Source organism: Esox lucius, chromosome 12 (genome assembly GCF_011004845.1).
Source record: "Esox lucius isolate fEsoLuc1 chromosome 12, fEsoLuc1.pri, whole genome shotgun sequence".
In the NCBI taxonomy this organism is placed as follows: Eukaryota; Metazoa; Chordata; class Actinopteri; order Esociformes; family Esocidae; genus Esox; species Esox lucius.
The window spans coordinates 18,990,638-19,052,434 of record NC_047580.1 but is presented as its reverse complement, the minus strand read 5'-3'; the positions used below and the strand labels follow the sequence as shown (position 1 = coordinate 19,052,434).

The 61,797-nt window shown below is 38.5% G+C and overlaps 4 protein-coding genes across 5 annotated transcripts; all 4 read right to left on the bottom strand.

The window, feature by feature from the left end:
- Positions 1–1,587: 1,587 nt before the first annotated feature.
- On the bottom strand, positions 1,588–9,982 carry masp2 (mannan-binding lectin serine peptidase 2). Its single transcript, XM_010891788.3, has 6 exons — positions 9,902–9,982; positions 7,898–8,120; positions 7,437–7,614; positions 4,250–4,381; positions 2,429–2,625; positions 1,588–2,242 (listed from the first exon to the last, which is right to left on the bottom strand). The coding sequence occupies exons 1-6, from the start codon at positions 9,961–9,963 to the stop codon at positions 2,078–2,080; spliced, it is 957 nt and encodes a 318-aa protein (XP_010890090.2). The 5' UTR covers positions 9,964–9,982; the 3' UTR covers positions 1,588–2,077.
- Positions 9,983–22,882: 12,900 nt separating this feature from the next.
- Positions 22,883–24,699, bottom strand: cort (cortistatin). The gene is made up of 2 exons (XM_010891789.3): positions 24,420–24,699; positions 22,883–23,315 (listed from the first exon to the last, which is right to left on the bottom strand). The coding sequence occupies exons 1-2, from the start codon at positions 24,519–24,521 to the stop codon at positions 23,085–23,087; spliced, it is 333 nt and encodes a 110-aa protein (XP_010890091.2). The 5' UTR covers positions 24,522–24,699; the 3' UTR covers positions 22,883–23,084.
- A 7,446-nt stretch (positions 24,700–32,145) lies between these two features.
- On the bottom strand, positions 32,146–43,536 carry srm (spermidine synthase). The gene is made up of 8 exons (XM_010891790.3): positions 43,266–43,536; positions 42,441–42,561; positions 41,616–41,708; positions 41,345–41,498; positions 41,107–41,190; positions 40,773–40,918; positions 33,907–34,029; positions 32,146–33,706 (listed from the first exon to the last, which is right to left on the bottom strand). The coding sequence occupies exons 1-8, from the start codon at positions 43,394–43,396 to the stop codon at positions 33,689–33,691; spliced, it is 870 nt and encodes a 289-aa protein (XP_010890092.1). The 5' UTR covers positions 43,397–43,536; the 3' UTR covers positions 32,146–33,688.
- A 2,983-nt stretch (positions 43,537–46,519) lies between these two features.
- Positions 46,520–55,122, bottom strand: exosc10 (exosome component 10). Of its 2 annotated transcripts, none has more exons than XM_010891792.4 (25): positions 54,923–55,121; positions 54,324–54,460; positions 54,028–54,151; positions 53,822–53,926; positions 53,491–53,650; positions 53,139–53,247; positions 52,971–53,046; positions 51,513–51,623; positions 51,232–51,375; positions 50,929–51,119; positions 50,640–50,796; positions 50,381–50,529; positions 50,172–50,222; positions 49,955–50,066; positions 49,368–49,415; positions 49,173–49,248; positions 48,318–48,427; positions 48,107–48,199; positions 47,955–48,023; positions 47,711–47,804; positions 47,540–47,613; positions 47,278–47,452; positions 47,100–47,164; positions 46,875–46,951; positions 46,520–46,680 (listed from the first exon to the last, which is right to left on the bottom strand). In XM_010891792.4, the coding sequence occupies exons 1-25, from the start codon at positions 55,085–55,087 to the stop codon at positions 46,650–46,652; spliced, it is 2,703 nt and encodes a 900-aa protein (XP_010890094.1). In that variant the 5' UTR covers positions 55,088–55,121; the 3' UTR covers positions 46,520–46,649. The 2 variants fall into 2 exon arrangements, with proteins under 2 accessions (XP_010890094.1, XP_010890093.1); XM_010891791.3 differs by having other exon boundaries at positions 46,527–46,680; positions 47,540–47,631; positions 54,923–55,122.
- Positions 55,123–61,797: the final 6,675 nt, after the last annotated feature.

Here is a 61,797-nt window from a genome sequence, read left to right as displayed (position 1 = left end):
AAGAAGGTCTACTGTGGCACAGAAAATGTTTATAACTATTATTATAACTCATTCAGCAGGATAACGCACCCTGCCACACTGCGCACGTTGTACGGGAATGGGTTTGAGGAACATGATGAAGAGTTTAAGGTGTTGCCCTGGTCTCCAAATTCTCAAATCCGATTGAACATCTGTGGGATGTGCTGGACCAACAAGTCTGATCCACGGCAGCGCCATCTCACATCTTACATGATTTGAAGGATCTGCTGCTAATGTCTGGGTGCCAGATACCACAGGAAACCTTCAAGGGTCATGTAGAGCTCATGTCTCGGCAGGTTGCCACTGTCCTGGCAGCACGAGGAGGACCAACAGCGTATTTGGCAGGTAGTCATAATCCTTTGGCTTATCAGTGTGTAGATAGATAACATTTGCTCACCAGAAGTTATGTTGGTGTATCCAAAAGCAAATCCTTAATGAAGACTTTCTATTGTCCAACAGAAAGCACACAGGCTTCTGTTGGCAAATAGGAATGGGGCACCCTCCCTCTCTTCTATCGGCTTCACTGAGACATTACTGTGTCCTCCTTAAGTATTATGACTGTGAAGCTTCGGATCATCTGCAGTGCCTTTTTTTCTCCACACCTTGGCTTTGATAAGGGTTCACCTTTGTCTCAACCATCCATGAAACTCTGTTCCAAAACTGTACTGGCTGATCTCTACATTTTAGCAAATGTAATCTGACCCTTCTGTTTTTGGTGCTGATCAGAGGTTGAGCTATGCTGCCTTTGTAATTCTGCTGGCAGTAGATTGTGACACACTCATCCCAGCATTCTGAAGGTTGTTGGTGATTTCAGTAACAATTATTTGAGGGTGGTTTTTCACTGATCAGGTCATTCTTCTGTCACCAACTGCAGATTTCCTTGGCCAACCTGGTTCTTCCATATTGCTGAAGACGTCAGTGATTTCTTTCTTTTTGAGGACAGTTGATTTGGTTATGCCCAACTTTTGTGCTATGGTTGTGGTTCTAATTGAGTTCCTCTTTTAGTATCCAAATCCCTTGCTTTTCTTTCATAGACAGCTCTCTGGTCTTTGTGTGAGATTAGGCCTATTTAGACTAGAGAAATGCACAGCTCTTGTATGTGTAAACAATCAATGCAAAAGGAAATACCTGATCAATTAGAAATACCTGTGACCCAGTCCCAATACACCTGCTCAAATAAAATGGGGGGGGGTAGAAATCTGACAATGCTGTTGGTCTTAGTTGGTAAAACAGGTATGTGTTGAAATGTTCAGAAATAAAAATGTGTCCTTCTGTACTTTTGCCTCATTCATCTTTTGTCTGTAAGGCTGGAGTTTACAGTAAAAATAATAATTTACTCTCACAGTACATGAGTGTAAATTATTTGAGGGATTTATCTGACCTCAAGCAAGCCAAATTCCCAAAGCATTTAATGGTCATCCTTGTAAGTGTGGAAATATGTATTTCTTCAAAAAAGTTCTACTTGAAGATATTTTTGTGAATTTCTTTCTATGCTTATTTGTTGTTTTGCTATTAGGAAATCACCATCCACAGTATGTTAACACAGATTTTATAGAGAGTACGGGAAGTTGTTGCACTTTTGGCGTCTTGGAGAGAATGCCTGGGGGGTTCTGCATAGGTTGAAAAACAATACATGCATTCCTTTATATATTTTTTCTCTCTATTTACCTGACGAAATTCTAACATTGTGACACTTGGTGACACAATATGACCAAAGATATCCAATTTAAACTTCATAGTCGATTTTTAGCAATACAACACAGTTGCCCTTATGAAAATTGCCATGAACCCTAAATCTGAACACAAGTCAGTGCAAAAAATATGACTTGATTGATTGGAAGTGAACTGAACCAATCGTATAGTTAGTAACACTTTATTTCAAAAATAATAATACAGTACTTTTATCACTAGCTGCCTGTTAGTTACTGTACGCTTCCCAGTAAACCCTTTTGTGCTATGTAATAAATTAAATTGATAAATTAAGACAAATTAGATTGATATCATATGTATGATCAGCGATTGGCCTAGCATGTGCTATGTTTTAATATTTTAAGTTGTACTATGCTTTTTTCACTTCCAAGCTGGTGTACTTAATCTTCCATCCCTTGTTATTCCCAGAGACGTCCGACTTGAATGAGACGTGTACTTGGTAACTGCCTGTGTCTATCTTTCCAGGCGGAGATTCCCCACAGAACGGGCCATAGTCTTGTCCTTCAGTCGAGATCTTAGAAGAAAAATCGAGTTAGAAACTGCATGGCCATATATCTTTGAACTGGGACAGCAGACAAAGACAAGTTGGTTCTAGAGCATGACGAGGAATACATTGTGGATTCATCAACCCTCAAGTCCTTTGATTTATTACCTTTAAAGGATGGTCCAAAGGAAGTTGATTTTGCATGCACAGACTGACCTTCAAGGCATCATATGGACAGGGAACATCCGGGTGGCCCTCTATGTCAAATGGTTCCTGGAAGTCCAGGACCACTCTGAACCCCTCGGGTAGGAGGATGGTGTAGTTACAACTACTCATTCTCGGATATGGACTGGGGTAACCCGGGCTGGTCAGCTCTCCTGACCGATTCGTCAGCACTTGACCACTGCAAGGCACTGAAGAGACATAGCATTAGTTTGTCTATTTTCAAGATGTTTGTTTTCTGTAGTTCTTTAATTTGCAGCACTTATGACAATAAAGCCTAGTTAATAAAAAAAAGGGTAAGTCATTATAATTTATACTTGTCATAACAATTCTTTCTTTGGGATTGCCATACCTTTTTGGCAGGATAAACACCAATTCCCATGGAAGTACTACTGTAGTAAGTATGCAGATTTGTAACACAAATTGACATCTCAAGGAGACAGGGTGGCTGTAATTCATGTAATTAGGGATATTTGAAAACGGGGTTGTGTATTGTCGATTCATCTCCTGATATGTGGTGTCACTTTATCCTCTGGCTAAGAATAACAATTTGGCACGTCCACACCGGTAATTGTGATTAATTACCTAGCATTAGTATGCTATTAGCACTGCAAACAGGTATACTTTTTGACGCTTTTTCCAGGGAGCTTTTCCCTTAGGAATATATAGTAATTAACCTATCCTTGCACCAGCTGGCAGAGATCAACTGCTTTCTACAGCTCTGCGCTTCTTCACTCTGAAGTTACTCTGCTATGCAGTCATTCGATGCTGTGTGCAAAAACAAATGCAGAATGACTGTTCATCAGTCCTCGCACAATTTGTTGTTCTTTGAACATACTATCAGCATTTAGAAAATATTATTTTTGTTATGGAACCCCTTAGTGGAAGAAAAAAAAACATCCAGGCCTTTTTTTTGACAGACTGCGTAATTGGAACTGGCCAAAAAGAGCAAATGTCTCTGACTGAGTGACTGACTACTGATTGTTAAACAGCGTAGTGGTTAGAGAGACAGGCCAGGGACAGAGTATCAACATTGGGATCAACACTGGATGCAAGCTTCAGTAGCTACATATAGTAAGTCAAAAGTCAAACAGTTTATAGTGCGATGAAAGGACTGCAACTGACATGTCTAACATCATACATCGCTTGGACTCTTTGTCTTGAAACACGCTGCTCTCTAACCCAGGAAGAGCAGTTTAAAGTGAGGGCAATGAAACATATTTCTCTCTTCCAACTAATCCACTTGTTAGAACTTTGTGAAGAAATTAGTTAATTGAGGACAAACAAAATGTTTAGACAACAGGTGTTTATTACGTTTTTAGTAGCATGCATTTGTAGAAAATAATATTAAAAGGTCAGCTGAAAATAAAAAAATTCTTAGTAGATATTGATATGGCTAAAATATCCCAGGTGGTGAACCTACAGTATATGGGTATATCTTGTGGGATATTCATGATTAGCTTGTTTCTCTTTGGAGATATTCAAGGTGTTGATATTGTCCCATGTTACAATTGCCCTCACTCTCACATACTTTTTAAAGGCCAATTCTAGTGGAGAATGTCTTTGTATTATTAATTAATATAGAAATGTATCATGTTTTACTCCAGTCCAACCTAAGGGAAAGGCATACCATTTGTAAAATGCTTTAATCAAAAGTATAACAAAAACTAATGTAGGCCCTAGGCTTGCACACACTGCTTTCAGTATTTGACACAAATTAAATTATATGAATAGTACTCTCTCATAACATTTTTTAAAACACCATGAAATGTCAGTTTATTTTGAACTTATGTTTTCCTACTTTAAATCTCTTACCAGTGCAAGACCTTTTGTTGCCATGAAGCAGATACCCCAACTTGCAAGTGCAGTAATAGCCACCAATATAATTGTGGCAATAATGGTCACACACAGACTCCCCATCTATGGTGCTGAGGCATTCATTGATGTCTGTAAACAGGGAGACAGAAACTAGTTAATATAGCCTTCAGGAATAATGTTACAGTAATTGTTACAACGATGGGATTAATTAAGGATGTATTGGTGAGTTTATGGGTATAATGTATAATGTAAATGTATTATGTATTTTTCGAATAGGTTTATTAATTTACAGCATTATACCCTACAAGTGTAGTTATTCAGTCTCCTGTAATCATGATCCAGAGTTAGCCCATAATTTCTCATCTATATTTATTGGTGTGGAGGAAAACACACACCTTTTAAACAATTTCATGAAGAATTTAAACCCTTGAAATTCTCTGCTCTTATGGAGCTTATTCGTATTAGTAACCAGGTGTAGACAGAAGTAAGGATAACTGATTAGATTGGCCATATTTCAGACAAAGGAACAGATTGACTACAATTTATTCACAGAAATTAGCAAATCCCTAGCGTTCCCCGCCTAGTACTGTGAGACACTTGTATAATTATTGACAAGACAAAAGGCAGTACTCTACAGGTTGACAGAAAGTTGAGAGCTAGATTATTATTATTTTTTACAGTATGTTCTTTTAGCATTAGTAGATGGGCGCATACAGCCCTGTTTATTTAAGACAGATTATAATGAAAACAGCAAGAAACTGAATTCCTGAAAAGCCTGTCAGGAACTTTCTCCATGACGTTCCACCAAGAAAGAAATATGCCCTAATTTCCAGATATTTAACAAAATACATATAGCTGAGCTAGAAAGCTGAGAGCCTGACAAAAAAAAGACTAGTACCTTAAAAATGTGGTAGATGTGTCAATTGTCTAGGAAGCTACCCCAATAAGAAGTGCAAACAACATCTCTTTATTGCAGGAAGTTGAACAGATGTGATTAAACTAGGGCACTATTTTGTAATGATTTTCCTAAATCTGTGAATTGTTTACATGGTTACCTGGAAGTTTACTTAGGGAGAAAACCAGTATGGTAGCGAAAACAGAAGTTCTGCTTACAATGCTAATTCAACACTGTGCATGGCCATATCAACCCCTTTCAATCGTTTTACTTAGATATATTTTGTTCTGCTAAGTATGCTCAAGTCAAGATTTTTGGCTAACATGAGACTACAATGTGGCATTTTAGCATAACCCCTTGGCAAGCAAGCAAATCTTTGTGGGTTACATATTGCACTGTTTTATTGTTCTCCAACTCAGCATTCTAGCTACCTAGTGCATCTTCAATGAATGTTGAACCTTGAAAACACAATGCCATCTCTAAAGAGGAAAAATAAATAGTACAGTAAACCCTTCGTCATCTTTTTCAATTCATCAGAAACATTTGATGCAGTATAACAATAGCTAATTAACTAAAGTAAGGTTGCTGGGGTGTCCAATTAATTTGAGCTAGTTAGTGGTAGATTGACGTTAACATTATAATGAAGGCAACATAGTTGTCCACTTATTATTACCCTCTTTAGCAATGACAGCATAGTTTCCAAGCCCTAGAATAATTTAGTCCATGTTATTGTTACAACATGAAATCAAAATGGGTTTAATCAATTTATGCCTTTTTGCTCTGTTTTTGCCTCTGATCCACACAAAATAATCCATAATATCAAAGTGAAAAATAAAATCTGCAAATAGTTATAAACTAACCACAAAAACAGAGATGATTTCATAACTATTCACCCCCTTTGCTATGACACAGCTGAATGAGCTTTCGTGAAACTGTCTTTAGAAGTAATGTAATCTTTTGAATGGAGTGTGCAATTTAAGTGTTTCTAATGATTTCAAATATTCCATTGTCTGGGAGGTACCAATGTAGATTAGCACAATTCCTTACAGTAACTACACCATAAAGATGAGAGAACATTCAAAGCAAATCTGAAATAAGATTCTTCAAAAGCACCAGTGTAAGGTGTAGGATATAAGAACATTCCTAAGGCATTGAATATCCCCCGCAGCACAATAAGTGGAGAAAACATGGCACAACTATGAATCTGTTTAGAACAGGCCATATTTAAAAACTGAGTATCCAGGCTTGAAGGGCGCCAGTCAGGGAGGCCACCAGGAGGCCTATGGCTACTCAAAAGGAGTTAGTTGTCCATGGCTGAGCTAGGAGGCACTGTGCATGCTGCAACAATAACCTGTATGCTTTACTAAAGTGGCCTTTATAAGAGAAAAACACTCACATCAAAGGCATGTGGAAGACTGAGACCAAGTGGACAGAGATTCTATGGTCTGATGAGACCAAAATAGAGCTTTTTGGCCTGAAATTCCTACCCTGCATGCCACCCTACCATACAGACTGGATTTATGATGTGCTTGTGACGTTGTTGTCTTTAGCTCAGTCAATGGGGCCACTGGCCTTTTGTTTGGTTAACAGGTTTCATGGGAAACTAGTGAATCCCACTGAAACCATGGTCTCTTGCTAGGATGTTGGTGGTGCCATACACCTTCCACTTCTTAATGATCATGTTGACTGTGCTACAGGGGATATTTAAAGCCTGTGAAATATTTGTATATCCATTCACTGATCTGTGTCTTTCCACAACTTTGCCCCTTACTCATTTTGAAGGCTCCTTGGTGCTCTATCAGCACCAAAATCATGTGAATCATCAGCATCCTGAAATCATGTGAATCACTACAATCTAACACAGGTTGTCTAGTTAACTTGGTCTGAGATTGATTAGACCTAAGCTAATTCAGGATTGCTATTACAAGGGGCTTGGAAACGTATACAATTATGAAGGTTTTGAATTTTTGATACATCTTTTAATTTCACCACAACAACAAAGTAACCACCTTACAGTTGTGGAATATGGTGTGTAAATCCATTTGACCTTCTTTAAAATTTAAATACATGATTCAACAAAAGGTGCTTAGGCTCCTATACAGGTATATAGATTACTGTATATTTAAATAACTGGCCTGAATAGACAAACTACCTTCAAACATATTTATGACATTAGCTGAGAATAAACATTTGTTTCTTCTGTATGAATAGGTCCTGCCTGCCAGCTAATAATACCTGCTTTGCAAAAGAGACCATGGTTTCAATGCGCTTCACTACATTCTACTTTACCTTCTGAAGCATAAAATGCTTGAAAGCCTGTGAAACGTCCCTCATTGGAGTAGTCACTTCTAAAGACTACCGACATGATGTTCCCAGCTGACAGGATAACTGTGTTCTTAGGGGTATCCTCATGGTCTTTCTCCCATTCACCACAAAAGCGCAATGCCTCATTTGCCTCTGTAAACACCTAGTTAAACAAGAACACAAAGATTTATAACAACTTAACGAGTGGAAGGCCTTCAGGATGATTCTCAGGATGCCGGTTGGTGAATGGAGAAATGGGGGAGAAGCACATTGTAATGGCTGGAACTTTATTAATAAAACAGCAGCAAACACAAGCAAAGAAAAAGTGTCTATGAACATAATTTATTGTAGATACATTATAATTTAATAATGTTTCAAATTGATGTGTTAAATTCAATTAATTTCATTGTAGCCATTGAGAATGCTCAAAAGAGGACAATGCTTACCTCAACATAATCATATTTGCATTGGTGAGAGGATTCCAGACTGAAGTGGGTGAAGTAAAGTTTAACTCTGTGGTGTTCTGGGACAGAGATGTTCCACACTGAGTGGTGGTTGTTCGGGTATGGGTGAGGAAATTTGGGAGATGTGAAGCTGCCAAACAACCCTGTCATTTCCATGCTCAGTGATACAGGAAGCAGGATGATGAGGAAAGATACCCAACACACACTGTGTACCATGGTGAAATGAAAACATTGAAGGCACACCATGTAAGATTTACATCAACGTCAGATTATGACATGCAACTAAAGTTTTTAAGATAACTTTAGAACAACCAAAATTACACACTTTGTAGTGGTGGCTGGGAAGGTTGGAATACTCTTGTTTTGCCAAACACTTTGTAAACGGCCCGTCCAACAAAAAGGAGTATGTTGTAAAGAATGTGATGGGAAACATTCCCTCAGAATGATCTAAAACCAGAAATCTCCTATTGGCCTTTCCAGCAGGCCAACTTAAGTACTACTGGTGCCACTGGATGCCACTGTTGGAATAAAATTTGTAGCTACAGTTTTTACATTGCTTAAACGTAGCCACGCCATAATCTAAATATAAGTATTAATTAACATGGGCTATCAACGAGCGGTTCCTGAAAATAATTATCCATTGTGTTGAGCCACACAGTAGATACAGTGCATTTCAGAAAGTATTCAGACCCCCTCACATTTTGTTGTTACAGCCTTATTGTAATAGATTAAACACAAAATTCCTTGTCAATCTGTGCAGAATTCCCCATGATGACAAAGTGAAAACACGTTTTTAGAGATAAAAAACGAAAATGCTTTATGTTTTAATGAAATTAAGCTCATGTGCATCCTGTTACTACTGATCATCCTTGAGAAGTTTCCACATTTTGACTGAAGACCACCTATGGAAAATTCAGATGTTTGGACTTGATTTACATAGACAGGCACACACCTGTCTATATAAGGTCCCACAGTTGACAGGGCATGTCAGTGCAAAAACCAAGCCATGCGGCTGAAGAAATAGTCCGTAGAGCTCCTAGACAGGATTGTGTTGAAGCCCAGATCTGGGGGAAGGGTACAGTACCAAAGGGTTTCTGCAGCATTGAAAGTCTGCAGCACTATGCAGTATTTGGCATATAGATTGATGAGTAAAAATACAAATGTAATAAATTATAGAATAAGACCTTAATGTAAAAAATTTGGAAAAGTGAGGGGGTCTGAATATTTTCCAAAAGCACTGTTTATTACTTTGAAATGTAGACGTATTTTTGGTCAAAGTTGCAAAACAATTTCTTTGTCCTTGTAGTTATCGGTTATAAATACTTTAACTTCTTTACTTAGAATATTGTGTTTAACCATCAGTTTTGTTTCAAATTGCATCAAAATGTACACTAACGATGAGCCTTTGCATTACTGATGCGACAGATAGTCTCTTTTTTTTTGCATGTGAGAGTACCAACAATATTAGTGTATGTTAACAGATAGTATACATTGTTTCAGTTTAGGGTTAGGAGAAAAACAAAAAAAAGCCTCTCCATGGATTCAAACTTGCAACCATTGGAATGAGGGTTAAAGGTGTTTCTGTCCATCCTCCATCTTCCACCACAACACCCTAACAAACAGACACTTTATTTAACTCTAACTGTGCTCACCCCTGCCCCTGGCTGCCGGGCCGGACCCTAACGTGAAATATCTTAGGAATATTGTTGTCACAGATTTTCATATACTGTCTGACATACTGTATTCCCCTTAGACCAGCCTACCGCTACAAAGTTGATACACATCATTGGGGATTAGTGAATGTACAGAATGCCCACTCAAAAAAGGTGTACCTGCAAATGCTGTATCCTCTACACTACTAATACTGCAAATAAATTATGTAAAACATGTCCTTTCCTAAAAAAATTGGTTGGTGTTAAAACTTAAATCCACATTCTTAAGATTTCTTCATTTGATTTCTAATAAGAAATATGCAATGATAATTACCTTTTCATTTTGGCTGCAGATAATTCCAGAAGAGCAGTATCATGTTTGGTTTGGACTTTCATAGCGTTTGTCTGACTACCTTTGAACTCTAAAGGTTAATGAACCAGCATCCCCACTAGCCAGCTTTGAGCAAACAAAGCATGATGGACTGACACATAACGATCAATTTCTTGTTATCAGTATTTTTTTGTAGCTCGGGTTTGGAACACCCTAGTGATTTTAGTGTCAGTGTGGTAAGGACCACTGTTTAAGTAGATTTCTTACTTTTTTATAGCATTTTTATTAACATTGAGCATACCAAACCTTGACTGTACCTCTCGCTGGCACGTGACCAGGAAACCTCATAGATAATGCCAATTGGCCAGCATTGTTAAAAACAGCCCAAGGGGCTGAGAGACATCGTCAACCGAGGTTTCCTGTTCTAATTCCATTCCTGCATATGTAAAAGCAATATCTGCAAATGAGGAAGGCTTGCCACAGTCTTCAACATGTGTTGAGAGTTGTTGCAAGGAAACAGGGCTGTAAATACAATCTGAGAAAATGAAATTGAAGAAAGGTGGCAAAAGGGGGTAAATAAACATTGACAATGACGAAGCAACTTCTTCATACAACAGTGTGAATTAGCAATATTAATATATATTATTAACAATATTAATATATCACACTGCATGTAACCAAAACAAAGCATTACCTGCAATACACATCAAACTCCTGGGACATTATCTATAATCAGACACTGACGGTGATCAAACTGGACTTTTGTGGCTAATTATTTTTGCCCCTGCTATTATAATTGCATAGCAGTGTGACGTTTTGAATGTGAAAATCACAAACACACTGTCCCATAGCATTCATCACCTATGCATGTTTGTTTACACCTTGTTAGCATTGGGGAGAGCAATCAGAGTGGATTAAAAAAATAAAAGCAGGAGGTTTGTTTCAAATTAACTTGACCTGATCAGAGGGAGAAAAAAAGGTTTAAAAGCCTGGCACCTGTACTGTGGCAATTACCTCAAGAGCAGAATGTTTTCTAAAGGCTGTTGTGGAGAGCTATTCTACATTGTGGCATAATCAAATAACAACATTTTTCAGTTTTAAAAAATGAGAAGGGCCTTTTAACAGGCAGCAAATGTATGATAAGTAAGCTTATAATAAGGCCCCCATTTACAATGTACTACACCACTAATAGCTGATGTTCGTACTGAATTATAATAATTATCCACATAAACGTCAATGGTAATTTTTCTTCGCTAATGCCTGATTGCGCTCTTCACATATGCTGCTGTAACCTCTTCCTCTGTGTTTGATTGAGAGTTGGTTCAGAGGTTGTTGAGTCACAGTTTAGGTGATCTAGAATTGCTACTTAAACATTGGTGTTGATGTACTAAAATGTACCCTTTCCCTCATGTGGATCAGTTTTGGGAGAGTGATTTGTAATATGAGTTGCAAATGACACTGCCCCGGGCAAACTTCATTAGCTATAGACCTTCAGTGTCTGCAGAGAAAAGGAACAAGGAATTAATCAGCTGGATATGACATTCATTTATGCTGACATTTTGTCAATATTGCAGAAATTTAACATACCTTTTACATTCTTAAAACAAAAGGTTCCTTCCATCAAACATGTTACGTAACCATGACCAAACTTGATGTGATGGATTGGTAATTATTGAAAATGTTGTGGTAATTTGACCTATAATTTTGTGATGGGGATCCTTCATGAAGAATAAACCTTAAGCTTCCTGTATGATCCTTTAGGATAACATAAGGTTAAAAACATAAGGTTTGGAATCTTAGGGGCATGGGAGATGTCTTGATAGGGGGTGCTGATTATGCCCGAGCGTGGAACGGTATACACACAGGCTGAATCTCAAATCACATACTTGCATACTATATAGTATGCCAGATTAATATGTGAAAAGATTTGTTTGTTCCAAACCATAGTACGTTGAAAATAGAATGCCAAATGTTTCCGGATGGTCTACTATTTCTGGCGGATTTTGGAAGTATGCATCCATACATTCTTTTTGGGGTAATATAGGCCACAACCCCTTGAGCGGTTAGAGAGGGGTGTTTTCCACGATTCTCTTGACGAAAAAGTCAGTTATCATAACCTATACTGATAGTTAAGGTTACAGTGAAATGGTTAAGGGAATTTCTGAATATTGTCCCACTGGAGGCTGTGACTGGGGGGCTGCAGCAACCCTACTTCCTGTGGCTATGCTTTGTGGCTGTTTCCCGTCCAGTGATTAAACTTGCAGCACTTAAAATAAATTCTTATTGAGATTTTCCATTGATCTTGATTAGGTTTAATCTGTGACTGGGAAACAATGGGTAACTTTTCAAATTAACAAAAAGGTTCATGGAGGGTTTGATAAATGACATGTGAGGTTGCGATTCAGACAGCAAAATACACGATTGTTGACTTTCTGTTTTCTAAATTACATAATTTCAGTATTTCACCATATGAGTGATCAATGTATAGTCTGGACATTTAAATTGCTTTATAGGAAAAAGCCTTTGTCTTGTCAATGATCAGCGCAAAACACCTGCATAAGCTGTCTGTATGTGTGTCAAACTCTCATTTGAGTGGCTTTCTGCTGACGTGCTGTAGAGACCTGACAGTCTTGACAGTCTCTGACAGTGAAGCGCTGTCATTGGAGGCTGAGTCACTGTACAGTGTATTCAGAAAGTATTACCACATTTTGTTATGTTACAGCCTTATTTTAAAATGGCTTCAATATATTTTTTTCTCATCAGTCTACACACAATACCCTATAATGACAAAGAAAAAACTGTGGTAAACATGCCCCTGTCCCAACTATTTTTGAAACATGTTGCTGGTATCAAATTCAAAATGTGCCTGTTTTTCCGAATTTTTTGTATCAGTTTTAACATTTGATATTTTGTCTTTGTAGTATTTTCAATTAAGTAGTAATTTTTCAGAAAAGGCCGTGCCTATTTCAGCCAGACAATGCCAAACCACATTCTACACGTATTACAACAGCATGGCTCCGTAGTAAAAGAGTCCGGGGGCTAAACTGGCCTGCCTGAGGTCCAGACCTGTCACCCATTGAAAACAGTTGGTGCATTATGAAACGAAAAATACAACAAAAGAGACCCCCGACTGTTGAGCAGCTGCAATCCTATATCAAGCAAGAATGGGAAAACACTTTCAAAACTACAGCAATTGGTCTCCTCAGCTCCCGAATGCTTAGAGAGTATTGTTAAAAAAAGTGGTGATGTAACACAGTGGTAAATATGCCCTTGTCCCAACTTTTTTGAAACATGTTGCTGGCATCAAATTCAAAATGGGCATGTATTTTTCCAAAAACAATAACATTTCTCAGTTTTAACATTTGATAGGTTGTCTTTGTAATTTTTTTTCATCAAATATAGGGATAAAAGATTTGCACATTATTGCATTCTGTTTTTATAAGCATTTTATTAGCATTCTATGCAACATTTTTGGAAATGGGGTTGTAGAATTAATCTACTGTGTACCACAATACATAAACCACTGACATTATTTGGTGTGTACTGTAGTGTAATGGTTTATGGTGAAAGCAAAGGATACTCAAATATTATTTGAGGTAACAGTGTTTTCCCACCTTTAGAGCTGGCAGCTGAGATAAGGCATTTTTATTTTACATAGACCTTACAGTGGGTGTTGGGTAATTATTTTTATCTACAAACGTTTCTCTTTTCATCGTTAGTCCTTAGTCTTTTTCTGATCTGGCCACAATGATTTTTTCCCAGACATTTGCAGGCTCTTTAAGGTACCTTGTAGCTTACTAATCTGGACCCTCCTGTTTTTAGCTAGTGATTTGCACCTTGGACTTTAACGTCTATAGCTCTTCTTTTTGAGGACTCCACTCAACAGTGCATTTATTATTTGTTTTTGTTCTATGTTCCAGTTGTTTTGGAAAGCCTACTGTATCGTTTTAGCTGTGTTTTTGATTGGTCAACCTTTTTACTTGTTTCCTGACTTTCTAGACATCTGTTTGCTCGTCATCTTGACAGATACCAAAAGCAGACTCCAAAGACAAACTCTAAGCCGTGAATCAAGGCTAGATATTTACAGCTCTCATAAATTTCATGGAACACACATGACTTACCAGAAACATCTTTCAATGCAATTTTTCCAATACTTCTGTGCACTGAAATAGTATGAAAAGTTTTATCATTGAAATAAAAAAGTTAAGAAATAATCTTTCATAAAAGCTATGATTGCATAATTCATCCAAATCCAAAGTTTTAGTGTATAGAGCCTAAATAATTATTTCAATAATTACAGCGTCACAATTCCTGTCAGGTTAGGTATGCTAGTTTCTGATAGCAGAGATTTCCTTTCAAATAACATGCAAGAAATGTCTGCAAAAATTAAATGTTATGAGGCTGTAGATTGGGAGTGTAATATAAGGCGTAACCCACGCCTTTTCCAGGCCAGTGCTTCAAGATAATTAGGTGACATAAATTGACATAGCTGGAAAGTGACATGGCTCTGAGCTAATGGTGACTAAACCTGCTCTCACTTCGATCTCAGGTGGAATGACAAAATCTCAGCAGACTGATTAACGAGGAATATCTAGTTTTGGAAGTAAAAAATCTCTGCTACCCAACTATCCTGGCAAGAGGATAGCGTAGTTCAGACTCACATAAGCACATATCAATGAATGTGGTTTCCCCATCCTTTTAACCCCATTGGAGACCTTACGATGTGTGTCCTACTGCTTCCTTCAGAATTAAAATTATTTAGTCAATAAATAATAATAATCAAATAATTATTTGTTTTTACACATGAGCAATTTAAAAGGTGTTTACTGTAAACTTATTTTGGTTATGAGAGAGAAGATTGGGGAATATATCCCCACCTGGATTTGTTATCCAAAAATTACCCTTTATAGGACTTGTTTTCCTGTGTGGACTAGACGTGTCATTTGTTGCAAATCATCAGCACTGTCAGCATACATACTATGCTGGAATTTAGTATCTAAATAACCCCCACCATCATAAGTATGTTTTCACCCCTATAACAGTGAAACCATTTGACACAAAATACCTCAACTATTTCCCTGCTTTAATCGTGTGAGGAAGAAGCACTGTGATAGCATAGATTCTTGCACACTTCATAGATCACATCACTATGCTTAAACTAGATGGTTGATATCATTTCATTTTCTATAATGACACAGTGGAAAAAAGCAAAGTTGGGACACAAAAGAGTTCAGTATAGCTAATGAACAGGTTGCTTATTGTAGGCTCATTCTTGTTGATTTAACAAGTTAAAGATGATGTTTTAATTAACTTGCCTATCCAGTGTTTAAATCACAGCCAGGCTTTGGTCTCTTGCACAAAATGTAGAGAAATATTTTCACAGCAATAACTTGGAGTAAACATCTACTCTAGCCAATAATCATTCTCTTTTGAGGAATTTTGGAACAATCCTACTTACAGAACTCGGTCAGTTCAATGACGTTTAAGGGCATGTCTGGCATGTATTGGCCGAGTCAGGTCCTACCACAGCATCTCGATAAGATTAAGTTCAGGATTTTGACTTGGCCAATCCAGAACACAAATCTTCTTACTCCTGAGCCATTCTTCAGTAGAATTTCTTGAATGCTTTGGTTGGTTGTTTTGTTGGAAGACGTTCTATTCAAGAATCTCCTGGTATACCTCAGAATTCATGGTTCCCTTGATGATGTGCAGCCAAAAACAGGTCTAGAGGTGGAAAAGCAGCCTCAGGTTTTGACATTCGCACCACCAAGTTATTTTTGGTGGTCGGCAGTATTGGGTTTTGATTGTGACCAGAACTCTTCTGTCCAGAGAATGGACTTCCAGAAACCTTCAGGTTAGTCCACGTGGTGTCTGGCAAAGTTAAGACTGGTTATTAACCCTTTACTAAGCATGCATAGTAAACTGTAAACTAAGACGCAGCAAGGGCGGTCTGCAAATCTCCATATGTTATGTTAGGGTTAGCATTTCCCTGTTTTATTATTTTTATTTTGGCTCTTGGGGATATTTCTATTTTTATTTCCGAGTTACTGTCATGTTAAATGCTCTCCATTTGAAAATGAATTGCCCCAAAGTAGACAGATGGAGCTCAAATATCTTTTTAAGAAAGTTACAGGGCCTTCCCTAAACTGTCGTTCTTTTACTACCCTCTTCCTGATATCCTCTGATATCTGCTTCGTCTCAGTATGGTCTTTTTTGCATTCACCTGTATGGGTAACACCAAACTGACCTTCTGATCTTTATATATCAGTCTTGCCCAAACCCTTTCATACAGATCCCTCCCTTTGATTGGTTCATTTGGTCCCCAATTATTTACTCTGATTCTACTTCTGCATGTGGACTGCCAATCAGGTTCTAAGATTATTTATATAAGCTTGACACATGCAGCATATATATTATGTTGAAAGACTTTACCAGAAGGATAGAGGGTTTTCTGGAGAGGGTCAAAGATGATGACTCTGCCGATGTTTCTATCCTAGCCACAAAAACCAACTGTGCTGGTGAATTTGTAAAAAACAAACAAAACAAAAAAAAATCTAAAGTCCAGTGGAATTTCTCTCTGATTCGTGAGTGTTTTAGACCAACATTAGTCTTAGTCCTAGTGTCTATGAGCCGGTTGAGTTTCCTCACTTGCTTTATTCTATGCATCATCTTGAAGTAGGGCCATCTGTAATGACTGGGGTCACTATGGTGACCAGCGCCCTGTATCCCTTCTGTATGACAGTGTCTCCTTATTTTCTCCACCATTGCATTAGAATTGAGAGTGCAGATGTGTATAATGATACGCTTTTAGCCAGCACCGGGAAGCCAAATAATCACAACACAAACAATCCGGCATCATTAGTGCATGCTGTGGAAAATAGTCTCACTTCTTTCACTGGTACTCAATTACACACAACTCTGGGAGATATACAACAGAGAAATGCAACATACCCTATACATTTAATACCTTTACAGTACTTACCAATTAAGGTCAATTCCCAAATATAAATTCCTGCATAATGATACAGCAAGCCTGAAAATTGACACAAATATTACACAGTCAGAAATCAAAGAAGTCAAAATAGACTAAACACTTCTGAAAATCCTAGGTTGCTGAGTTTATTAAATAGGATGAGATGATTGAACAAGTCAACATTTTAATGGGGGGGGGGGAGATATTGGTGCTGCTGAAGTGCTCTCCTGGGTAGCTGTGAAGCCTGACATCACCACAGAGAGAACACTATGGGATTCAAAATTGCAAGTCAACTCTATGTTGACCAGACATTCAAAAATGTGACTGCCAGGGCAAGATTGAGGGCCTTTAAAAATTAGTTACACTGAGTTACTTAAACCTGCAGGTTTAACTTGAGGTTCTTAATATTTCTAATATATTAGAGACACATTTGATTGGACCGTAAAACTCACAGGGCTGGTTTTCCTTTATCCAGGTTTACAATGCCATATTGTTGCATCAATCATAATGAGAAGTTCTAATGATGTGTTTTAATCACTCATTTGATCGCACCCTTCAAGGACCACTCGCATCATCACACAGGCGTAAGAATCAGTGACCAGTAACAGATCAGTAATAACCCATTTGGCCTCTGTAGTCAAGCTTGCTGAACTTCTTTACATGCTTTTAATTCACGTTATCATGGCAGCATGTTGCCTGTTTGCATACCTCCATGTTGGCTGACAAGCAGGCCCATAAATCCTGGTCTTGTCTGCAAATCCTGGTCTTGTCTGAAGATTGAGCAGAGGGCCAAGGACACACATGGGAACCCCAGTGTTAAAGATCCGTGAAGAGGAGTCTTTGCCAATCCCCAGAGCATTGGGTCTGCCTGTCAGAAAGTCCAGACTCAGTGCTCTTGATAATGACTTTTCACGGAACAATAGCTTGTCGGTGTTAATTCATGCACCTATTTTAGTCTTACTTAGGTTGAGTTTTTATCAGTTTACTAAAACTCTGGATAACAGCCCTGAAGTAGCTGACAAATGTTTTTTGACTATGCACATGATGGGAGGTAAGAGGTAGCTTTAATATGCATTATTTCATCGAAAAAATGAAATGATTAAAATGTGACTGAAAGTCTAATTTAGTAATTACTTTTTTCCCTAAGAAATAATGCATATTTAGACCATCTCTTACCTCCATCATGTGCACAATCAGACAGTCTTGTCCAATTACAGTAGTCCTGTTGTCCAGAGGTATAGTAGACTGATTAACATGAAAATGGCTAAAATGCTGCCAAGATTGACACCGCTTTTGAATGCTGAAATATATTCAATGAACATACTTTTTAAATACATGTTTGTTTTCTCTAGGTGTGTTGATACTGTTTAAATAGCCATAGAAAGGGCATCCTGTATTGTGGTGGTAGGCAAATTGGAGTGGGTCCAGTGATCCTGGCCAACTACCTTTGATGTGGGCCATGACAAGCCTCTCGAAGCACTTGACGATGACAGGGTTGAGTGTGACAAACCAGTAGTCATTAAGACATGTTACCTTGGGCCCTGGGATGATGTTGGTTTCCAGGGGCATTTGTAGGATTTAAAGACACTGGGGGCTTAGCCCAAACTATAGGTGGAATGTCAAAATACACTAAATAAACAACAAAAGATTGTATTTCATCTTTTAGGATTGTCATATTGACAGCAGTGAAGCCAAACAGTATGTATCTTATATAAGATACTTTTAGTTTTCAAAATTCACTATATAGCCAAAAGTATGTAAAACACCCTTAATAATGGTTGAGTTCAGGTGTTTCAGCTACACCCATTGCTCACAGGCGCATAAAATCCAGCACATAGCCATGAAATCTCCATAGACAAACACTGGCAGTACAATGGGTCATACTGAAGAGCTCAGTGATTTTAAATGTGGCACTGTCATAGGATGCCACCTTTGCCACAAGTGAGTTCAATACATTCCTGCCCTACTAGATCTGCCTCGGTGAACTGTAAGTGCTATAATTGTGAAGTGGAAGCATCTAGGAGCAACAGCCCAGCCACAAAGTGGTAGACCACACAAACTCACAGAGCAGGGAGTGATGAAGCGTGTAAATATTGGCTATCATCTGTATCATCACTCACCACCAAGTTTCAAACTGCCTCTGGAAGCAACATCAGCACAAGAACTGTGCTTCGGGAGCTTCCCTAAATGGGTTTCTATGGCCTACCATCTGTACACAAGCCTCACATCAACATGTGTAATGTTTCTATGGCCAGAGTGGTGTAAGCACACTGACACTGGACTCTGGAGCAGTGGAAATGTGTTCTCTGGAGTGATGAATCATGCTTCAATATCGGGCAGTCTGATGGACAAATCTGGATGTGGCGGATGCTTCCTACTGGATGCATCCTACCGGAATGCATAATTCCTACTGTAAAATTGGGGCGGAAGAGGGATAATGGTCTGGGTCTGTGTTTCAGGGTTTGGGCCTTGCCCATTATTTCCAATGAAGGGTAATCGAAATCCTACAGGATACAAAGACATTTTAGACAATTCGGTGCTTCCAACTTTTTGGCAACAAGGATGGGGAACGCCCCTACCTATTCCAGCATGACTGTGTCCCTGTAGACAAAGCAGCGTCCATAAAGACATGGTTTGATGAGGTTGTGGAGGAACTCGAGTGGCCTGCACAGAGCCCTGACCTCAACCCACTGAACACCTTTGGGATAAATTAGAATGGTGATTGTGAGTCAGACCTTTTCATCCAACATCAGTGCCTGACCTCACAAATGCTCTTTTGGCTGAATGGGCACAAATTCCCCCAGAGACACTCCAAAATTTTGTGGAAAACCTTCACAGAAGACTGGCGACTGTTATAGTTGCAAGGCAATTCAATGTCATGATTAATTGCTTAAAATTAACTCCAGCCATGTTTGAAAGTATTAGTAAAGAAAAGCATAGCTGCCCAACCCCAAATTTGTCAATCACTGCCGTTATCTGCTTGCTATTTCTGTTGCTTCTGGTCTTCTTCATCCTCACAGCTGAATCTCCTTTTTCTTTCTGTTTGTTGTGGTTGCTTTGTAATGTACGCACTATGTTTTTTTAAATATATTTATTCATCAAAAATGTTAAAAAGGCAGAAAAAAAATGAGTTGGATATACACTCACCTAAAGGATTATCAGGAACACCTGTTCAGTTTCTCATTAATGCAATTATCTAATCAACCAATCACATGGCAGTTGCTTCAATGCATTTAGGGGTGTGGTCCTGGTCAAGAGAATCTCCTGAACTCCAAACTGAATGTCAGAATGGGAAAGAAAGGTGATTTAAGTAATTTTGAGCGTGGCATGGTTGTTGGTGCCAGATGGTCCGGTCTGAGTATTTCACAATCTGCTCAGTTACTGGGATTTTCACGCATAACCATTTCTAGGGATTACAAAGAATGGTGTGAAAAGGGAAAAACATCCAGTATGCGGCAGTCCTGTGGGCGAAAATGCCTTGTTGATGCTAGAGGTCATAGGAGAATGGGCCGACTGATTCAAGCTGATAGAAGAGCAACTTTGACTGAAATAACCACTCGTTACAACCGAGGTATGCAGCAAAGCATTTGTGAAGCCACAACACGCACAACCTTGAGGGTTGCAGAAGACCCCACCGGTTACCACTCATCTCCACTACAAATAGGAAAAAGAGGCTACAATTTGCACGAGCTCACCAAAATTGGACAGTTGAAGACTGGAAGAATGTTGCCTGGTCTGATGAGTCTCGATTTCTGTTGAGACATTCAGATGGTAGAGTCAGAATTTGGCGTAAACAGAATGAGAACATGGATCCATCATGCCTTGTTACCACTGTGCAGGCTGGTGGTGGTGGTGTAATGGTGTGGGGGATGTTTTCTTGGCACATTTTAGGCCCCTTAGTGCCAATTGGGCATCGTTTAAATGCCACAGCCTACCTGAGCATTGTTTCTGACCATGTCCATTCCTTTATGACCATCATGTACCCATCTTCTGATGGCTACTTCCAGCAGGATTATGCACCATGTCACAAAGCTCGAATCATTTCAAATTGGTTTCTTGAACATGACAATGAGTTCACTATACTGAAATGGCCCCCACAGTCATCAGATCTCAACCCAATAGGGCATCTTTGGGATGTGGTGGAACGGGAGCTTCGTGCCCTGGATGTGCATCCCACAAATCTCCATCAACTGCAAGATGCTATCCTATCAATATGGGCCAACATTTCTAAAGAATGCTTTCAGCACCTTGTTGAATCAATGCCACGTAGAATTAAGGCAGTTCTGTAGGCGAAAGGGGGTCAAACACAGTATTAGTATGGTGTTCCTAATAATCCTTTAGGTGAGTGTAATGCCATATATATGTGACTGGAAAGCATAGACAGCAGGGGGCGTAAGCCAGGGTTGTGATTCACTTGAAAGCCCAGGGTCTTTGTATAGCCATTTCAGGTTTTTTACTTTCAAACATAAGGTGAACGCCTACTCAAATAGAAGTGCTACAAATGTGAATAAAACCAAAAGCTACAAAGTGGAACAAGTACATAAGTTTGAAATTAAACATTTGAAATAACCTTCAGCAAGTGGATTTGTAATTATGTATGTCTTTTTCTAATTGTATAATAACAAATACCCTGCAACCCTATTCCCATTTCATTACACAGGAACATCCTATTACTATGTAGTTACATAGTGATATGAATCCGCTGAATATTAAGGGGTACAAAACCAACGAATTCCTCTAGCAAAACAACATGAGAATTGTATTCCGATCTAAATACTGGTGAAACATAACGTAATCTTTCAGGCAGACGTGGCAGAATTGTCATTTCCTTACTGACATGCTTTATGACCTGCAATAATTCACTGAACCATCAGTCTCAACATGTGACCATGAATAAACAAAGATCAATGCACCCACATAAAAAGTAAATTTAGTCTACAATGAAAATTCGGACATCAACATTGAGCATACAGTCACAGGTTTTGTGTTTTTTCAGTCCACCCCCATTTAGCCAGATTTACATTTATACAATACATGACTGCCTTCATTTCTTCTGGTATATAAATATCAGTAGTGTAATATGATTTACCTGTTAAAAGTTTTTTTGTTGAACCAAAGAAGAAATCCCCCAAAATGATTCCATTCATTTATCTTATTCTTTTTTGCTTTGTTGACAATTGTTTTTAGTTAAATATATTGGACTATATATTGTCTATAACATAACTTTGTACCTAGACAAATTACAATCATATTGACTGGTTCGACAGTGATCTTTCTAATGAACAAAAGGCATAGAAAACTACATACTGAAATGCATATTAGTGTCAGAAATATATGTACTGGTCATAATAAAGGAAAATATAATGAAAAGGTCAATGTTTAGCCATAAACTCAAGGTCAATTTTCAACCGCTGCACAAATTATATTCTGTAAAGGTAATTTACCAATTAATTGAAAGTATTAAAAAATATATAATTATCGCAAAGACATTTGATGATATTGATATATTATCTATTATTTAGGATATGCTTTGCAGACAAAAGACAAATACATTCAGTTTAGCACAGAGTGTAAAGTACTGTACGTTGTGTTGTTATTTAGGAAATAAAATAATAATTAATTAGTATATACTTAACAAGACCAGACAATGTTAACAGATTAAAAGCCAACCTGTCCAGACGACTTAAATTAATTGACACATCAATTTGCCCATTTCACCAAGAGATTAAGCCGTATTACTGCCGATGTACATACAACCCGTCAAACCATACTACGCCGTTGAGTATGGACTCAATCACAACATATTGTTTTTGTACATTTTATAAAGGTTTGATCTAGAATTCCGGTAATATACTGGGTGCAATATTTAAAAAATGTATATACATGATATCTATCAATTGAATTCATGAATCCACAGAGTTCTTCCATAGATGTATCAAATGTAAGAACGACACACTTTTCACCAAAACCAAATACCATAATCATGCTTTATTTTTTTTATATCTCCTGAAATAAATAAATACATACATAAATAGAGACATAGATCAACAATCAAAACATACACACTGTCAGTGTCTTAAAGTCTATTGAGAGTGCCCTTCTGACTGGGTGGATATGTACAGGTCAGTTCCACCGCAGTTAATGTTGGGTCTGGGTCAGATTGTGTTGTTTGGTGGTCAACAGGAGCATAGCGTGGCTGACTGGTTGCTACTGTTAGCAGGAGGTGAAGGTTTTCCAAAAGAAGTTTTTACAGGGGGCTTTGCGGTCACGCTGCGGCAGCTGTGATAGCCTGTTATATACAGCTCTCTCCTCCAGTCGAGACTCAAGGGGGTCTTCTAGATCCACAGGGGACATGTCTCCGGGTAACATGTTGTTGTCCGACGCACCATCTAACAAGCCAGACACCAGCTTGAGAATCAGCTCTTTGCGCTCTTTACTCAATTCCTAAAAGAAGAGCAGAAAATGTGTGAGTGGCTGCATATATGTAAATAAAAGGATATCAAATTTCTTAGCATGTTACCCCTCGTTTTCCAATTTTTGTGTTGAAGCATCATCCAGATTTATATATTTGGTTTTCTACTTATCTGCACAAGCCACATAAGGAAGTCTCCGGACCCCAAAACCTTCTTAACTGTCTCCACATAACATTCTATAGACCAAAAGGTTTTCAGGGCCCTTTAAAAAGATGTGATGAAGGTTATTTTCTGCAAACATCACTAGTTTGAAGAAAACGGACTAGCTACTTCAGGTGTTATGTTCAGTGTCATCTTTACTGTCATATCTGCTCAGGCTGCTTGGCTACAAATATGGAAAGTGGCATCAAGTGGCATCAAGATTGCGAACCAAGCTCTGTTGAATTTGAGGTATACGCTGATATGTGAGACTACCAGTGTGCGGATTAAACCAAAGATCCAAAACAAGGTCAAAGCAGCAAGTAAACTGTGTTTAAACAATATGTTTGATAACAATGGAAATACTGGAAGTAGCAGTGCTTTTGCATTTACATGCCTTAACAGACCTAAAAAAATATATTGTGAAGTTTATTGTGGGGCCATTTTGAAGCCTTTATGTGCTGTATGTGGCTTGTGCATGAATAATATATCTCAGAAAGAGAATGATTCAAATTGTCTGGAAAGCTTCAACACTAAAAGTAGTAAGTGATGTCTGACAAACCTTTAAAAACAAAATATCCCTTTTTATTCATATGTGAATATTTAATCAATATTACCAGAGAAAGCTACTTTAAAATATTTATTTTAATATAATCAAAAACTTTAAAATGTCAAACCTACTAACAGGAAAAACAAAAACATATACATTATTGTAGTACTAATGCATGAATTAACAATCATTTAAAATTGATCACTGCAAATCCGTTTGTTAGATTATTCATAACACTAACGTTTTCTATCAAACATATTTTTTTCATGAAATTATTTCACCCATTTCTTTTAAGAACAATAATAAAAATAACAATTGAGAATAAATGTAAGATGAAAACCGTTTGAATTGTTTATAATACAAAATCCAAAAACATTCTCTACTCACCCTATTTAGTAGTGGGCTCCTCTCTTCGGCAGGAAGCACGGCGGCTGCTCTAACATAGTATAGAACCCCCATGAGAGATGCTAAAATCACCAGAAGCTGCATGCTGAGAGAGATGGCAGCGGATGACAGGCAGACAGAAGATTAGGAGATGAACAGAGAAACAAAAAGGGAGCTGGAGGGAGAGCTCAAAGTGCTTGCGAGATCAGTGGGAGACCAGAGAGTGGTCGAGAATTAAGGTGCACCGGTAGCCTTGAAAAGATTGCTGTCACTGAATACTAAAGCAACGTTGACTCTTAAACTTGGCACCCAAAGTCTCCCGCTCCTTTATAGCCCTCTCTCCCTGACCGTCACTGACGCAAAAAGTGGAGGGTGGATGACGCTGGGGCGGGGGTCAGAGAATAAACAAATGGAGTAATTAAACAGTTAACCCACTGACTAACACCTACATGTTACCACGTCATGTGTCTAAGAATTGTTCAGACATCAATACCAAAATAATACATTGAAAGTCATTTTATGTACGTTAGGCCATCTGCAAAAAAAGACAAAAAAAATACTCTTGCAGGTGTCATTTCAAGGGTTTTACCAGCTATGTGCAACACAGTACAGTAAGTCACGATTTCAGACAATAGATAATCAGCTTGAAAAATGGTATTCCTGCCCATGAAAACCATTTTTCAAAGGTCTATCAATGAAACCAAGCTCACATAAAAGAAGTCCTCTAGACTGTACCTTGGTATTACCACCCATTCTATCCAAAATGAGTCCTGTATATTTCTCTGCATACAAATCCTCTGACTCTGATTTGAACTCCGACACCTCAAGATTACAATCGAACTGTCTGACGCCTGGCATGCCTTACAGCAGTACACTGACTACAAAGCCTTTGTCAGTCCGACTGTTTTCACCACATGAGAATTAAGTGTTGTCAGACAATGCATGCATCTACTGTCAATGGCACTATATTCAGCCAAGCAACCCATGAGTCTAAGCCTTGGGATCTTCTAAGTAAAACTAGTTTTTACATTATTTCCCTGACACTGATGTCGAGAGCGAATTACAGTGGTGATTGCATACATTTTCAACTTCTTGTGTCCTGGCGATGGGAATCAATTCTAGAACACTGGTGTTGTTACCCTGCCTTTACCAACTGAGCTACACAGGTTTAAAGCTATTTTATTTTGTCAATTTTAGGACCCCTTTTTGTTAGTCTTTATATAATAACTGTTTTGATATAATAATGGCTTTGCAGCTAATAACACATTCATACATGGCAAAGCAGACAGTCAGAAAAGTGTTCAAAGGAAATATATGATGATGTCACTATTTTCCAAACCCACACAATGAGTGTCACTTTAAATGTACACGTTTATCAAAACAACCTTTGAACAAATTCAGTCCATGCACAGTATAATATATACACACACACACCGATCAGCCATAACATTAAGACCACTGACAGGTGAAATGAATAACACTGATAATCTCATTATCATGGCACCTGTCAGTGGGTGGGATATATTAGGCAGCAAGTGAACATTCTGTCCTCAAAGTTGATGTGTTAGAGGTAGGAAAAATGGGCAAGCATAAGGATCTGGAAATGAAAGAAAAAGGTGCAGTGGTCTCAATTTTGTCTGGAGCTGTATGTAGAGTTGTGGTTAAAAGTTTGCATACCCTTGAAACATTGGTAATATATGCACCATTTGTAAAGAAAACATGAGTGAGCAGGCAAAACACATCTTTTATTTCTTATTGGATTCACATTCACATTCACGACCCGGCCCCGGATAAGCGTGAGAAGATGAATGAATGAATGGATTCACATTCAACTGTAGGTTATAACAGAATGGCACAATAATAAAACAATACATAGTAACAAAGGGTCTCCCCAGAGTGGGTTGATGATATTAAGGTCAGCAGACTGTGATGGCTACTCCAGAACCTTCACCTTTTTCTGCTGTAACCTCTGGAGGGTCAACTTGGCCTTGTGCTTAGGGTCATTGTCGTGCTGGAAAGTCCAAGAGCGTCCCATGCGCAGCTTTTGTGCAGAAGAATGCAAATTGTCTGAACAGTACTGACTGGCATTTGCAAGGATTTGGATATCTTTTTATATCCTTTCCCATCTTTATAAAGTTCCATTACCTTATGCAGGTCATTTGACAGTTCTTTTCTGCTCCCGATGGCTCAGTATCTCGCCTGCTCAGTGCAATCACATGAGAACTAACAAACTCATTGACTATTTATATATAGACACTAATTGCAATTTAAAAAGCCACAGGTGTGGGAAATTGACCTTTAATTCCCATTTTCACCTGTGTGTGTCACCTTGTGTGTTTGTAACAAGGCCAAACATTCAAGGGTATGTAAACTTTTGATCAGGGCCATTTGGGTGATTTCTGTTATCATTAGGATTTAAAATGGAGCCAAACAACTATGTGATAATACATGGCTTCATATGATAATTAACCTTAAATAATAATAAAATAAAAAAATCATGATCAGTCATATTTTCAAAATCAATTCCAAAATGTCACAATTTCTGCCAGGGTATGACAACTTATGAGCACAACTGTATATACAGCTCCGGAAAAAATTAAGAGACCACTGCGCCTTTTTCTTTCCATTCCAAAAAAGTTGAAAAGGAAGGTTTTGAGAGAGGAACAGAAGGGTTAAAATTAAAAGACCACTGCAAATTGAACGCTTCTGTTCCTCACCCAAAACTTTCCTTTTCAACTTTTGATGTTCTTGCTATCTCTCTGATGGATTTTTTTGCAGCCTAAGAATGGCTTGTTTCAAGAGCATTGAAAGCTCTTTTGACTACATGTGGGTTCACGGCAACAGCTTCCAAATGTAAATGGAATCAAGTCCAGACCTTTAACCTGCTTAACTGCACATTTTAGAGTGGCCTTTTATTGTGGCCAGCCAAAGGCACACCTGTGCAATAATCCTGCTGTCTAATCAGCATCTTGATATGCCACACCTGTTAGGTGGAGGGATTATCTCGGCAAAAGAGAAGTGCTCACTAACAAAGATTTAGACAGATTTGTGAACAATATTTGAGAGAAATAGGCCTTTTGTGTACATAAAGATCTAAGACTTTCTCTGAGTTCATCTCATGATAAATATGGGCAAAAACAAGTGTTGCATTTATAATTTTGTTCAGTGTACCTATATAGAATATGACACAAGTTATACATTATCTGTTGATGTATATAGAGTTTATGATACATTTACGTATATGCAATGTAAAGTTTTATAAGTTGGATGCCTACAAACACATTTTGTTAGCTTGTCGTAAGCTTTTTCTGTGTGTGTGTGTGTGTGTGTGTGTGTGTGTGCGCGCATCTATAGGGGTCTGTCAAAGTAATTCTCCAGGCCAAGTGATATGCAGTTGATGAGAGGAAAATAAAACCATTCCCATTAGACAGACTTGATCAGGAACTTTGCACGGTGTCATGCTGATGGTTCCTCTTTTTGAAGTTTCTCTCTGGGTGGACTGTGTAAATGTGATACTGTGCTCTGTAGCCACAAATCCTTAATACACCGAATCACCAATCTAACTCAGGGTACGCCAACTTCAACATATTCATATTTGGATGCCTTGAAGTGTAAAAAAAAAAATCTCTGTCTGGCCTTATGGGGAATCCATTTGGGCCTGTGTACCTAAATATCAAATAGGCTGACGTGGGGTTGCCCCCAGGGATTCCACATCACACAGTGGTGATGTCAAGACTGGGAACACTAGCAACATAATCATATGAAAAAATATATATAAATAAGATGTTAAATGTAGACTTACATTTGCCTAGGGATGTTGTTGATGTACAAAACCAAACCATGAACATTTCCTCTCCAAATGCACACAAGACAGGTGATCAAATGAAGTGTGATATTAACATCATGACTGTTGTCATGGCTATAACAGCCCTGAGGCCAATCACAAATACATAATTAAGACGTATCTCCGGGCCAATAGCAGATAAAATGGAATTTAATCCATGCATCGAAGGGGCAATATGGGATTTGAAAAATAAATGTCTAACACCCAACCACTTGATTTGGTAAATAGCTGAAGGATGGGGCTGGAGAGATATCGTTTTAACTGCCGTATATATTGAAGGAGTGTTTGCAAAGAATGTCTATTTTGTTTACAAAAAATTTAATAAAACAGGGTAGAGATTCATTGAACTGACTAGCATTATACCGACTTACCAGTATTCTAAACTGATTACAAACACAGTCATTATTTGCAAGCGTATGTTTTCATGTTTTTTTCAGGATAGTGGTATTTTGCTAAAATGGCATCGGGGCAGAATCAAGCCCATGCTGCAGCCGAATAGAACGTTGAACCACCGCAGGTTGCGGTAACCAAAATAATTAGTACACACTCAGAAATAACAGCTTTCAGCAAATCAGTGTTTAGGACTCAGACCACTATTTTGTAATTCATGAAAGATTATGCTGTATTTTGAATTTTGTCTAAATTGTACTTTTCTTGTGTTTTGGACTGTAAATGTTAAAATTGCCTCGTCCTGTCAATAATGACAATATACAGTGACTGAAGACAGAAATGTTCCAAATTGAAACAGTAATCAATAAGTATTGCATATTTTTTAAATGTGTTCACGGTTATGACATCATTAGACATCCTAGCCTCATAAAACACACCTCCCGACCATCTAAACTCCATTATAGTCCTAGCTATCAATCAATATATCAAGACGTCGCCAAGCAGCATAGCAGCCCCAGTGGCAGGAGGCCACAGGAGGAGGCAGGTATAGGTACGTTCACGTAGAATTGGACAGGTGGCCATTAGGTATTTCATCGATTTTAAACCAGCGTCCCTGAATCATTGCCTCTGTCCGTGACTAATCACTAGAGCAGTAATAACTATGCCAATTGTTCATCACAATAGTAATATTAATTCACCATGCAGATAGCCATCTGTGGTATCCAAGGCACAGCATTCACTGCAACTGCGATGCTGTGCAATATGGCAAGCCTGTGGGTAAAAACGTCAACAGATGTTCTTATGATTCGCTGCCAACATCAATGATGTACGGGAGGAAAATGTGTAGCCTACCACTTTGGATATGTTTGTGTAGTAGAGTTTCAAATGCATGAACTGCAATTACACATGCTAGTGTTTCATTGTCCTCTAAGACCAATGTATCCCTTTCTTAGGGTCCTCTTACCTAAAAACACCAATTCACAGTAACATGCAGCTCCGGAAAAAATGAAGAGACCACTGCACCTTTTTCTTTCCTTTCCAAAAAAGTCGAAAAGGAAGGTTTTGAGTGAGGAACAGAAGGGTTAAAATTAAGAGGCCACTGCAAATTGAACGCTTAATTCTGTTCCTCACTCAAAACTTTCCTTTTCAACTTTTTTTGGAAAGGAAAGAAAAATATGCAGTGGTCTCTTCATTTCTTCCGGAGCTGTATGTTTTTAACCATTTTCAACACTGACAGGCAATAGAAAGGGGAATATAAATTCGTTTTAAGGATTACAAACTTAAGATGCTGCTAAATTGACATGACATATTTATAGGTGAGAAAAAGTAACTAGTAAAAACATTGACATATGAACTAACTCAGACGATTTTCTGTATTTGATATTAGAATTTTTGGGTATTTATTTAACAGTTTTATTGTTATGACCTATGCACTGTCTCCATCTGTACATTTGTTTACCGATTTATTAACATAATGACCAATTGCTTACTACATTGTTTATGATTGTACTAGACTGTTATTATCGTATTTTGTAACAGAATGTTGTCTTGCAATTGTAGGACCTTTGCAAAGGCTGTCATTGTAAATAATAACCGGTTCTTAATCAGTTCACCTGGTTAAAATACAGGTGAAATGAAAATAGAAATTGTAATTCTGACTTCCAAATGAACATGTAGATTTTGTGTCACAATAGTAAAATACATTTTCCAACCGGCAGCTATCCAACACATGGCAGGACCATGAGTAAAACCTTCAACAGCATGGTTACCCTCCCCTGCTCCAACATTGAATGCATCAAATGTTTGTACTACCACAACATCCACTGTCAAAATTCTGGAACATACAATATAGTAAATAGATAAATACAAATGTATATATTCCATTTCAATAGGAGTGTTATGGATTCAATTGTTTTTGTGAAATTACAGAAAATAAGTAATTACTACTGTAGGTTACCAAAATAAGACCCCTGATGTGTAAGGAAAGGAACATCACAACTGTTACACAACCAATAACTAGCCTACTTTTTTGCAGCACTACTTGGGGACACTCATTAAATGTTCCCATTGAATGTGCTATAATGTGTTATAATTACTTTCAGTTACAACTTGTTTATCCATCCAAGATCAATACACTTTCTCAATGAAAATGTCACATTTGCCACCAGAAAGCCACATATAAATACTGACATTCATGGACTGATCTAATAGCTGTCTTGTGACATTGTTTCTTTGGTGGTATACCAAGCGCTAAACAATTGATCTGAAAACTGTATAGTCCGATCACTGTCAACATTTATGTTCAGGTTTTATTCAATGCTGGTTAAGCATACATGTCCGAATTGATTCCTTAATGCATATACAAATTCTAGTCAGACTAGGTTATTATTATTATAATAATATTTTGCATAGGCAATTTGGAGGACACTGGTATAACTTAATGTAAGCTGTATTATGAAAAAAAGAACATGCTTAACATTTTGTAAAATACATTTTATTTACCTCTTATCAGCTCACTATTATACTGTCAGAACACCATTTAACCATCAGTAAGTGCAGCCTGTGTACAAATGGACAAGTTTCCTATAAATTAACCTATTTAAATGTGCTTTTTCTTAACTTCAACTGGTTAAAGAACAAATTGGACAAAGGTTGGTATTGGTTTTGGATGCAATGGGTGTCTGAGAGATTAAGGTTGATAGATTAAGATCAGTTTCGCAGACCCAGATTAAGTCTAGTGCCAAATTTATAGAATCAAGTTCAATGGAAAACTCCAAGACCTGGTTAAATCGGTGTCTGTGAAACTGGCCCTAATAAGCTCTAATTACTTACCCAGGAATGTGTAGTTAAACATATATCTACAGTCAGTCTTGGTGTTAGCACTTGCCATCTGGGTTAAAACATTTAATTTTAAGTTCTAATGTTTATCTAAGTATAATGTAATAAGGCTTGTCACAGAACTGGTCAAAACATCTGGGGGTGTGTAGGCAACACAGATGAGAACTTGAGCAAACTATTGAAACTCAAACAGATAAATGTTTCAGAAAAATAGAAACTATCCAAAACAGTTTAGACTAACTGTAACCAAACTGCAAATGAAAATTTAAATATAAAAAACAAATGCATTAACATAAATGCAATAACCCTGTGATGGACCCCAGGAATTTTAATGTATTAGCTGAACAGCGGAGCCCTACATTTTAAGGGCTCAATCAACACCAGGTTATTTTTACAGCAGCAGTGTGGTGTTTGATCAAAGTAAAAGGTTCTGGAGAAAATATCTGGAGTCCTCAACCCATGAGCTACAAACTACGTTGTATTTTCTAAAATACTATCCTCTCTGACTTACACAGTCAGACAGAGCTAGAGTTATCAGCTGCAGTTTTTTTCCGAAGTGTACAGGCACTGTGTTCCAATTTAGGGTTTAACAGTGACCGAATCTTTCATTTTCATACCTTTGATAAAATATAAAGGGCTACAAGGTCAATAACAGTATGAAGGTGGGATACGAATTTCATTTATTTGATATGTTTTGTTAACCATGGAACAAACTAGGTGATTATTTACAGTAGTGTAAAGAACGGCATGTGCTCCTTACAATATCCACAGGACATAATATTAAATGGGTTCAAACAGCACTGGGAAACATTCAAATACCTTATAGTATTTGCTTCAGAGCTGGATGGGTGGGGTTTGCACTTGTGACTATTCTAAAGCTGCTTCTTACCCAGACACGTTTGTTTTCACATCAATATACTGCCTAACTAAAAAAGGAGTACTAGCAGTCTTCATTCTGAAAATCTATAATTACATAGGGTGCAAAGCTAAACATTGCAGGTAGAAATGTATACTGTAGTTAGGTGTTGCAGTTATGAGAACCAGGTCGTCCCTTGATATTACCTGTCCATCCACAGTGGAAACAATTCTTCCGATATGAAATAGTATTAGCAATGGTTCATCACAGTAGTTTAATCTGTAAGCCTCAGTGCAACAACTCATTGACAATGTTCATGCCTGAGCTAGACTGGGGTGGATTTCTAGATATGAGAATTTCAAACAGTTTGTATTGTCTCTTGCTTTGAAACAAGAGGGATTTGTAGCTTTAAAACAAACACGTCTCCAATATCCAGGTAACCTCACTGATTTATTATATTTTAAGATTCTTATTAAAACCTTGATCTTAACGCTCATTTATAACAAATTCCTTGGACATGGGACATACTGGTTCAGTATGAATGCACTATTGATATGTACTCACTTAAGATCAATAGACCCGCAATATTTCACAAAATCTGCATCCTTTACAAATCAGGTCCCTAAGATTATTTCATACTAGATCAAGAAATGTATATGTCCATAAAAGGGATTATATAGCAACAGATAAACAATGAATACTGAGGAGGTACTGTATCTTATCAACTCACATTTTTCGTGAAACAAGTGTTCTGCTGACATTTTGAAGGGGTAATGTTCTCAACTCAACCATTATTTTAGATAACACATCATTTTCAAACAATGTACAATTATACCATCTATATTTGCCTGGAGGAAAGCCATGATAGAAACCAGTTCAACAACTGTTTTTCCATTACTAATGTTTCCAGTGATAATGGAAAAACACAATTCAGGCCATGTTGAGATCACAATGAATTCTTTCAGTGAATGACTTGACAGGCAGGGTAAATTATAATGGGCATGTTTTACAGTTGCGTGTACCTTAATCTTGCTAGTACGGTATGAATGTTGTTTTCTATATATTAGATGTTGACATAAGAGTTTACCGTTAAGGATTAAGACAAAAATCCCAGAACAAATAAATACAAATAATTTCTAAGACTGGAAGGAAGCACTGGAAGGAATTTAAACTCTCTCCAAAAGGAAGAGAATTGCCCACTTAAGGTCTTTCTTTTCCACTTAGTAAGTCTTCACCAAGTCTTCCCTGGTGGAGACAGGGAGAAGTGCAGCAGCTGTGATGAGGTGTTGCTTCGGTTGCCAGAGAGAATCAGTTCAATGATTAAGATTTTGTCCACCAAGGCACTCATGCTTCACTCAGTGACTGTAAAGCAAAAGTGTATAGATTAACAAGAAAGCATTCAAGCAAGGATCAGATATTTAATGCCATGACATCTTAATGATATGCCCTCTAATATTCTATAACAAAATTCTCTTTAAGAGAACAGTTCTTATACTGCACCTGTCAATTAAGGTATATTCTGTATGTCATGAACAGGAAACCTGAAACATTATGAAAGTTACCTTTCTTGCAAACTCCGGGAGGATGAATGATGCTCTGTGGATCTCTGGGTTGTAATATCTCAGATTCATACTTTCCACTTCATTTCTTGAAAGTTCTCTCACTGGTTCTCTGAAAGTTGTTTGCTATATACAAAAAAACATTTATTGTTACACCATGGGAGGGTATCTGACTATGGAAAAAGGGGATATTAATAGGGAAGTACAATTCAGAACCCTTTTAAAGAGTTAACTTGTTAAAGATGAGTTATTCATACATTTTAGGTCATTTTGCAGACTGTTTTATTTACAGCAACTTACCACAACCCTGCCATTGCCAAATGAGCTACAGAGAACAGGGTTGAGGCCTGGAACTACTTTTTATTTTACCCATTTTAAATGTGTCAATGTATGCTCCACATGTGCATTATAGACCACATACCTTTCTTCTAGCATAAGACCCCTGAGGTTCCTACAGTATTTTGTGCCTGTTAGCCAAGTATTTTCATTCATAGATTTACTGGTCTGCTCTCTGAAAGACAGAGCTGCACATGACTATGATCACACCAAGAGAAATAACAACATTAAAGCAATTACTGTATGTGAATGTATTCTTGGTCCTAAACGGAAAGTATTCTTAAAAGGGATGAGGAATTTGATTCAGCAGAAGGAATGTAATTACAAATAATATGTAGAGTGAATTTACAGCAAAACATAATATTTGACTAAAACATAACCCTTTCAAACCTTGCACCAACTCTTTACATAATACAAATTACAATAACATTGAACATCTAGAGCTTTGCATTAAATCTTAAAGCGATTAAAAAAAGCTGAAAAATAAATATAACACCTTTGGTAGGGCTTCACAATTTGGTTAAAATATTAAATCGGGATTTCTTTGACAAATACTGCAATTACAGTTATGATTTGCGATTTTCATACATGGGTATAAACAGAGTAGATCATTTCACTTAAAAAGAGAGATAATAGCCTACATAATGTGCTAATAAACTGAATAAGAATTTAGTTCAGTGTGTTCTATTTCACACTTATTACCAATTGGTGCAGCCAGTGTTGAACTATTTGTTTAACTGCTAATTTAATGTAATGGCGTTTGCTATGTTTGTGCCGTTGCCATAGCTGGTTAGCTAAATCTTCAACCCTTGAAGTATATTTTATTCCAATATTAAAGTTTGTTTGTAGGCACAAACATTGAAGCCGAAAGATTTAATAACCATGATGCTGTGCATGTGGGACAATATGCAGTTGCGCTCTAAAGTTTGCATACCCTTGGAAAATGTATAATATATTTACCATTTGTAAAGAAAACACAAATGAGCAGGAAAACACAAGTGAGCAGGCAAAACATCTTATTTCTTATGGGATTCACATTCCACTGTAGTTCATAACAGAATGGCACAATCATAAAACAAAACATGGCAACAAAATCTTTTATACTGACCCCTGTTCAAAAGCCTGCATTAGTTCTTAATACTGTGTATTGCTCCCTTTAGCATCAATGACAGTGTGCAGTCTTTTGTAATAGTTGTCTATGAGACCTCAAATTCTTGCAGGTCATGCAAAGTCCCCCCTGGTTTCTAGCTCAAAACGGCTGATTAGATGATCTTTCATTACATGACTATTGTTCTTGTACATTTAAAAAGCCATTACAATAAAAATTATATCAAAGAAAGTTTTTAATAGTTAACTAATACTATAATAACATGTACATCTCTAAATGTATATGGTTGCCTGCTTTATTGACAATACATTGCAGAGGATGTTTAATGGCATTTAGAATTGCCATTTGTACTGCATTTGCATTCAATCTGTAATATACTTGATGCAAGTACATTTTCTACCTTCTTCTATTTGCAGTTGAATCAAATCTAAAAAAAAGGTTAGAGATGTATGCACCACCAGCTAAATAAAACAAGTCAGGAACATGTCGGTAACTGGCAAGAGATTATTCAAGGCACTTATCTGAAAATCAGGGGTGAAAATATATGTAATTTCTTACCGGTACGGACCTGTGGGTGCATGCACTTCCGTGCGCATTTTGTGACTTATTAGTTAAAGACTATTTGATGTGTAAATTATTTATAATTCGTTATAACAGCTCTCTGTTATGTTGTGCGCATCATGTGTTGTGCAGAAGATCAACAATAATATCAGCATCATCTTCCGCTTATCCGGGGCCGGGTCGCGGGGGCAGCAGTCTAAGCAGTCTACCAGGAAGGCGTTCCGGAGGCATCCGAAACAGATGCCCAAGCCACCTCAGCTGACCCCTCTTGATGTGGAAGAGCAGCGGCTCTACTCTGAGCTCCTCCCGGGTGACCGAGCTTCTCCCACTAAGGGATCACCCAGCCACCCTGCGGAGAAAGCTCATTTCGGCCGCCTGTATCCGGGATCTTGTCCTTTCGGTCATTACCCAAACTCATGACCATAGGTGAGAGTAGGAATGTAGATTGACCGGTAAATCAAGAGCTTTGCCTTGCGGCTCAGCTCTTCACCACGACAGACCGATACATCGACCGCATTACTGCAGAAGCTGCACCGATCCGTCTGTCAATCTCCCGTTCCATCCTTCCCTCACTTGTGAACAAGACCCCTAGATACTTAAACCCCTCCACTTGAGGCAGGCACTCTCCACCAACCTGAAGTGGGCAAGCCACCCTTTTCTGATTGAGGACCATGGCCTCGGATTTGGAGGTACTGATTCTCATCCCCACTGCTTCACACTCGGCTGCAAACCGTCCCAGTGCATGCTGAAGGTCCTGGTTAGAAGGGGCCAACACGACAACATAATCCGCAAAGAGCAGAGACGAAATCGTGTGGTCCCCAAACCTGACACCCTCCGGCCCCTGGCTGCGCCTAGAAATTCTGTCCATAAAAATTATGAACAGAACCGGCGACAAAGGGCAGCCCTGCCGGAGTCCAACATGCACTGGGAACAAGTCTGACTTACTGCCGGCAATGCGGACCGAGCTCCTGCTTCGGTCGTACAGGGACCTGACAGCCCTAAGCAAAGGACCCAGGACCCCATATTCCCGAAGCACTCTCCATAGGATGCCGCGAGGGACACAGTCGAATGCCTTCTCCAAATCCACAAAACACATGTGGATTGGTTGGGCAAACTCCCATGAACCCTCCAACACCCCGTAGGGGGTATAGAGCTGGTCCAGTGTTCCACGGCCCGGACGAAAACCACACTGTTCCTCCTGAATCCGAGGTTCTACTATCGGCCGTATTCTCCTCTCCAGAACCCTGGCATAGACTTTCCCGGGGAGGCTGAGAAGTGTGATCCTCCTATAGTTGGAACACACCCTCCGGTCCCCCTTCTTAAAAAGAGGGACCACCACCCCGGTCTGCCATCCCAGAGGCACTGTCCCCGACCGCCACGCGATGTTGCACAGGCGTGTCAACCAAGACAGCCCCACAACATCCAGAGACTTGAGGTACTCAGGGCGGATCTCATCCACTCCTGGTGCCTTGCCAATGAGGTGTTTCTTGACTACCTCTGTGACTTCAGCCCGGGTGATGGACGAGTCCACCTCTGAGCCCTCATCCTCTGCTTCCTCAATGGAAGACGTGACGGCGGGATTGAGGAGATCCTCGAAGTACTCCTTCCACCGCCCGACAACATCCCCAGTTGAGGTCAACAGCTGCCCACCTCTACTGTAAACAGCATTGGTAGGGCACTGTTTCCCTCTCCTGAGGCGCCGGACAGTTTGCCAGAATCTCTTCGAGGCCAGCCAATAGTCCTTCTCCATGGCCTCACCGAACTCCTCCCAGGCCCGAGTTTTTGCCTCCACAACCACCCGGGCTGCAGTCCAATTGGCCTGTCGGTACCCGTCAGCTGCCTCAGTAGTCCCAAAAGCCAACCAGGCCTGATAGGACTCCTTCTTCAGCTTGACGGCATTCCTTACTTCCGGTGTCCACCACAGGGTTTGGGGATTGCCGCCTCGACAGGCACCAGAGACCTTACGGCCACAGCTCAGAGCGGCCGCTGCGACAATGGCGGTGGATAACATGGTCCACTCGGACTCAATATCTCCAGCCTCCCTCGGGATCCAGTCGAAGCTCTGCCAGAGGTGGGAGTTAAAGATCTCTCTGACAGGAGACTCGGCCAGACGTTCCCAGCAGACCCTTACAGTGCGCTTGGGCCTGCCGAGTCTGTCCAGCTTCCTCCCCCGCCATCGGATCCAACTCACCACCAGGTGGTGATCAGTTGACAGCTCTGCCCCTCTCTTCACCTGAGTGTCCAAGACATACGGCCGCAGGTCAGATGAAACGACAACAAAGTCGATCATCGACCTGCGGCCTAGGGTGTCCTGGTGCCACGTGCACCGATGGACACCCTTATGCTTGAACATGGTGTTCGTTATGGACAAACTGTGACTAGCACAGAAGTCCAATAACTGAACACCGCTCAGGTTCAGATCAGGGGGGCCGTTCCTCCCAATCACGCCCACACTGTCGTTGCCCACAACAATATTATTTTGGCGCAAATTATCTATTTATCTTCTCTTGTCATTTTCAGTAGGAAAGCATTAACAATTAGCCTACAATATAAACATTTAGAATTAGAAAGAGATACATTATTATACATATACAGCTCCGGAAAAAATTAAGAGAACACTGCACCTTCCTTTCCTTTCCAAAAAAGTTGAAAAGGTTTTGAGTGAGGAACAGAAGCGTTCAATTTGCAGTGGTCTCTTAATTTTAACCCTTCTGTTCCTCACTCAAAACCTTCCTTTTCAACTTTTTTGAAAGGAAAGAAAAAGGTGCTGTGGTCTAAATTTTTTCCAGAGCTGTAGATCCTAAATTCATATTTTCTACAATTTGCAGTTTGTTAACAGGTTTTTTCTGCATGCATCTCTAATTATCCAACATCCCTGGCCTATTTCTTCATAATAACTTCATAAGTCACTATAACAGCTCTCTGTTATGTGATGTGCATCATATAGTGTGCAGATCATGCAGATAGTCAATGTTATTTTGGTCAGCGCAAATTATATTCTAGCCTATTTGTCTTCTCCTGTCACTTTCAGTAAGGAAACATTAACAATTACAATATAAACAAAATTATAAATTCGAAAATCCAAAGAGATATGTATATCCTATTCATATTTTCTACAATTTGCAGTTTGTTAACAGTTTTTTCTGCATGCATATTTGGTAGCTGCATGTCTTCTAAGATTAATATAATTGGTTTATAACTGCTTACAGGTATTTTCCGCAGCAATGGAATGGACAGGTATTTGCATATAGCGGGAAGTGGAGACGTGGTCAGAAGCTTTTTTTGTAGACTACTAAGTGTAGTGGTTAGACTAGCACTGTTGTAAAGGAATTGATGAAAGAAAAAATGAGTTTATTCTTTAGATCATTACAATACAAACCCAACTCATGATGACATTTAAGACTTTAATTACAATTTTTATTGTAATTGATAATGTTCTTCTATTCACCATTCGGCTTCATTGACCATACATTGCAGAGGATGTTTAGTGGTGTAGTACAACGTGAGATAAGATGTGCGCTCCACTTGTAAAATAAAACAAGCAGTCATGTGAGGATTATCCCGATTTACGATTACGGAATTTTGCCATGATTTCATAATCGTGAGTATTTTCCATCACGATTAATACTAAAATAGTCTATCGTCCTATCCCTAGTTGTGACCATAAAGCATTATTTTGATCTTGTCACTCTAAATGACAGTGTGCCAGAAGCTGTGAGGCAGGTCAAGATGTTGTCGGGCATCTTGTAACCAGAATTTTTTGTGGCATTAGTGCAGTAAAGGCTTCTTTCTGGCCACTCAACCATGCAGCTCATTTCTGTTCAAGTATCGTCGTATGGTGCTCCTTGAAACAACCACACCGTCTTTTTCCAGAACAGCCTGCAGTTCTCCTGAGGTTACCTGTGGGTTTTTCGTTGAATCTCAAACAATTCTTCCAGCAGAAACCTTCCTTGGTCTACCTCACGTTGGCTTGGTATCAATAGATCCCAGAATTTTCCACTTAATTAAAGTGCTTTAACAGTACCGACTGGCATTTGCAACACTTCGGATCTCTTTTTATATCCTTTCCCATCTTTATAAAAGTTCCATTACCTTCTTACACAGGTCTTTTGACAGTTATTTTCTGCTCCCGATGGCTCAGTTTCTAGGCTGATTAGTGCATCTATTTGAGAGCTATTAGATTATGTCCACTTTTGATCCTTAAGTTCCTCATGCCCATATTCAATCAGAGCTAACAAACTCAGATTTTTTTAATACAATTTAAAAAGCCACAGTTTTGGGAAAATCACATTTGCCATTTTAACTTGTGTGAGTCACCTTGTGTGTCTGTAACAAGGCCAGACATTCAAAGGTATGTACAGTTTTCTTGCATGATCAGTCATATTTACAAAATCAATGCCAAAATTTCACAATTTCTGACAGGGTATGCAAACTTGTGAGCACAACTGTGTCTTGGTGCCACTTGCTAACATGAAGCAGACGTCTTCGCTAACAGTTGCAGCATTAACTCACACTAACATTGAAAAACCAGTGTTTAACCAAAATTAGTCCAGGTATTTAAGTAATCTACAAAAATACCGCAAGAAAAACAATTTAGGACGTACGATGCATGCCGTTGCCTCACCTTTTTTGGAGCTGAAAATGACGCAAGTTGGCGATTTTGATATTGCACATGTCAATATTGCAATTTCAATTATATTTTGATTAATTGTGCAGCCCTTACCCTTAAAATTATAATAATTGAGACAGTAAGGACTTGTCTCTTTCAGCTCTATGCTAAGTTTGGATTTGAAATTGAACAATTAATAAAGTACTAAGAATTTACTAACTGAATAAAAAGAGGATCAAAGATGCAGACACTTACAGAATTTTTACTGCAGAGCATGAAGCCAATCTGGCCACTTGGGTAGGTTGGAATGGTGCAGTAGGCATAATCCACAACAGGGAACAGTGTCTTGCAGAAGGTCCGCATCTCTTTAATCAGCTCCAAATGGAGCCATTGACACTCTCCTGTGGGGTTTTAAAAAGGTACACAAAGGATTGGTCAATTCCACATCACATTATTTTGCTATATACTTGCAAGGTAGACCATGCTACTTTGATGGTTACATTTATACCTCATAATTACTGAGGGAAATTGAGGTGAAGTTAAAAACAGCTCTGATGTAAGACTGAAGTGTCAGTAGATATCATGTCACCTTGACAACAAAGAATTCCAGAATCTCTTAAGGCAGTCTTCATGAGTTCATAGTAAGACGCTTTGAACAAGCTCTCTGCAGGTCCTATAACAACAAGACAAATGTAGATAACTATTATATTTAAAGAAAGGTGAACACTTAGGTTGCTATTGATACGTTATTTTACAAAGGGTATGTTGGTTTACTAATTACAGAAACATAGTAGGAGCAAATACTCATATAGCTGGCATTTTCTTACCAACAGGGTCAGAAGAATCTGTAATAATTATATCAAAGGCATCCTGGTTTTGTTTCATGAACTCAAACCCATCTCCAACATTCAATGTGAGTTTGGGACTAAAGAATCCTTTTGCCATTCCAGGGAGATACTTCTTTGACACACTGATTACATCCTGAAAGGCAACATGCAAATTATGTTAGGGACAAACCTTACACTTGTGTGGTTTACGATGTTACCACTCAACAAAATGAAAACTGATGAATGATTTGATTCAGTGTTTGGTACATACCTCATCAATTTCACACTGAACCACTGATTCAACAAGTGGGTGTTTTACCACTTCTCTCAGGACACCACCATCACCACCCCCAATAATCAAGACCTGCAAAGAGAAGTGAATAAATTCCTTACAATAAAATGACAACAATGTACTAAACCTCTCTAAAAGTAATCTGTCCAGGATACCCTACCTGCCACAATTAAGTAGTAATTAGAGCTTTTAAAGTGCAGCACAATTTTATTTTGTTAGTATGTTGCACTGTAAAAACAAAATACCAAATAATTGTTAAGCTTTGCTGCATTGTAGTTTGAGAACAAAAGAGAGTGCTTATTTGTCAGTGTCACACCGTCAATATAGAAAAAAAGTGCAGATTCTTAACCGTTAGATATTTCTAGTGACTAATACCACACAGCCACAGGTCTACATTTTTATTTCAATATTTCCAGCACCAAGAAAAATGTCACTGATTTAGAGGGGTCAGTGTCCCTATTTAGTTTTTTCCCATCATGGACTTCCCAGGCTTCATCTACGGGGGTTTTCGATGAGAGTGGCCCATTGGCAAACTAGCCTAACAATTGGCCCTCCAGCAATTCACTACGTTGTTGGAATATCTGTTGCTAGAAATGCTAGCAATTTTTTGACATTGTTATGCAAGTAGCATTTTTCATGTTTCAGCACAACAATGACAGCATACAAAATGTTTGTGCACTTGTATAACAAGCTTTCCTGGTGGTCCTGGATGTAATGTGCCTCAAGCACCAGTGCAACCATGTATTTGAGTAACTTAGAGACATGATTGTACTATAATGACAATGTATGGTGGAATGACAATACCTTTTTGGGACAAGGGTGGGAGCACAAAGGAAGGTTGGCTATCATTTCTTGGTAGGAAAACTCATCTCTCTCTGTGCACTGAATAACTCCATCCAGCACAAGGACATTTCCATAGGTTTTGCTGAAAATATGGTAAAGGAGTATAGGATTACTTGACAGATCAAATGACACGCTCGGTGTGGTAGCATGATAATGATGAGATATGGGTTTTTGGGGGTGTCAAATACAAGTCTTGACTGGAAATATAGACATATATGTATTTAATGGCAAATTGTGCCAGGCATATATAGCATACCGAATACTGCAACTGTAAAATAAGTGATAGCTAGTTAAGTATTTCATTTCGTTTTTTAAGTACTTAGCAGAACAACTGATGCGAACAACATAATTTGGATTAACGACAATCTGGCAAGTTTGCTTTAGCTAGTTGGCTAACTAGTAAGTTAGCGCTAATATAAAGGGGTGGGTGGAGGATTAAACAAACCCACAAAAAAAAAAAAATAACAACATGTAACTGCCAGAAGGCAAAACCGTGTACACATTCCGCTCTTAATATACCGGTAGTTAGCTGGTACTTGCTAATTCTAGCTACAAACCTAAAAAGCTAGTTAACGTTAGCAAACTAGCTAGGAAGATAGCTAGCTAGATGGGCAAGTCAACACTGCCCACGTTTTAGATAACTACTGTAGCTACAGTACATGCAAACTTCTATTAATGAATGGATATGGCATCCTGTCAACTTTGAAAAAATACTAAATACTAGGTAACACTCCAACGTTACATGGCATACTAACTAACAATATGATTTAACGAAACGTTACTGACCTCTTGAAAACCATGACATCTTGAAATTTTGATTTTTGTTGGTAAAGAACCTCTTCTACTTGCAGACTCATCGCTTGCCCAGGCCATAACGTACATGTTTCTGTGAACCATCCATCTTTTATGCTATCCATTATTGATTCAGTCGAGGTTTACCGTTTGTTAGTAATTGGTTTGATTTATTAAGATTGGTTAGTGTTTCATGAAAAAATACATCTGTTTTAATTGTAAACCACGTTGATGAATCTCTGTGAAAGAAGAATAACTAAATTCTTCCGGGTCACGGATTCTTTTGCTGTCTTTCATAATAAGAGTACAATGCGTTATACTTTAGAACAGGGGTTCCTCATTTATCCCCCAAATTCGAATAAAAGAAAATGTGCGGGAATGCAAGTTCATAGAAACGTGTAAACATCAGTACATTTTACTGCCTTTATTTTCTTTATAAATATGCACTGAAACGAGGTCAAGCATTAAATATGCCACTCCATTTCAACTTTTTCCATTAAAAACACTTGTGTTCTACAATCAATGTTTTTATTCAGAACTGATACTGCTTACACATTTTTAACTTCACAACCCCCCCCCCCCCAAACATCCTATTCCCTAAAACAAACCCTCTCCCTTAAAAATATAATGTGTAAGTGTAAACATAACGGCAAAACCTAACAGTATTAGTAAATTATATCACTATGCCCAAAATCATGCTTTTCCAAAATCGAACCCAGAGACGGAAATTTGTATTTTTCATGTTTTTCTCCCCTCAAGTACACAGTAATGTAGAACACACACACACACACACACACACACACACACACACACACACACACACACACACACACACACACACACACACACACACACACACACACACACACACAGTGCAACACTGAGTAAGAGTACAGATAGAGATGAACAGATGATCGTCGTTAATTAACTAATCTACTGTCGCAGCACGGTTTACTCAAGCATTCTGTATCGTTCTGAAAGAATACCATTCATGTGGAGAAAGTCTGGTAGACAGCAGTGACTTCTATACGACCCTATCTGTAAATCGACCCGCCCAAGCCCATTTTTGCCCGCACACTGAAAATAAAAATAGCCCATTTGTGCAGAAACCACACCATCTGGATACATTGGTGAGTGATTGCGAGAGTTAACGGTAAATCGATTAACTGTGACAGGATGCATCAACTAAACCTCAGCACGTAGGTCGCAGAGGGACCTTAAACAAGGCAAACGAAATAACTAGTATGGCGCAAAACAGGCAATCGCCCTCCCCTTCCCTCGCGTAACTGCGGGCACAGAGCAATTTACTGTGATACGTCGCGACCCACTGTTACCATGTTCCATCCTTCCAGAAAGGCTGCTTCTTAGAATCTTTATTAAGATACTTTTATTTTGAAGGGTAATTGCAGAGATCAGGGCCATTCTTGCTAGCTCTTGCCTAATTTTGCAGATTGTCGCTGGTGGAATGGAGGCGCCACGTTGGGCGCTGTGAAGCTGGCAATAACTAGCTATAAAATAATTTCTGGGTCACTGGTTTTTGAAATCCTTCAGAGGCAAGCCCCATCAAAATACTACATTTATACATGCCCGTACCCAGAATTGTACTTTGTTAAAGGTGTTACTAGTGGTAGACAATGTACATACTGATGGAAAAACCTCTGTAATGAGGGGTTTACGCACTGCAAACCCAAATCCACTATAATATCCCTCTCTGTGTAGTTCTCAACAGACTATTCTTGCCAACAGTTATCACGTCCTACACTGACATTCTCAGTCACGGATCAGACTACACAGGCCAGCCTTGGCTCCCCACATGCATCAATGAGCCATGGTCATCTATGACCCTGTCGCTGGTCGACCACTTTTGATAGGTACTGACCACTGCAGACCAGGAACACACCATAAAGGCTGCCGTTTTGGAGATGCTCTAACCCAGTCTTCTAGCAATCACAATTTGGCCCTTGTCAAAGTTGCTCAGATCAATTAGAATGTTCACTTGCTGCCTAATATATCCCACCCACTGACAGGTGCCATGATAAGATTATCAGTGTTACTTCACCTGTCAGTGGTCATAATGTTATGGCCTATCGGCATACAACTCCAACACATTAATATTTGGTTAATTAGCCCCTTTTCACTGTAATAACAGCTTAAAGTCTTTTGGGATTAATATGTACCATTTTTTCATTTAGTGTCAGAATGATTAGGGCCAATTCTTCTTGACAGATTTGCTCCAAATAGTTGAGTTTGGTTAGACGAAGCTTGAGGACACAATTTTGAAATAGTGGAACAGATTCTCAATGTGTTAAAGATCAGGTCTTTAACTAGGCCACTTGTATGACACTGACCTTTTCCTAAGCCACGCAAATGTTGCTTGGGACCTGTGTTTGGGATATGGTCCTTCTGAAGAGTACATTTTCACCCCAGTTTAAAGGTGCACTGTGTAGACTCTTACCTAAAAGTTTGAAAGACTGGGTTTTAAACAATGACGTACTTAACTCATGTCCTACCTGAACAAGACCAGGTCCAGTACAGTATTAGCTAGTCTATAGTGTATTTGGTGCTTCTCGTACAATCCATTTTTTGTTCTATCTGTGTGGATTTTGATGTGTCCAAGCCTCTGACTTCCAGACTATTCAGTTTATTAAAAGGTTGTGGCAGCATTCACACTACTTTGCTCAAATCTATTAAATGTTCCACCTGCTGATGGTTCAAGGTTTATTACAATGTAGTTTCTATTACAATGTCCTTCCTGTTTGAGTGATGAGTTTTAAGTGACAGACTTTTTTGACCCAACTTTGCTCACCAGAATGTTAAAACAATTGGATATTATTTGGTATCCATTCCTAATCTATGCACTGGCATTACTTTAACATCTGTAAAATGCTTTTAGATTTTTTTTTTTTTATCCTTACAGAGTGGAGATTTTGCCCAGAAAATGTATTAACAACAATGATTCACAGGTGGTGCCCAATGGTAAGGTAATTGGGTCAAAGTTAGGGCAATTTCATCTTAGTAGACTGGGAGCTTCCACAGCACAGGGGCTGAATATTTATGCAGGTCACATGTTTGGTTTTCACCATAGTTATCTGCATCAGGGCCTGGAAAGCTTGAGAGTATAAAGGGCAAAATGGATGCAGCAAAGAAAGTAAACCTGAAGTCTGCAAGAGATCTGGGACCTCTTTTTTGGTGCCTGGCAACAGACGGACTGTCCTAGAAAGAGCCAGTAAGGCAAACATTTTAAAACAAATTTTATTAAGCAGGATGTTTATTATTACAGATACTTCTTCTGGTAATATGTATTTACATTTCATTGTGTAAACAGATTCACACAAAATAAATGTTTTCGGTTTGAAAAAAGGTAATTGGTGGGTAGTCCTATCGTTTAGGCCAGTTACGAAGGAATCCTCTGCAAGATAAAGAAAACCAACATAGTTATATTAGGGGAACAATAAAAAGTGCAATTGTGATACACAGAGATGGTAAAATGTACACACATCTGAATATGTTTCTAATTAAAATAATTGTAACAACACTGCTAACTAAACAATTTTATGTGATCAGCTAAGTATCTTGGATTTGTTATGGTAGGAATCTTACTACCTTTCCGATTTTCCACCAAAAAAGGACATACTTCGGTTTCCAGCACAGGCATTGGATTTTGGTCCTTTTGCATTTTTCTGCGGAACAATTAAACCAAGCACATGCCGATAAACTGTGTGAGACCAAACTCTTTAATCACATTTATCCCAAAAGCTGGGGGGGCAGTTCATCTTCAATCAACAACAAATTCCACACTAAAGAATCATATATTTGGGTAAATAGTACCTTTTTCCTGGGTTCTTGGCCTTGTCTGTCTGGATCAAACTGTTTGCCATCCTTTTCCTTGGCACCTAGAACATCAGAAAAGCATTTATTTCACCACAAAAAAAGGACGGTCGTGTGTGGAGATGTAAAAGGATGTCATTAACAAAAAGATTGTGAACTAATGCATGTGGCTGTGTACCAGCAAAAACTTTGAAATCAGATTGGCTGTAGTCAAAGGGTTTGAAAACTGCAGGTGGAATACACTCCTCCTGCTTATCAGCAGCTTTCATGAGTTTCTTGTTTGGTTTGGGGTTTGACTCTCCAGTCCCACTTGCAACCCTTTCCCTTTTCTTTGCTCCTGTATTTGTAGACTCCTGATGGAAAGGTAAATAACAAATTCTATTAAAACAATCTAAATAACTGAATGTAAACGCAGTACTTGAAAAGTAAAATCTACTCACTGAAGCTTGTTGACGCACAGTTGAAACATTCTGAAGCGATTCCTGGTAACTTTGTTTGGCCTTCTTTCTTTCCTCTGCAGGATAAGAAAAATCTTAATTTTCACAAAAGGTTTTAAAGAAAATGCTGTTTAAGGCCAGAAGTGAATTTGAATAAAGCAAAATGCACCACACCTGCTGCTGCCTTTGCGTCTTCTTTCTCTTTCTTTTTGGCCTCTAGCTCCTTATGTTGCTGTTCTATACTCTGCAGCTTCCATCTATTACTGATCTGTTCAAATATATCACATGATAAAACACTGGCAGGACAAATGTGATTAACAAAAGAAAGAAACAAAGAAACACTGCCCATCTGAAGACCAGAGTTTCGTTGAATAATCTATTCTACGATTAAGTGTTTTTAAATTAATTATTAAAATACCTCATATATTTTTGTAGAGGGGTCAAATTTAGCATTTTTGGAGATGTGGATTTCGGTTGATGGTAGATACTAAAAAGAAGATACATTTTAGTAAAAGGAAGCATTATTTCGTAACCGAGCATTATCAAGCCAAGCATTTTCGAGCATCTTACCATTCTGAAAGGATTCTGAAAAGAATCAACAATGATGTATGCTTTTTGTTGTGCCACTGTGAGGTGACCTGAGTCTTTGACTGTGTCCTTGTCCTTCAAAACAAGCAACACAAGGCAAAGTACATTATTAGTAACTTATATCTTATAAATCAGAGAAAGTTGTACTATAGTGTAAACATTCATTTAGCCAACACTCTCAGATCAATCTTACCTCAAACAGTGTGATTTTTGCTGATGCTACAAGACCACTTATGTTCGGCATGTTAACGTCCTCTACCTGCTCCTCATCAGAAAAGAGAGACCCAGGTTTTGTCGGGAGTTCTGAAAGTAGAGGCAAGGAAAGTCCAACTTTCTTATAAATTATAGTCAAGGTCAACAGAATGAATGAGTGCTGAAGACTGCAACCTAAGTTTAGTTGTATTTTACTTTAACTTGGCTGATTGAGTTTAATATTTTTTTAATTGATTGAGTTAATATTTTTATTATACTGCTTTGTTGTCAGCTGCACATTCGCCATGTCAAAAGATGACGCTTAAATTGTAATTTAAATGATAAAAGTTAACTACAGATAGTAGATTTGCTTTTTAAGTCACTATTTGGGTCCACAACAATTAAGTAACCACACAACACTGCCTCAAAACATATGTGAAACAGTAAATTTGACATGGATGGTCAGATGGAAACTGCAAATTGTTGTGGTATTAAATATAAATGTGTTTCAAATAAAATGTAGTCCTTAATAACTATGTTCAAAGAGCAGTCTCAATGGAGCCATACTTTGGCTTTGTTTAATAACTTTAACTGATATTCTGATGTTCCTGATGCAAGGTTTTTCTCTGAGGCAGACAAGTGACCATTTCCCAGTTCATGTCTGGTACCAAACCGGCTGGACATTTAGCAGCATCTGATCAACTGGTCCACGGGTTTCATTCCAGTGATTTAGCAGCAAGGTTATTTTAGCTCTGAGCTCCATGTAATCTCTCATAAGTGAGGTGTTAAAAAAATCCAAAGGTGAACTAACATGTAGGTCCCAAATCTTCATTGTAATCACATCAACATAGCTTACCCTTTGGGGAGAAGCTGGGGAATTCACTTTCAGGGACTCTGGATGTATCATGAGGACCAAACAGGGGCATTTCTGGCTGCAAAACAAACACCCCATAACAATCTACTTATAAACTGTTTTGCAAATAAACAACAAGTAAAATGTATAATCTGACAGTTTAGGTAGAGTTCTTTTATTAAAAAAAAAATAACAAACCTTTTTTAATGGCGTGAGCGCTTTCTTTTTGTCAGCTGCAATTTCTGCCTGTACACAAAATGAGAATATATAATGAAATCCCTTGTAAAAAAGCAGTGCATATACTTATTTGAGGTTATGAACCAGGTTTTTCTCATCCTGAATGCTGATTAGCTAAAACCCACTGTAAACAATACCATATACCAAGGCTATGATAAAACCTAACTTTTTACTGTTCAAATTACATTTGTAACACGTTTATAATAGCAATAAGGAATCTGTTGGTTTTGTGGTATATTGCCTACAGTATATACCATGGCCAAATGTGATGTCCTACTTAATACCACACAGGTTGCATTGTTACACTGTCACACAGTACATTTTACACAATCATTGCAATTCTCATCGAAGATCAATGCTAAATGTGATCCAGAATAATATATTCTGTACACACACAGTTTAGAACCTAAAAATGGTCCTCCCAAATACAACCTACTCGCTCCCAATACATCCTTCTTAAATGTCCTTTTCATAACTGGACATGAGTTCATTATATACTTGAGGATTTTTGGCCACCGGCTGTGAGTCTGACCTCAGACATCTCTCACCTTCAGTAAGGGCATCTCCCTGGCCTGCTGCACCAATAGATGGAGCTCGTTGACCTGCTGACGCACCAATGGGGGGACAGGGTTACAGCAAGCGATGATGCCTTGAGGCTCTCTGGTAAAAGAAAAAGGACAAGGCCAGGGTTTGTGTGTGTAGGTGATTTTTTTCTTTTCTTTTTTTTTGGGGGGGGGGGGGGGGGGGGGACATCACTCAACTTACTTGGGCAGGACTTCAGAGATCTTAATCATCATATGATTGGGCAGGACATAACTGAAACACAGGACAAGCACATTTTAAATATACATATTTTAAAATCATATACTCTAGAAAATGACATACTTCTCTCTGACACAAACCAGGTGATTATACACCACGCAGTGGGACAGGTTCTAACACTGAACACAAGGATTATGCCATGTCCTCCATACCCAGTGCTCTCATCCTCCTGCCTGGCCAGCTTGTCCCGCCAGCCATACAGCAGCCTGAAGGCAGCTAACTGTTGCGTGTTGAACGCCTTCTTCTGTTTCCTCAGCAGGTCCATGTAGGAGTTCTCGGTGAAGAGCGGCTTCATGTATTTCTGCAGGAATGTTGTTGTGGTGAGCGCCAAGTGGCAAGGTAACAAGGCATTGGGGTGGCCTGGGTGTTGTGGAAATATTCAGGCGAGAAATGTAAATCAAGGAGCCGCACCTTCAGTGAGATGTCTTTGCTTTTTTGCCAAACCGTCTGCAGCAGGGCAGGCTGCCCGTTGCCCATTTCCCACAGGTCCACCCTCAGGCGATCGTAGACATATAGCAGGTAGTGCGTGTCTGCCCGGGCATAATGCAGCATCTCTTCTGGCAAAGGCCTATGGAGAATCCAAAGCCAGTCAATGAAATAATATTTTGCTTCCAGGATCACGCTAACAGTTTAAGTTCATAAATGATCAACATCACACATAGGAACATCAAAAGTTCATAACACAAGTCTCTGAAGTTACCGTATTCTCCAGTCTGCAAGTTGGTAGCGTTTGTCAGAGTCCACATTGCAGAACTGCTTTAGCAGGTGGTCCAGTGAGTGTCTGCCCAAATTAAGGACACGAGATGCTTGGTGCGTGTCAAACATGTTGACAATGTAAAGACCCAAATCCTTCTGCAGCCATTCAATATCAGAGTCAGCACCGTGGAAAACCTGAAAGTCACAAACTCAACTTTTAGCTTATTACTAAAATCCTAAGCCTGCAATTTATTATTCAGCACAATAATGTGAAATCCAACATGTGTTAAGACAACCAGGCAATGACCTTGACGATGTTTGGATCTGTGAACGCCTCATTGAGTATATACATCTCACTGCGTAGGTCCAAGGTGTCGATAATGAAGTCTTCTTCCCTTGTGGAAATCTGCATTAGACAGGTGATGCCCAAGAAACTTCTGTAGGAGTGGTGCTAAGAGAAAAGATGAAATTTAACAGGTAGAAAAACAGACAAGGAAGCAATTGCTTATGTAGTCTTTAAATGGTTATTTCTTGTGTGTAATTGAATTCCATCGGTCAGAACAACATGTGTAAAACCCTTTATTTTACCTCCAAATCTACTGCAAACTCAGTTGTTTTGGTCAGTTTCTCATTTACTGCCACCAGATCCTCCACATTGTCAATGAACGAGCACTTCGTCTCAGCAAGTGGTTTGTACATCTAAAAAAAATCAAACAGATATAGCAGACATATCAAATCAAAGGATGGAATCATTTTTGATATACACCGATCAGCCATAACATTATGACCACCTGCCTAATATTGTGTAGGTCCCCCTTTTGCTGCCCTGACCTGTCGAGGCATGGACTCCACTAGACCTCTGAAAGTGTGCTCTGGTATCTGGCACCAAGACGTAAGCAGCAGATCCTTTAAACCTGTAAGTTACGAGGTGGGGTAATCCAATCCTGGTTATGGCTGATCGGTGTATGTATTTAGCTAGCCAAATAAATGACATGGACAAGCCTAATAATGCTGTGTTTGAAAATAAATAGTAATAGAAGCCCAAGAGGGATGTAATAAAACGGTTATTTTCTACATACAGTTACTTTCATTATGTTTGCTAACAAGATTATGGTGGCGTGACAGACAGCCGCTGTGAAAGCTTACAGGATGTTAGAATCCTGGAAGAAAGCACCCTCTACATCAATGTCACTCAAACATTGTGGGTCGGGGCATAAGCCCTAAGATTCTCAAGACGTTGTGCATCTGCATAACCTGGATCACCTTGAGCGTCTGCGTCACCATCTGGTATGGATACAGCACACCCTGAACCCGCCAATCGCTACAGATGGTGGTGCAGACAGCTCAGAACAACATTTGTGTGAGCTGCAACGCCTCCAGGACATCTATAATCAGGCAGACAGGGGACGGCCCAGGAAATCAAGTACTTCAGTCATCCAAGCCATGACTAGTTTTGTCCCTTGGGATGTTTCTCAGTTAAAGTGGGAGTGTTGCGTGACATGCTCAATGACGTAGTTTTTGACCAAAAACATTTGAGGCTTCACTCGATGCCCTATCTACATTTTACCACATACACATTCTTTTGTTTGCCTGGATTGTGAGAAAATCCACGTTCCCTTATCAGAATAATTTTCACTTTAATGAGATCCACTCACCAGCACACCATCAGAAATATATTTACCTCTTGACCGGGCTGGGCAAAATGGGAACTTGAAATAAAGTAATTTGGGCCAAAAACAGCTATTCGTAGCGTTAGAGTCAATTCTTTGACAGGTATATGCTATACAGTAATACTTATCATAGGAAATTAATAATTTCTATTGAATATCCTACTGTATAAATATTTGGTATGTTAGCAGTATTAATAACAAATTATAAGATAATATGCATATTTTGTATTTGCTGATTGTCAAGGGTTGATTTTCAATCAATCAATCAGATGTATGTATAAAGCCCTTTTTACAACAACAGTGCATCCTTTAACTGCACAAACATGATCCAAGGTATAACACTATCCATAAAATGAAGAGTCAACCAAACACTTACCTGGGGTTCAGGTTTGGACAGCTGATTCTCAGAAAACACAAGGTGATCCAGCTCATACTGGTAAGGGTGAGCAAACCTACAAGGGGCAAATTATAGAAATGTCAAGAGTCAAGTTATAACACTTCAACCTTGGACTAGGAAAGATTGTACACTGAAAGGTAATCTTACATGTCTTCAACATGCTCTTGAGTTCTTTGCTGGTGAATAAAATCAGCAAGGGCAGCAGGAACATCCAAATCCTCTGGTCTCTCTTTGCGAATTTGTTTGTTGGTAAAATCTGACAGGAAAGGCAGAATCAATGAGTTTCATGATGACAGAATTCTAACACAAACAATATTTAACCGGTACTTCTAACAACGAACAAATATATACATAGTTATGTTGTAATAACAAGTCACAAGTTGTGGTCAGGTAATTACAATGGTAATACCATTTCGCTGTGTCGCTCTAAATACCAGGAAAAACTGCACAGTAAAGTTGCAACCAAAATCTTTTTTCAACAATAACAAACGCTACTTACATGAAGGAAGTGATTTCATTGCATTGGGCTTAATGAAGATCTTGGGGACAAAAGGGGTGTTACTGTTGTCAACCTTCTCCCGGAATTTCAACTGGGGCCTGGTGATGTTTTTGGCATGGAGGAGTCGGAAAGTCTCTGAACTGCTTCCAGAGTCACCACCCTGTTCAATGAAGACAAGAATGAATCCACACTACTCCAAAAAAATGTGTAATGTCAGTTAGCTTTATAAGGAACCTTTTGCTAATCTAATAGCTTCACCAGAAAAACAATTGATTTGTTCTGAATTGTTCATGATTTTGGTCTGTTCTTTCAAGAAGCTTTATTTCCTCACCTTACGATTCCAACTTGATACAACAATTTTAGGGGGCTGAAAACCTGCTGGCATGACAGGTTGCTGACTCCGATTGACTCCGGCAGTATCATCAAGCAGAATACCCTACAAAGCAATCAGAACGATTAATAAATAATTCCCAAACGATCTTGTGTGGTTCATTATAAAAGTGTGTCTCAAATTTGCTGCCAATTTGGTATACATACCACTTTCTCAAGAATGACATCATTGGCATCAACCACCAAGTCATATCTTTCCTCCAACCCTGTCAATTTGTTGCGGTCTCTCATTTGAGCTCTGCAGCCATGGTATTTCATTATCTGACTCATACTGAGCATTTGAAAAGCCAGTAAAACAAACATGTTTAGTTAGATAGCACCAAACTTTTTTCAAGGTATTTGTGGTAATGTCAAACCTTTCATAATCTACTGCTACTTTAACATTGTGTACATACAAATAAAGCATTATGGGTTCTGCCTTATTAAGTCTTACAGTTACTTACCAATGCAACATTGTATCGCCCTGAGTTTCACAGAATTCTTGAAATCCAGGGAAACTACGATAGAAGTCGTATTCATCTCCTACTTGAGGTAAACTGGCAGATGACTTGGTAGCTGCTACCACAGTGCCCAGTCCATACTGTAGAGGAAAGTAAAGGTTTACTAAAGGTAAATCTAACATACATGTATAACGTAGCTAGACAGAATTACTATGTAAAAAAATAATATTTAAACAGAGTAATCGATACGTTTAACTTATGAGTGGAACATGCCAAGCCTGGGAAAGGTATTTTAACTAACATTCAACTCCCCTTACTCCATGTTTCAGTACGCAGAGGGGAGTTTTATCTAAAACAGAGAATAATCTCAGAAAATTGCACGATCGTCCTGGCTGAACATCCAGTTAATGCTTAACGTTACATGCATCAATGTATTTGTTACCGAGAAACCATCAGTGTTAGTCAGATAGGCTTGCTTACGTAGCTAGTTAGAAACTAGTAATGGTGTTATGAAAAATGGCTAACGGTAGTCCACGTTTTACACGGGCAACACACAGTTGGTAATAATATGAACAGCAGTTTAGGTCGTTAGCTATCGCTACCTTCACGAATGCATCAACATCCTTGAAACCGGGACAAAACTCATTGCCCTCATCAGCTGGGTCGTCATTAGGAGATGGATTATTGTTTTGTTTAGAACTGTTTGAAGAATCCATCTCATAGTTGTATGTGTAGCAACCACTAAGTGTAGCTAGCTTCTTCACCATGCGAATGATCAGTGCTGGCAGGATTCAGGAAGCAGCTTCTTCCGGTCTTTTTTTTTCTATGGATTATAGATGGCGTTTAGCAACCAACGTTCAACGTGTCTTACCGCCACCATCTGGACTGGAGTGTGGATCAGGAATCGGAAGGTCTAAATCCTCCCAATTAGTCTTATCTCCCTAAGGAAACAAAATAATATAGCACCTGAAGATTTACACAGTAGTTTGCTTAAACTTGGTTCTCCAACACAATTATTCCATAAATCCAATTTAAATCTATAATGTTCAAGGAAACGGAGACAGGTATCCTGTACCTCTTTCTCCTTCCTGCGGTTAGTGGTGGGTATTGGCAAGTACCTTGCCATACGATGTATATCACAAACACATGTTACGATTCAGTACATTACGATTCATTACGATATCACAACTGAATCACAATGCTTACTGAAGTGCTAAAGAAAAAAATATAAAACAAATAATATTAGGCTATATCTTCAAAGGGCTATCTTAAACTAAGCCCCATTAGCAACCCCTAATAAAAAAGAACCACACAGTTTGAAATTATTTACCAAATTGAATTTTAAGGATTGACCTTAACTTAATATAATTAGTTTAATAAAAATACTTAAGGGTGGCTGTGTGTAATTTTGAAAACTTAAGCTATGCTAAATTGTTGCACAGCTCTTTATTATAATTATTTAGAGAAATAATAACAAGTTAACTACACACTTCTGCTTCTGAGAGTCAAGATTGTGGTTCAAAAACAGTAATTGGTCAACATGCACTGATAGGAGTAAACTCATCTGTGCAGTCAGGGAATTGATTCTAGAGATCAGAGTAATGATACAATACTGTAAAAAAAATTATTGCAATTCTACATTAAATCATTGTATCAGCACAGCACTACCTGAGGTAGGTACACCTCTAGTATTTAGGATGGTTTTCATCCCCTGGGAATTGGCTCCTTGTGATACTGACTTCTAAATCATTATTGGGTGGTGATGTTTTAACACACTTGTCCCAGTGGGAAAAGCGACCGCACTTCTGCCTGTCATTTATCTCAACACCAAACAACAATATAATGTATTAATAAAGTGTATTTCATAAGTGTATTTGCACGTCTACTTCATCCCCATGATTTAGTTCATCAAATGCAACTACCTTATTTTAAAATGTAGTAGTAGCTCATACCACTGGATGGCAGTCTCAATCTCTGTATTGCCCCAATGATTATCTGTATCCATGGCAGGTGTAGGATTATTTTCTGTTATCTTTAATTATATTGCAACACTGGGTGGATCAATATTTCACCTTTAAATGTTTGGTTTTTTTTAGAGGAAAGAGGATGACTTGAGAATTTTCTTGGTGCTCTATATCTGTAAATGGTATAAGAATGAACTATGCTTTAGATCTGAGAATTTTCTTGGTACTCTATATCTGTAAATGGTATAAGAATGAACTATGCTATAGATCTGAGAATTTTCTTGGTACTCTATATCTGTAAATGTTATAAGAATGAACTATGCTATTGATCTGAGAATTTTCTTGGTACTCTATATCTGTAAATGGTATAAGAATGAACTATGCTATAGATAGTCTACAATGGGATGCGTTATATAAAAAGTAGCATTAGTGGTGGTGCTTTGGACTAATCATTGAATTTTTTTATCCATTTATACAGGTATTGTTTCTTCCCCTATTGTGATATAGAATTGTTATCTCAATTAGCTCTAAGATAAGTTACCTATTGAGAAACCTATTGAAAAAATCCTGAGGAAATACCAGTAACGGATTGTCCTTGTGCCAATTTCCTCAGAAATGTTTTGATTGAATTTATGTGTGACTTGAGTGTTGCAATCTTTATGCAATCATTCAGAACCTGTTCTCAGTTTGCTTAAGCGGTCAAATTAAAGTGAAATTAAAAGCATTAAGAAAATGTCATCAAACTACATTTTAAGTGGTTGACAAAAGAAGATGGCAGAGAATAAATAGGAGGATTGAAGAGAGAGAACTACTTTTTTTAATGGGGGGGACCTTCACCCTGTGGGGACCTTAGGTAGTGTTTATCATGTCTGAGAGATTTCTAGGAAAGTGAGATTTGTTACACTTTATTTGTTCCCCAACAGCGTAACAGCAAAAGTGGACTGAAGGCTGAGCGAGATCAGCAAAAATACATGTAGTCATGTTTTGTTTCAACCAATGAGTGCATCACATTTCTTGCAACCAATCTGAGAAGATTCTGGAACATGCATGTTCCTGACCTCTACAGGATCTTTTAGGTATTATTATAAATAAAATGTTTAGCTGACTTTAACCTAATCATTCTGGTGTTAACGCTTACTAGTAGTCTATATCTTGTGGTTCATGTGCTTCTGAAGATCTGATGGTATACTGCCTATAGGAGTTATTAACACATCTATGCCTACCTCCTGGGAAGTGGACCTGATATGTTAGACTGTTATAAAAAAAAAATCACCACAGGACAAACATTTCCTCAGGTCATCCACTATAGTTGCCCCTGAAGTTCTACAGTCCAGACCTGTAAAGACAAACAAAAAATATTTCCTGTTTGAATACCTTTGGATTTCAAGGTACATATTGAAGTGGAAGTGTGAGAACATGTCACTAGAATATTGGTAAGGTGGCCATCACAGGCTACTGCAAGAGAATTTGTGCACCTAGACAGAAAATGTTTCATTACATTCTTTAAATCTTTGTCATTTAGCAGATGCTTTTGTGAGTTTTGCATTCACAAAACTATTCAGATGTTGAATATCTTCTACTAATATTGTATGATGTATGAACATGTTCCAACATAAACATACTCATGCAAAACATACAAGGCTTTAGATCATACATAAAGCACATAGAACACTTTTTCAAACTCTGATTTGCCACCTTCCATGGAAATTCACGTTTTCATTTTCTCATGCTTGTTTACCAGCAATTGCCACTGGTTTGTCATGTTTATTTTTCTGGGCAGGTTTATACATGTAATTTATCACATGAAATCTTCTGATTTGATGGTTTGAAAACTTTGATGGTTTCTCCCATAAATTCTCTCATAAGCAGAAACTGTAGAATAGGTAAACAACATTTTCTTTCTTTGATGAGTGTTTTTGCAAAAACCAAAACATTTTGTTTAGAAGTGATGTTGAAGCATTTGGCTAATATATCTTTTTTTGTGTGTAATATGGAACACATTCCATAGAAATATGTATTGCCATGACTTGTCAAATCACTGTTAATATACACAGACTGCCATAGGGGAGAGTAGTACTAGCTTTTGCAGCGACATGTCATGCAGTCATACTCCCCACCCTTCCATTCAACATAGCTAAAACAGCTAATCATCCCTTAGCTAGCCCATATAATTGTCTATTTGAACCCTGCTGGGAGGAGTTTACAGGACCCAGCCTAAACCAGAGTTTGCAGGAATAGCAAAGTGGTGGAGGTTTTCCAAAACCTCTACCATTATAGGTAAAATGCATTAGTAAAATGAATTTTAGGAATACAAGCTTTAAAGAATGCTTATATTCGTTCAAGACTGCTTCTAGAGCGACGGTGACACAAAGCAGGAGAAAAAGGCAATGTCACAGTCTGTTGTTGTTATCAATGAGCAATAGAACAACACACTTTTACAGATTTACACGGCAGGGGAGGAATTCCTAAACCACTTATCAAGGTAGGAAGGGGGTGGTAAGCCTTGTTCCAATCCAAGATAATCAACACAATAGTGAGATCAACCTGCAGGGTGGGCTGTGCCAAGCAGGGGCACTGAAGGGAGTTAAATATTGCGGGGACACATTTCACATTTTTCACTCAGTGTTCTTATTGTTGGGTGGGACTAGTTTACCAGAATAATCAAATGCACCTTTTGGATAGTACAAAGCCTTGATCTCAATTATTTCAGGGGTGATATTCAAGGGCCTAGTGTCTGGGTTTATATTTTGCCAACTGTTTCTGTCAGTTGGAAAAAAAGATACAGTAAACCTCCCTGGAGGTCGACTATCCTTGAAGGTATGAGTATAGGAGTGGGGAAACACCTTGAACCCCTGTAAACCCAATACACATTGGAGCTGCATGCAAATCATGGTACAGAAGCATAGCGGCTTCGTGTTTAAAGAAGCAGATGTTTCTCTAAAGATGTTTAGCATTTGGTCGCATATCACTGGCATACCATCTGCAACCCAACTGACCCCAGCAGAAGTTGGGAATCTTCTCTTGTGATGCTCTGCAAAGCCTGTTCTTCTGCCACATTCAGTGTTTGTTTGTGAAAGCAAGAGGATGAAGGAGGGAGAGATACTGTAGAGAGAGGTGGAGTGAGAGAGAAGGAGGGAGAATGAAGAGGGGTAGCATGGAAATGGTTAAGAGAAGGAGATAAAGAGGTTGTAGAAGATGTCTCAGAAATATAAAAGTCTTCCCTTTACTGAATGCTATGTACATATTTCAATTTTGCCTACCTGAGCTAACATATTTTGTTGTTTTTGTTTATGTAAACAGAAGTGAGAGCGATCTGCTGGAGGTGCTGGCATCGATTCAGGTTGCTGTGTCAGATGTTTGTCCACTCACCCAAAGTCACCTGTTAAAACTTGTTCATTATCATGGGGAGCTGCCAATTATGTTAAGATAACGTTTTGAAGGCTATAACCATATAAGTTAAACCTATAATCAAATAACCAGTTTCAAGTGTTTTCATGAATTCCTTTTTTGCAGGTCATGTAATAACTTACATCTCTCCAGGTGCCTAAGCGTGCAAATGTCAGACAGTGCGTGTGAACTGCATATGTTTTGCATTTGTAAGGACAACAAGCCCTATACACATCCAAAGCAGCCTGGAATGGTTGAATAAGAAACCCCTGTGGGAAGGTAAGATCCTGAGATCTGAATCATACCCTTTTCAGACATACGAACAGTGGCACTTTGGAAATGCTTAAGTTAAGGAGCAGCTGTATATTCGGCTTATCAAATGCCTTGCACGAAACCTGATGTTCTTTTCACACTGTACTGCATTTCCTGTTCCAGTTTTTAAAGAAATGCCATGTCTGACACAGGACTAACATCCATCAGACAAACAAAACTGTCAGTCATATCATTTCCAACTGCATTAGCACAGCCTACACACTCAGAAATAGAAGTACTCGTGTGTACTTAAAAAGGGTACAAATACATGTCGCTGGGGAGTGTTAGAAAAAAAATTGAGGGAGAAGTTCGCTGGAAAATTGCAGCACAGATGTCATTCGATGAACGTTCCATTATCTTCTGACTTTAAAGATAGTGGCCAGCTAGCCTATACATTAAGGGCATTTCTACCTAGCACAAATCAGGTTTCCAAGACAGTTACCCCCATGCCAAATTATCAATATAAACATTCCTGTGGTTATCAGGGTGCAACCTACAGAGAGATAATCTAAACAGAGAGGTTTCTGTTGTTCTCATTATCTAAGCACATTCACTTCCAATGAAACGTAAATTCATATTGTAATTGTTAATGCTCAGATTCCACAGGGGGTACTTTTTGGAGAGACAATTGTGTACCCTTTAGTGTCAGTCCATTTTTGTACCTTATCAAATTGTACCAGCACATGACCTACACGTTTTCAGTGCTGCAGGGTCCCATGTAGCCCCTACCCTCGGGGATGAAATGGTACACATTTGTTCTCTCTTTTGTTTTGATTCACTCTGTACCATTTCTGTTAGTCAAAAGGTGCTCTTCTGTCCCCATAAAGACCAAAATTGTACCTTTGATGGAACATTCTTCAAGAGTGTACCTATAAGTACAGAACTTTTCTTGTTTCATACGTCCATTTTTGAGTGTGTACCTGTCTGCTGCCTACTGTAGGTGCAGACCACTCTCTCCTACAAAGTACTTTAAGCTATACCATTACTTAAGATACTTAGAAAATATTAAATATTGCCACCATGTTAACCCAATGGAATAAAATCTTCTGATGCACTTTTTTTTTTTTTATTGACCAAAAGGTTATACATTCCTGCTATCAATGTGTTTGTATAGCAGCATTGTGTCTGAAAAATTTATATGATCCGCTGGCAGATATTCTATTGAACAAAAACTATTGTGTTGTTACCTAAATATAGATTGTAATCCTGAACTGACAAGCTACAAAAAAATCAACATTGTTCTCTTGAGCAAGGCACGTAACCATACTTAGATGCAAAGGAAAATATTTACATGCTAAAATATTAAAATGCAAATAAAAACAGCTGCTCATGGAAACCCATGGAAATGTTTAATTTGTTTAGTTTACAGCAACATACTGATACATTCAGAAAAGTACAAGGGTGTCTGTAAACAGTGCCAGAAGTATTCACACCCTGATTTCCTCTATTATTGCATATTTGTTGCACTGAATAATTTCATATCTTCATACAAAAAACAATAGAAGACAAAGAGAACCCAAGGAAACAATCAATGTTTTAATTATTTAGTTTTCTAAGTAAAAAAAAAGTTAAGGTCAGCATTCTTGGTTCAACAATAAGAGACAGGGTGTCATGGCTGGTATGCAGGACCCGCGGCACAGAGCAGAAATGCCTAAACATTCCTTTATTTTTAGACCCACCAAACAAGAACAAACTGAAAGGCAAAATCAATGATCCAATACCCAGGTGAGCACAACGGCAACTTAAATAGGATCTCCAATTAGAGACAACGCAAGGCAGCTTCCTCTAATTAAGGACCAGCACAACTAAACATA

Excerpts from the sequence above, each read along its gene's own strand:
- exosc10 (XM_010891791.3), bottom strand. The coding sequence starts at position 55,087 with ATGGTGAAGAAGCTAGCTACACTTAGTGGTTGCTACACATACAACTAT. Across the intron at positions 53,248-53,490 it reads AATGAAATCACTTCCTTCAT|ATTTTACCAACAAACAAATT; the intron begins GTAAGTAGCGTT and ends CTTTCCTGTCAG. Across the intron at positions 47,632-47,710 it reads AGACGCAAAGGCAGCAGCAG|ATTTTTCTTATCCTGCAGAG; the intron begins GTGTGGTGCATT and ends GTGAAAATTAAG.
- masp2 (XM_010891788.3), bottom strand. The coding sequence starts at position 9,963 with ATGAAAGTCCAAACCAAACATGATACTGCTCTTCTGGAATTATCTGCA. Across the intron at positions 7,615-7,897 it reads GCAAATATGATTATGTTGAG|GTGTTTACAGAGGCAAATGA; the intron begins GTAAGCATTGTC and ends TTGTTTAACTAG. Across the intron at positions 2,243-2,428 it reads GTCCATATGATGCCTTGAAG|ATCTCGACTGAAGGACAAGA; the intron begins GTCAGTCTGTGC and ends TTTTCTTCTAAG.
- cort (XM_010891789.3), bottom strand. The coding sequence starts at position 24,521 with ATGCAGCTTCTGGTGATTTTAGCATCTCTCATGGGGGTTCTATACTAT. Across the intron at positions 23,316-24,419 it reads GGAGCCCACTACTAAATAGG|GAATTGAGTAAAGAGCGCAA; the intron begins GTGAGTAGAGAA and ends CTCTTCTTTTAG.
- srm (XM_010891790.3), bottom strand. The coding sequence starts at position 43,396 with ATGGATAGCATAAAAGATGGATGGTTCACAGAAACATGTACGTTATGG. Across the intron at positions 42,562-43,265 it reads GATGTCATGGTTTTCAAGAG|CAAAACCTATGGAAATGTCC; the intron begins GTCAGTAACGTT and ends CCATATTTTCAG. Across the intron at positions 34,030-40,772 it reads TGCTCTGCAGTAAAAATTCT|CAAACAACTTTCAGAGAACC; the intron begins GTAAGTGTCTGC and ends TTTTGTATATAG.